At 44.9% G+C, this 71,124-nt stretch overlaps 1 protein-coding gene across 3 annotated transcripts; it reads left to right on the top strand.

The window, feature by feature from the left end:
- Nucleotides 1-22,113: 22,113 nt before the first annotated feature.
- Nucleotides 22,114-69,984, top strand: KIF3B (kinesin family member 3B). 3 transcript variants are annotated; one of them, XM_047771350.1, is made up of 10 exons: nt 22,114-22,184; nt 37,793-37,865; nt 50,397-51,865; nt 55,080-55,181; nt 55,368-55,490; nt 55,596-55,714; nt 61,239-61,352; nt 62,024-62,129; nt 64,719-64,897; nt 66,482-69,984. In XM_047771350.1, the coding sequence occupies exons 3-10, from the start codon at nt 50,462-50,464 to the stop codon at nt 66,576-66,578; spliced, it is 2,244 nt and encodes a 747-aa protein (XP_047627306.1). In that variant the 5' UTR covers nt 22,114-22,184; nt 37,793-37,865; nt 50,397-50,461; the 3' UTR covers nt 66,579-69,984. The 3 variants fall into 3 exon arrangements, 2 of the variants coding, with proteins under 2 accessions (XP_047627306.1, XP_047627307.1); XR_007133877.1 differs by lacking the exon at nt 66,482-69,984 and having other exon boundaries at nt 62,013-62,129; nt 64,719-64,853; XM_047771351.1 differs by lacking the exon at nt 37,793-37,865.
- Nucleotides 69,985-71,124: the final 1,140 nt, after the last annotated feature.

The raw sequence follows: 71,124 nt of genomic DNA, 5'->3' as shown, positions 1-71,124 counted from the left end.
AGGGAGAGGGAGAGGGAGAGACTGAGACAAATAGTGATATTTTTTATGACCCAGCTTCATACACCATAGCTTCTGCCATTTTTGTTGGTCATACAGGCCAGCCCTATTCAGTGTGAGAGAAGGCTACACAAAGACATAAGTACAAGGAGGCCAGGATCTCCGTGGGCCATCTTGAGACTGACTACCACAAGTTTTGTTCTGCTTTGTTCGAATTAACGCACAGTAAAAAGTACTCTTTTTTTTTTTTTGGTGTACAGTTCTGTGAATTTTAACACGTGTAGATTTGCGTAACCACCACCACAAACAGGATACAGAACAGTTCTATCACCTTTCAAAAAACCCTCCCATTTCCCTTTGTAGTGACATGCTCTCCCCACCATAACATGTGGGAACTAGGTATCTATCACTGTAGTTTTGTCTTTGAGAATGTCATATAAATGGAGTCATACTGTATGTCAACCTCTGAAACTGGTTTCTGTCACTTAGAATAATGCCCACTGAGGCTCTTCTAGGCTGTTGCAGGTATCGATAGCTCATTCCTTTGTATTGCTCAGCTGCGTTGCTTTATATGAATATGCCACAGTTTGTGTATTGATTTATCTATTGAGGGGGTTATTTCCAGTGGGGGGTGGATTATGAATAGAGCTACTGCAAATATTCAGGCACTGTACTCTTTCTCCCATCCCTCTGCTCTTCTGATGACTTTTCAGTGTTATGCTACAGGTTTCATGGGTTCTGTTTATTTTTTTTTCTGTTGTTCAATTGCTATTGATCTACCTTTAACAGATTTTTTTTCCCCTCTGGGATCTCCATTCTGCTGTTTAGCCCATCCTTTGAGTGTGTAATCTCAGTTATTGTATTTTCCAGTTTTAAAATGTCTATTTGAGAGAGTTCCTGTTGTAGCTTAGTGGTGATGAACCCAACAAGCATCCATGAAGACTTGGGTTCAATCCCTGGTCTCCTTCAGGGGGTTAAGGATCCAGCATTGCCATGAGCTCTATGGTGTAGGTCACAGACACGGCTCAGATCTGGTGTTGTTGTGGCTGTGGCTTAGGCCAGCAGTCATGGCTCTGATTTGACCCCTAGCCTGGGAACTTCCATATGCTGCAGGTGTAGCCCTAAAAAAAAAACCAAAAAACAAAACAAAACAAAAATTTCCATTTGAGATATTCTATTATGAAAAAGTTAAAGAAAGCTCAGAATCTTCATCCTTACTACTTGGAGTATTTTTTAAGATTGTGGTAAAATATATATAACATAAAATTTACTATGGCACAGCGAGTTTAAGGATCCAGCACTGTCACTGCAGCGGCTCAGATTGCTGCTGTGGTGCAGGTACAGTCCCTGGCCTAGAAACTTCCATGTGCCATGGGCATGACCAAAAAAATTTTTTCTTTTACCACTTTAATGAAGTTTAACTGTACAGTTCAGGGGCGTTAAGTATGTTCAAATTGTGCAACCATCACCACTTACCCATCGTGAAATTTTCCTTCTTTCCAAATTAAAACTCTGTACCCATTAAACACTAACTCCTCATTCTCTCCTTGGATTATTTGTTTTCCTCCTTGGAGTATTTTTATAACAGCTGCTTTAAGGTCTTTTTCAGCTCATTCCAACATTTTGGTGTTGGCATATCTTCATTGTCTTTTCCCATGGGAGTTGAGCTTTTCCTGCTCCTTTATATTGTAGTAATTTGTCCTGGACATTTTGAATATTATGTTATGAGCTCTGAGTCTCACTTAAATCCTACGGAGAACATTAACATTTTTGTCTTAGCAGGTCACTGGCCAAGTGGGTTCAGCTCCACCTGCCTTCTGTGGGGTTTGGTTCCAGTGTCAATCCTCTTTTGTTTTGATTTGATTTATTTTTTGCCTTTTTGGGACTGCCTATGGCATATGGAGGTTCCCAGGCTAGAAGTAGAATCAGAGCTACAGCTGCCAGCCTACACCACAGCCACAGCAGCACAGGATCCGGGCCACATCTGAGACCTACACAACAGCTCACGGCAACGCCAGATCCTCAACTCATTGAGCAAGGCCAGGGATTGAACCCACGTCCTCATGGATACTAGTTGGGTTCGTTAACCACTGAGCTACGATGGAAACTCCTCAGTCCTGTTTTTAAAGCCTCTGCAGTTCCATGTGCATCTGCTCTGTACTCGCCGTGCTGCTTGCGGTCTAGTCCATAAGGCAGGCCATGGCCTCACTCATGCTTCATTGCTCAGCCTCTGTGGTTAGCTGTTTAGGTTAGATCCAATCATATGCAGCTAGCAGGTGAGCCCAGAGGTCCGTAAATAACCTTATGGAGTGGCTTTCCCAAACTCCTCCCTCACTGCTCCCTCCATGGGACTCTGGTTCCCTGGGGCTTTTTTTACTCGGCTCTGATGAGCATTTCCCACAACTGCACCCAAGTAGGGGGCAAATCAACAAGGGTTCATCCCAGCATCTCAAGACCATAGCTCCTCCAGTTAGAGGAAGTTTCACCTTCCTCATAGCTTCAGGCTCCCGTAGACACCTGCCACCATCCTTGCCACCATGGGTGGCCTGGGGACTAGGACACAAGAAGATGGAGAGAAGAAAGAAAATAGGGATGTCCCCTAGTTTTGTTTTGTTTTGTTTTTTTAGGGCAGCATGTGGAAGTTTCAGGCTGGGGGTCTAATTGGCGCTGTAGCTGCTGGCCTGCACTACAGTCATAGCAATGCCAGATCTGAGCCACATCTGCGACCTACACCACAGCTCACAGCAACGCTGGATCCTTAACCTGCTGAGCGAGGCCAGGATCGAATCCACGTCCTCATGGATTCTAGTCAGATTCATTACCACTGAACCACGAAAGGAACTCCTCCAGTTTTTTTGAGTGTTAGGAAGCCTCTTTCCTGTTTCTGGAGCTAGAATTAGAGGGTATCTCCTGACACTCCTTCTGTTGATGCTAATGTCCACTAATTTTTTTCGGCCATACCCATGGCATGCAGAAGTTCCTGGGCCAGAGATGGAACCCATACCTCATCCATAACCAGAGCCACAGCAGTGACAACACGGGATCCTTAACCCACTAAGCCACCAGGGAACTCCAGCTGATGTTCACTTCTATGTTTGGGACTGCCCTGAGACAGCCCAGGGAATACCAGAGGGGGGAAAAAAGTATAAACTCGCTGCCAGGTTGCTGGTACTTTGATTTCTGGTCTTCCCCAATCTGCCAGTTAAGACTGATTTTTCTGAGCTCTCAAGAGCTTGAAGCCCTCTGTCCAGGGTTTGCAGCTGCATTCAGCAGCAGAAGCAGGATGGAGACTGCTTCTCCATCTTTCTGGAACTGGAGGCACTACCTCAGGTTTCCCATCAATCCCCCAGCTATCTAGTGGACAATGGACTGATGGGAGCTGGGTTGGAAGCAAGAGGTGTGTGAGGATGTTTGGAGAAGCTTCACAGAGATGGCCCCTGGGTTAAGTCTTAAAGATGAGTGGCTGTTTTCATTCAGGGCAGAGGGATTAGTGTGAGTGATATCTTAGGGGGGCATAAGACTATGTAAGGAAGTCTGGGGTGAGGGTACCAGGAGGGGGCAGGATGCAGGGTGAGAACCCTCAGAGAGAAGGCCAAGGACTAGACTGGGACTACATGATGGAGGGGAGTGGTTTATTTTTGATTTCTATGGGTCGAAGAAAAAGGCCAGGTAATGTTTTCCACTGGTGTACAAGAAGGGGAATCCCCCACCCCCAGACCTGAGACAGGATGTGGGGATGCTCGTGGGTGACAGAGGCCTTAGCAGGGAAAGGCGGCATCTAAGCTGAAAAGGCCTAGTTCCTGTGGGGAAGAAGGATGTATTACAGGCTGAAAGGGAATGCCATATTGCTGCAGCCTTTCTTAGATCAGATGATATATAAGAGGAGCCTAGGAGATAACTGCTTCTGTATCCAAGATAATAAAACCTGGAGTTCCCGCTGTGGCACAATGGGATCGGCAGTGTCTCTGAAGTGCTTGGATGCAGGTTCGATCCCCAGCGCAGCACAGTGGGTTAAGGAGCCAGCTTTAAGCATATTGCAGCTCATATCCGATCCCTGGCCCGGGAACTCCATATGCCTTGCAGTAGCCAAAAAAGAAAGAAAGGAAAAAAAAAAAAAAGATTAGAAAAACCTACCGTTTTCCAAGGGCTTTCTGTAAATTAGTTAGAGGAGGTAAGGGAGGATGGGGGACCATGTATTTGGAGTTAGGAATGACAAAGAGCTTTTGCTATGTTTTTTTTTTTTTTATTTGAAACCTCATGTACTAGTTATCTATTGATACAAATAAATGACCCTGAAACTCAACAGCTGAAAACAACATTTATCACCTCACCCTGTTTCTGAGAGTTTATCACCTCACCCTGTTTCTGAGAGTCAGGAATCTGGAATCAGCCCAGTCAAGTGGTTCTAGCTCAGGTTCTCTCACGATGTTATGGTCAAGATGTCGGCCTGGACATTTCTGTTGTGGCTCAGTGGAAATGAACCTGACCAGGATCCATGAGGAAATGGGTTCTATCCATGGCCTCATTCAGTGGGTTAAGTATCCAGTGCTGCCATGAGCTGTGGTATAGGTCATAGATGTGGCTCAGATCCTACGTTGTGGCTGTGGTATAGGCAGGCAGCTACAGCTCTGATTCAACCCCTAGCCTGGTACAGCCCTAAAAAGAAAAAAGAAAAAAAGTCAGCCTGGGCTGTAGTCATCTGAAGGTTCCACTGGGGCTGGAATATCTCCTTCGGGGATGGTGCGCTCACATGGCTATTGGCAGGAGGCTTCATTTATTCCCTGTGTAGGCATTTCCATGGGGCTGCTCTTGATATGGCAACTGTTTTCCCCAGAAGGAGATCCGAGAGAGAGAGCAAGAGAAATGGCACACTAGCATTTCTGCCATATTTTATTCTAACCCTATTCCAACCATAGAACCCCTTGCTGGTTCATTGTGGAAGGGACTATATAAGGATTTGAATACAGTGCAGGGGATCACTGAGACTGGCTACCACAGCATATGAATGGGTCACCAATTCAAGTTTTTTTGTAAATTTAAAGAGATCAGTGAGGGTTTTTTTTTCTGGCCATGCACACGTATGCAGCAGTTCCCAGGCCAAGGATAAAACCTGTGCCACAGCTGTCACCAGAGCCACAGCAGTGACCATACCAGGTCCTTAACCCACTGAGCCACGAGGAAACTCCTGAGACATATTATTAATAGAAAAAAGGCAGAGTTCCCTTTGTGGCACAGCAGAAACGAATCCGACTAGTATCCAGGAGGATTTGGGTTCAATCCCTGGCCTTGCTCAGTGGGCTAAGGATCCGGCATTGCCGTGAGCTATGGTATAGGTCACACATGTGGCTCAGAGCCTACATTGCTGTGGCTGTGGTTTAGCCCAGCAGCTGTAGCTCTGATTCAATCCCTAGCCTGGAAACTTCCATATATTGCGTATTTGGCCCTAAAAAGCAAAGAAAAAAGAAAAAAAGCAGGTTGCTTTTTTTATATGATCTGATTTAAAAAGAAACAAAAAACATATATTTTTACTATACATACATATGTAAATGTGTTGGAAAAAGTCTGGAAAGATACATTTGAGACTGTTAACAGTCTTACCTTGGGGGAGGGAGGTGGAATGACTTGTTGTAAAAGGAAACTTACCATTTTACACTGTATTTTTCCTTATGGTTTGAAGCATTGGTTTACTGTTCAAATGTTCTGTTCCTGGGTAGAAAATCATCTCAAACTTAGTGGTGTATAAAAATAGTTCTTTTATTCTGCTTACAGATTCTCTGGGATGGGAATATGAACAGGGCATAGCAGAACTGGTGTACGGGGCCTAAACTGGGGGACTAAAACAGCAAAGGGTGACTACATTTGTAGTGCCTGGGTTTGGATGACTAGGGTGTTGGGTTCAGTTAGGGACATTGACCAGAACACCTACAAATGGCCTCGCCCTGTGGCTTGGTCTTCCTCGTAGCATGGAAGCTGTGTTCTAAGAGGGAGCGTCCCAGGAGGAATATCTCTTAGAGGATATTCCAAGAGAACCAGGCAAAGCCGCATGTCTTATGACCCAATCTCAGAAGTCACAAAGCATCACTTCTGCTGTACTCTGTTGGTTAAATCAGCCACAAGTCTGCTCATAGATTCTTGCTCACCACGGGAGGAACGTTAAGGAATCCGAAGCAATTTTTTAAACTGCCACAATTAGTTATATGATTTAAAAATCTATATTAAATAAAGGATGAGGAATAAAACTTTGAGCCTGCTGTTCCTGAAACAGTGGTTTGGGACCACCTAGGCACATGCTCCGAGCTGCTGCATCGCAGACTCGTAGGTCCTTTATCTCCTTTAACCCAAGCATCTCAGGGAAACTGAGATAACTTGGCAGTCACAACTTAGAATTCTTTATTTTTCTTTTCACTATCTGGAATCAAGCCCTTTATGTCAATATTTGTGTCTGGATTTGTTTGTTCCCCATGTATTGTTCCAAAAAGGATTTGAGGAAGCTTACCAGTATTCATACAGCATAATCATATGATTAAAAATATATAAATAGATCATGAAACCAAGGTGAAGGGAAGGTTGAAACAGTAAGTTGAGACCAGAGGGGAAATTAGTTCCTAACAATATATGCTGCAAAGTCTTAAGTAAATATTTGGCATTGCAGGGCTGGAGGGGATTATACGCCTTATCTGATCTAGTTCCCCAGCTAGCTCTTGAAATCCCTTTCCAACACCTGTGCCAAAGAGCCAGCTATCCTCGGTTTGCACATCTCTGGTGATGGATGGGGAGCTCATCACATCGCAAAGAAATTACAACTATCAGAAAGTGTGGAGGAGTTCCCTGGTGGTACAGTAGGTTAAGGATTCGACACTGTCACTGCTGGCTCTCAAGTTTGATCCCTGGCCCAGGAACTTCTGCATGTCGTGGGCACAGGGAAAGAAAGAAAGCAGGGAAGGAGGAAGGAAAGAAAGGGGGAAAGGAAGGAGGGGGGAAGGAAGGGAGAGAAAGAATGAAAGGAAAGAAAGAAAGAGACAGACAGGAAAAAGAAAAGAAATTGGAATAGAACATACTGACTCTGACCTGGCTTTGCCCTTTACTCACTCACTGGGTAATGGTTTGAAAATGGAAATTAAAATAGTCCCCGCCTCTTAAAGACTTATAGGTATGTGAAATAAAAGACTAAAGTACTTACCACAGGTCCTGGCATAAGGAAGCATCCAGTAAATGCAGTGCTTATAAATAAAGAATTTATAAATAATAAATATTTATAAATAAATATGCAGTGTTAAATAAATGAAAATAGTAATTATGAGCACCTCTCCCCAGTTTCCATGCATTGATCCAGCTTTGCCTATAAAGGTAATTTAAAAAAATTTTTTTTAATTGAAGTAAAGTTGATCTACAATGTGTTAGTTTCAGGTATACAGCAAAGTGATTTGGCTACATATTTATTCTTTTTCAAATTCTTTTCTCTCATAGGCTATTACAAGGTATAGAATATAGTTCCCTGTGCTGTACAGTAGGCCCTGAAAGTAATTTGTTTTTGTTTTTGTTTGTTTGCATTTTCTTTTTTCTTTTTATAGCCAAACCTGCAGTCTATGGAAGTTCCCAGGCGAGGGATCAAATCAGGTGGAACCTACACCACAGCCACAGCAATGTGGGATCTGAGCTGAGTCTGCAACCTACACCACAGCTCACAGCAAGGCCAGATCCTTAACCCATTGAGTGAGGCCAGGGATTGAACCCACATCCTCATGGATACTAGTCGGGTTCATTACCACTGCACCACCACAGGAACTACCTGAGAGTGATTTTTGGTAAGAGAGATTGAGGTACGTTCCAAGGTTTGGAGGACGTTGGTTTTAACTGCTGGAAGTGCAGTTCATACCTTCCTCTTAGATGCCAGACCTACAGCATTTTCCTTTTGTTCAAGACTTGAGACAAAATTCAACTGAGAGAGGAAGTTTGCAGGGTCCGACTTGGGAGTGGAGATTGGGGCAGGGCATGAATGGCTCTGGACAGAGCTAGGTCATGTGAGTGTGGAGAGACAGGGCTCAGGGGAGAGGGCATTCCAGGTGGGAAGAACTCCCAGAACAAAGACACAGAGATGCCAGTGAGCTCCTGGAGCCTGGCCAGAGAGAGGTGGGAAACACAGCCCACAACTGTTGTCAGCCTTGGTGAGAGGAGCTATTGGAGAGTTATGGGCAGGGCCAACCTGCAGGTGTGGGGACAGAGATAACAGAATTATCACTGCTTGCCGGTCAGGGATACGCTGAATGTACTTCCTCCCATGTTTTCCGCCTTGTTTCAAGTCAGTTGTGAGTTTGTGTCTCTTCTCTGCAAGTCTGGGAGCCTTGGGGGAGGAGGAAAATGGGATAGTTTTTAGTCTTGCTGTCCTAAAGACACACCCAGTATTTGCAGAGGATTTGAGCGAAGTGAAGGGATAAGCTGGGACCACATGGCTGTGGGCAAAAGAGAGAGTGTGGGTTCTGGGTTCATGGGACAAATGTGTAACCTTGGCCCACTTTCCTACCTGTGAAGTGGGGATGATAATTGAACCTTCATCCTAGGCGATTGTAAGGAATGATATACTTGACTCATTGTAAATGCTCCATAAATGTCCTTTCAGTTCTCCTGGGCTTCCCCTTTGGTAGCCTTACCCCAGGCCACCACCTTGTACTGTGGATTATCTGGCTCACTCCCTAACCCATGTGCTCCCTGACTTTTCATCCCCTGATCCCACTTTACTACTGGTCAAGAACATGCCTTTGAATTTCTTTACTTTTTTTCTTTTTCTTTTTAAGCCCATACCTTTGGCATATGGAAGTTCCTGGGCTAGGAGTTGAATCAGAGTGGCAGCTGCCAGCCTATGCCACAGCCAGGGCAATGCTGGATCCTTAACCCACTGAACAAGGCCAGGGATTGAACCCGCATCCTCATGGATATTAGTCAGTTTCTTAACCTGCTGAGCCACAACGGGAACTCTTGAATTTCTTCTAATTCTCCTTGGGAAAAGTCAGAAGATCACACATAGCTGATAGGGGCTAGAGTCCTGAATCCAGGTCTGACTGCCTCTCAAGTTCATGAACTTCGAGACCATACTGTCCTCCTTGGACCTGATACACACTGGCTGTGAGAAATCAAGTGTCTTGCCCAAGGCCTCACAGCCATCAGTGACAGAGCTAAGATCCAAACTCAGGTCTACTTCCTTATTTCCCCAACCTCCACTCCTCAGTCCACATATGGAATCTCCAGTTGCCCTTTAGAATAATCACTGTGCTTCTCCCATTGGCCATTAAGTGCTGAAGCATTTCACTATAGCATTTCATTATCTACTCTGCCACAGGAATTCTCAAAGGCCATCCAGCAGGAGTCATGTCTAATTCGTAAATGAAAAACTGAGGCTCAGAGAGGGAAAGTGACTTATCCCAGGTCACACAGAAATGTTATATCCAAGAATCCCCATGCTTCCAGAATCTAGCTCAGGGCCAACAGCACGGTCTTAGCCACCCTCAGGTGTCTTGTTGCTTCTGAAGGGATGCCCTGCCCACAGACATTTCAGTAAACATTTCCTGGTGGGTTGGCCACCCCTGTGTCAGATCTCAGTTATGCGTAGAGCCTGAGCCTGGTTGTTCCCAGAGCACCAGAGACGGCCTTGCTGCTCAGGGGAGGGAAAGGGAAGTGATTGTGTCTTGGATCCGTAATCACCAGGACCAGGATTGTGGGGTTGCCAGTGATGACCTTCATAAAGAGTGAAACAACTACTTAGTTTATTTTTTTAGACTTTTTTTTCTCTTTTAGGGCCACCCCTGTGGCACATAGAGGTTTCCAGGCTAGGGGTCTAATCAGAGCTGCAGCTGCTGGCCTGTGCCAGAGCCACAGCAACACCAAACCCAAGCCACATCTGTGACCTAGACCACAGCTCATGGCAACACTGGATCCTTAACCCACTGAGCAAGGCCAGAAATCAAACCCGAGTCCTCATGAATACTAGTAAGATTTGCTACCAAGGGCCACAATGGGAACTCCTTTTTAGACTTTTTTAAAAATTAAATTATAGTTGATGAATAGTGTTTCAAGTTCTGTCATACAGCAAAGTGATCCGATCACACACATTTCCCTGTGCTGTACAGTAGGACCCCATTGCCCATCCAACAACTCCTCATTCCCTGTTCCCCCTGCCGCCCCCCCCAACAACCACCATTCTACTTTCTGACTCTATAATTTGACTTCTTTACGTACCTTATGTAAGTGGAATCACATAGGACTTATCTCTTTGTGACTGGCTTACTTCACTTAACATAATGTCCTCAAGGTTCATCCATGTGAGAGTGTGTCAATATTTCCTTCCTTTTAAAGACTAATACTATGTTTATACCACATTTTGTTTATCCACGCGTCCATCCATGTACACTTGGGTTGCTTCCACATTTTGGCTATTATGAACAATGCTGACGAATAAGGGTATACAAATACCTCCTTGGGACCCTGCTTTCAGTTCTTTTGGGTAAATATCTAGAAGTGAAATTGCTGGATCATGTGTTAATTCTATTTTTAATTTTTTGAGGAACCCAATATGGTTGTCCACAGTGACTGCACCATCTTACATTCCCACCAACAGTGTATAAGGACTCCACATTTCTCCATATCTTCACCAACACTGATTTTCTTTAATTTGTGCTTTTGTTTTGTATTTCCCTAATGATTAGTGACTTTGAGCATCTTTTCATGTGTCTGTTAGTCATTTGTATATCCTCTTTGGAGGTGTCTATTTAGGTCCTTCGTCCAATTTTTAATTGTTTTTTTTTAATTGTGTTCTTTATATATTCTGGACATTAACCTCTTAGGTATATATATGACTTGCAAATGTTTTCTGTAGGTTCCTTTTTCATTCTGTTGATTGCATACGAAACTATTTCTTTCTTTTCTTTTTCTTTTTCTTTTTTTTTTTTTTTTGGTCTTTTTTTTAAGGTCCAAACTCTCAGAATATCCTGATCCCAGGCTACGGATCAAATTGGAGCTGTAGCTGCCAGCCTGCACCACAGGCGCAGCCACGCAGGATCCAGCTGCATCTGCAACCCACATTGTAGCTCACAGAAACACTGGATCCTTAACCCACGGAGTGAGACCAGGGATCAAACCCACATTCTCATGAATACTAGCCAGATTCATTATCACTGAGCCACAATGGGAACTCCAAGAAACTGTTTCTTGATGACAATCAGGGGTATTAGAAGTTTTCCTAATGGATATAGATGTCCTATTTTTCTGCTCATTATACTTTCATGAGCATTTCCACCTATCAGTAGATGCTTTCAAAAAACATTTTCAGGAGTTTCTGCTGTAGCGCAGTGGTTTAAGAATACAGTTGCAGTGGCTCGGGTCACTGGAGGCTTGGGTTTGATCCCTGGCCCAGCACAGTGGGCTAAAGGATCTGGCATTGCTGCAGCTATGCCTTGGATTCAATTCCTGGCCTGGGAATTGACGTATACCACAGGTATGGCCATTTAAATTTTTTTTTTTTTGTCTTTTCTAGGGCTACTCCCTCGGCATATGGAGGTTCCCAGGCTTGGGGTCAAATCAGAGCTGTGGCCACCGGCCTACACCAGAGCCACAGCAGAGCAGGATCCGAACCAAGTCTGTGAGCTACACCACAGCTCACGGCAACGCCAGAGCCTTAACCCACTGAGCGAGGCCGGGGATCAAACCCGCAACCTCGTGGTTCCTAATCGGATTTGTTAACCACTGCACCACGACTTTCCTGCTCAGTGGGTTAAGGATCTAGCGTTGCCGTGAGCTGTGGTGTAGCTCGCAGACTCGGCTCAGATCCTACATGTTGCTATGTCTGTGGCTTAGGCCGGTGGCCACAGCACTGATTAGACCCCTAGCCTGGGAACCTCCATATGCCACGGGTGCGGCCCTAAAAAGCAAAAAAAAAAAAAAAAAATTCGTTGCCAACATTATATTCCCTCTTACTGACATAATTTATTTATCCTTTCCCCTACTGTTGGACATAATAGTTTCCTGTTCTACGTGAAGCTAGGATGAATATACTTGAGTCTAAATCTTTAGGAGCCTCTCCTTATTTTCTCAGAATTAATTCCTGGAAGTGTTATGGCCTGACTCAAACGGTTCTTAGTCATCATGTTCATTGTCCTTAAAATTTGGCCAGTTTCATCCCATCAGCAGTGGGATGAGTGTGTTCTTCTCTCCATTCTTCCCAACATTGAGTATTATGGTTTAAAAATCTGCTCATTTGAGGAGTTCCCTAATGATCTAGCTTTTAAAGAATCTGGGAGTTCCCGTCGTGGCGCAGTGGTTAACGAATCCGACTAGGAACCATGAGGTTGCAGGTTTGGTCCCTGCCCTTGCTCAGTGGGTTAACGATCCGGCGTTGCCATGAGCTGTGGTGTAGGTTGCAGACGTGGCTCGGATCCCGCGTTGCTGTGGCTCTGGCGTAGGCCGGTGGCTACAGCTCCGATTCGACCCCTAGCCTGGGAACCTCCACATGCCGTGGGAGCGGCCCAAGAAATAGCAAAAAGACAAAAAAAAAAAAAAAAAAAGAATCTGGCATTGTCAGTGCTGTGGCCTGGGTTTGATTCCCAGCCCCAGAACTTCCACATGCTGTGGGCATGGCCAAAAAAAAAAATCTGCTCATTTGAAAAGTGAACGATGAAGTGTTCCTGCTGTGGCACAGTGGGTTAAGACTCCCAGCAGTGGCTGGGGTCTCCGCAGAAGTGAGGGATTGGTCCCCGGCCTGGTTCAGTGGGTTAAGGATCCAGTGTTGCCGCACCTGTAACTTGGATTCGATACCTGGCCCAGGAACTTCCATATGCCACAGGTGCAGCCAAAAAAAAAAAAAAAAGTGAATGATGATAATAAATGTCTTTAAATGCATGTGTTGTGTGCTGTTATGTGCCAGCCACTGTACTAAGCATAGAGATTACAAATAAGACAGAACCCAGTCCTGGGACTTCAATGCTAGTTCTGATTCTGACGGAGCTCCTATAGCCTCCTTCTGGCTCTGAGATTTTAGTCATCATTAGTTTTTCATCATCTGCCATCATTTACAGTGCCTAACAGTTGGGAAAGTAGTTTCCCCACCCATTCTCTGGGTGAATTCTCACAGCAACCCTGCAGGAGGCAAATAGGGAAATGAGATCCTGAAAGGCGAACTAAGCTGCCCAAGGTCGTACAGCCAGTTAAGTGCCTGAGGAAGAAGCAATTAGCAATCAGCTTCTGTCTGGCTTTCTTCAGAAACATCAAAATGTGAATTTAGAAGGCATTAGCTTGATTCCCACCCCCTAGAGACTCTCTCAGATCCCAGAGTCTCAGCCATGCTGAACTTGGGCACTCAGCCAAGTGAGGACCATCAAGTGTATCTCAAGTGCTTGGCCTCTGTCCAAACTCAGCATCTTGTTTCTTCTTGAAAAGGTCTCTGGGATGCCACCTCCTTGCATTTTAATAAACCATTCCCTTTGCAGTTTCTCTCTCTCTTCTTTTTTTCATGAGGTATACTTAGGATAACATTATATTGATTTTGGGTATGCAATGTAATGATTCTACATTTGTATATCCTGCAAAATGATCAGGACAATATGTCCAGTGACATCCATCACCATATGTAGTTACAAAAATTTTTTTCTTGTGATGAGAACTTTCAAGATCTACTCTCCTACCTACTTTCAAATATGTATACATAATTATTAACTATAGTCACCATGACTTATTCATCTTAACAGTGGAAATTTGTACCTTTTGGTCCCCTTCACCCATTTCACCCACCACACCCCCTGCCCTACCTCAGGCAACCACTAATCTGTTCTCTCTGTCCATGAGCTCAGTTTTTGTTTTGTTTTGTTGTTTGATTTTTTTCTTTTTTCTTATCTATTTTTTATTTTTATTTTTTTGGCCGTGCCCATGGCAGGTGGACGTTCCCAGACCAAGGATCAAACCCGTGCCATAGCAGTAACCATAGCAGTGACAAGATTTCATCCTTAACCCACTGAGCCACGAGGGAACTCCATCTTTTTTTTTTTTCTCTCACTTTTTATGTGCACCTGTGGCATATGAAAGTTCCCAAGCTAGGGGTCAAATGGAAGCTGCAGCAGTAGGCTAAGCCACAGTCACGGCAACACTGGATCTGAGCCACATCTGTGACCTATGCCACAGTTTACTATAATGCCAGATCTTTAACTCACTGAGGGAGACCAGGGATCAAACCAGCATCCTCACGTAGACGACATGGGGTCCTTAACCAGCCACAACAAGAACTCCTCATGTTTGTTTGTTTTAGAATCCACATAAAGGTGAGGTTTTATGGTATTTATCTTTTTGTCTGACTTATTTCACTTACCTTTGCTGTCTTTTTACATGACCCCTTTTCAACCTTCTTCCCCAATCGGTATTAAATTTCCAAGAAGACCAAACTCTCCTAACCAGTAGGACTCCTATTATTGTCACCCAGTAAAAGAGGGAAAGAGATTCACCATTTATGAGCACCTACCAAATGCCAAGCACTGTCAGATTCCATATCTCAGTTAATTCTCCCAATATATCTGAGCAGAGGCATTACTAGCCCCATTTTGCAGATAAAGAAACTGAGTCCCAGAGAAATAATATGACTTGCACCGGCTCACTCGGCTATCTGGTGAGGGGGTGGGGCTGGGATTCAAACCCAAGACCACCTGGACCCCACAGTTAAGCTTGTCATTTTTTTCATAGCCCAGAGCTGTACTGTCCTACATGGAAACCACTAGCCACACGAGGCCACGTAAACTTAATTCAAATAAAATAAATAAAATTCGATCCCTCAGTAGCACCAGCCACATTTCCAGTATTTAATAGCCACACATGGCTGGTGGCTGTTGTATTGCTGCCATTTGCCAACCCTTTGAGGAGTCCATCAGAAGTTACCTTACCTCGGTGAGATCAAGATACAATTATCCATAGGTTTCAGGGCTGTGTTTTGTTTTTCTCCCAGTTTGGGAGGAGACTGCAAGCTTGATCCCCTCAGTTCCACCCATCACAGGTGACACATTGCTTTTCTTCCCTCCTGCCCCAAACCCCTCTGTGCCCAGTGCCCTCCTCCGTCACAGGGAATTTGTGATGTTCCTGGCTGTTAAAATGGGATGTCTTCACAGGATAAGTCAGACGGGGACTGAGCAAAATTTCATGACACAGTGGGCTTTGTTCCAACTTCTTGGTCACTGGGTGACATGTTTACTGCTGAGGAGAGGTGTCTTCACTGAGTGACAAAAGATGAGGACTGATGGAGTTCCTTGGCAAAGGGATGTCTGGTTTTAGTGGGATTTTTTTTTTCTCCCTGTCTAATAATAGAACCCCCTTCCTTAGGAGTTCTCTGTTAGTCTGGTGGTTAGGACTTGGTGCTTTCACTGCTGCACCTGGGTTTGGTCCCTTGTCTGGAAACTGAGATCCCACATCTGAGTTCCAAATAAAACAAAAACAAACCCCTTTTCTCTCTTCAAAGAATTCTCTCTCTCTCTCTCTTTTTTTTTTTTTTAAGCTTTTTAGGGCTGCACCCGCAGCATGTGGAAGTTCCCAGGCTAGGGGTCAAACTGGAGCTATAGCTGCTGGCTGCTATAGCAACACAGGATCTGAGCCACGTCTGTGACATACATCACAGCTCACGGCAATGCCAGATCCTTAACCCACTGAACGAAGCCAGGGATCATACCTGCATCTTTATGGATCCTAGTCAGTTTCGTTACCACTGAGCCATGACAGGAACTCCTGGAATTCTCAGTTTGTATTTTTCTGGCTTTTTTTTTTTTGGCCACACCCGCAGCATGTGGAAGTTCCTGGGTCAGAGATCGAACCTGTGCCACAACAGCATCAACCCAAGCCACTGCAGTGACAACACTTGATTCTTAACCTGCTGCACCACAAGCGAACTCCAGAATTCTCATTTTGTAAATGAAGGCAGAGTCTTCCTCCCACTTTAGAAGCCAAAAATGTTTGCCTTGATAGCTTCCACTGCAGGTAGGAGATGGGCATGTAATCAAGACTCGACCAATCAGAGCTTGGGTTGTGAAGAAGCTGGGACTGCTGGGAAGCCTCCTGGGAAGGATGGGTGAGGATGGTGTTGAGACGGTGCTCATGGCCAGATGTCCATGGAGGAAAGCTGGACATCCTCACTAGACAGGCTCAGTAGTACATGGTCTCACACGACCTGGTCTCCCTCATTTCTGGCCACTTCCAGAAACTTTCTGATGATTTTTGAACTTCCCATTACCCTTTTAATAAATTCTGTTTCTGCTATCAACAGTCAGAGTTGGTTACTATCACTTATGATCAGCTGACACTATGGTGCTCACTGGAATTAGACCAGATCATTTCTAGGCTGGAGTTTACTCTGGGGGAAGCTGGAGGGGAGAGCTCTCTGCTGTGGGACCACATGGTCTCTCCATATTGGGACCCCTTGTCCCAACTCCAGTGGCCTCTTTCCCCACTGTTGCATTCTCATCCTCTCTCATCTCCCTCAATCTTAGTGAATCTCCAGAATCAGGAGGTTGGAAGCCCTGCTCTGACTTGTCAAGACTTCTTCCATGCCCTGGGTCCTCTCTCTCTAAAATTTTGAAACTCAGAAAATCCCAACTCAGAAAGTTGTTTCAGTCCAACAACTCCTTCTTGGGCAATAAATGTCTCAAGGTCTAAGTTGGGTGGGAAAAAGGTCACAGTGTGATAAGGAAATTGAAATATACTAGTAATAGATCAAAATACTACGCCACCATGCTAGGGTGGCCAAGCATGACATTTTGCCCAGCTGAGGGTTTCCTTGGGAGATGGGATTTTTGATGCTCACACAGGGAATGTTTTGTGCAAACAAGGATGAGATGGTCACATTACACTTTAGTACTACTGCTACTAATCCTGGCTCTCCACAGTGTCATATAGCTTACCAAGGACAGGGTCAAGACCAGACTTTCATCGACAGTACCTTATCAAAGTTTTTTCCTTCCTGCTAAGTGAAAAAAATCTCAATATTATTTCAATTTTCATTTCTTCTTCTTCTTCTTTTTTTTTTTTTTTTTTTTGGTCTTTTCTAGGGCCTCACCCGTGGCATATGGAGAGTCCCAGGCTAGGGATCTAATCGGAGCCATAGCCACTGGCCTACGCCACAGCCACAGCAACTCGGGATCCAAGCCATGTCTGTGACCTACATCACAGCTCACAGGCAACACTGGATCCTTAACCCACTGAGCGAGGCCAGGGGTCAAACCCTCAACTTCATGGTTCCTAGTCAGATTCGTTAACCCCTGAGCCACGATGGGAACTTCACTTCTTCTAATCTGAGTAAACAGAGCATCTTCTCATGTGTTTTTATTTTATTTTGTCTTTTTTTTTTAGGGCCGCACCTGGGACGTATGGAGTTCCCAGGCCAGGGGTTGAATCAGAGCTGCAGCTGCCAGCCTATACCACAGCCACAGCAATGCCAGATCTGAGCCATGTCTGCGACCTACACCACAGCTCATGGTAACGCCAGATCCTTAACCCACTGAGTGAGGCCAGGGATCGAACCTGTGTCCTCATGACTACTACTCAGATTTGTTTCCGCTGTGCCTTGACAGGAACTCCTTCTCATATGTTTAAAAGCCATGTTTTCCAGGAGTTCCCGTCATGGTGCAGTGATTAATGAATCCCACTAGGAAGGAAGCATGAGGTTTCAGGTTCCATCCCTGGCCTTGCTCAGTGGGTTAAGGATCCGGTGTTGCTGTGAGCTGTGGTGTAGGTTGCAGACGCAGAGGATCTGCGTTGCTGTGGCTCTGGCGTAGGCCGGTGGCTGCAGCTCCGATTAGACCCCTAGCCTGGGAATCTCCATATGCCCCGGTAGCGGCCCTAGAAAAGGCAAAAAGACAAAAAAAAAAAAAAAAAAGCTATGTTTTCTAAAGTTTCCCTTGTGGCTCTTTGGGTTAAGCATCCAGTGTTCTCGCTGTTGTGGATCCAGTTACAGCTGTGGCATTAGTTTGATCTCTGGTTTGGGAACTTCTGCATGCTGCAGACATGGCCAAAAAAAAAAAAAAGCCACATTTTCTATACTTTTCTCTAAACTAGTTATTTATACTCCTTTATCTACCTGTTTAAAAAAATTATAAAGTAATAAAAAACATCTAGTTAAACATGGTTATTGATTGACCTGGAAGATGTGATATGTATTTATTTTTTTCCCTTGAATCCTGGTTATATGTTAGTAAGGAATAAAAAATGCATTAGCCCACAATGCAAATAGAACAGGAGGGAGACATTAGTGATCCAGAAATTTCAGCAAACTTTTGGCAGATGGAGACAGAAGGGGAGGTAGTAACTGACTTACCAAGAGGAGGGACTCAGGACCTAACATCTGAAGAGAGGAATAGTGATTCCTGAGAGGTGAGCCTGGAAGAAATGAGTGCTAATGTTGAGGAAATCTCTGAGAGAGTAGAATAAAAAAGCCAAAAAGAGGGCAGATAAGGAAAAACAATGAGAAAATTAGTTTGGTCCATGAAGTACAATTTCTTTTTTTCTTTCTTCTTTTTCTGTCTTTCTATCTTTTCTAGTGCCACACCTGCGGGATGTGGAGGTTCCCAGTCTAGGGGTCGAATCGGAGCTGTAGCCACCGGCCTACGCCAGAGCCACAGCAACGCGGGATCTGAGCCGCATCTGCGACCTACACCACAGCTCATGGCAACGCTGGATCCTTAACCCACTGAGCAAGGCCAGGGATCGAACCTGCAACCTCATGGTTCCTAGTCAGATTCGTTAACCACTGAGCCATGACGGGACCTCCAAGGAAGTACAATTTCTAAAAGAAGTTCAAGACAGAATGATTTATTGACCATATAGAAAAAAAAATAGCTACAAAGAAAACTCTAATGAGAATGGAAAAAAAAAAAATGAAGCAATCATTAACCTGCAAAACTACCAAAAGGAGAGTTCCTGTTGTGGCTCCGTGGGTAAAGAACCAGACACAGTATCCCTGAGAATTCGGGTTCAATCCCTGGCCTCACTCAGTGAGTTAAGGATCTGGTGTTTCCACAAGCTGGGAGTAGGTAAAAAATGTGACTCTGATTCGGCATAGCTGTGGCTGTGGCATAGGCCGGCAGCTGTGGCTCCAATTCAACTCCTAGCCTGGAAATTTCCATATGCCACAGGTGCAACTGTAAAAAAAAAAGGAAAAAAAAAAGTGTGGAAGAAGTGAAGCAGAAATACACATGATTTTGTTCAGTTAGAAAACAATATTTGTAGTCATTACAGGATAAACATGATTCACTGTCTTGACTGTATTGAATAACACTGGGTAGGGAAGTGGGGCGGGTTAACCAGGTGAAGGGAAGTAAGTTAGGACCCAAGGGATGTTTCAGATTCAGGTATCAGAGTTGGGACCAGCTAACTGCTATAACAAAAAGCCTCCTCATCTCAGTAGCAGAATTCAATAAAAGTTTATTCTCTTGTCCAGCTTGGACAGCTATCCTCTAGGGGGTGCCTCATTGATCCTGGCTCCTTTTGTGTTGCAACTCAACCGTCCCCTAGGGCCTTGGAGTCCTTCACTTTATTTTCTATTTATTTATTTTTTTCGTGATCCTATGTCAGTTTTTTTTTTAATGTAAAGTTGATTTACAATATTAATATCAGATTTAAAACGTAGTGTTTCAAAATTTTTGTGTTGGAGTTCCCGTCATGGCTCAGTGGTTAACAAATGCAACTAGGAACCATGAGGTTTCAGGTTTGATCCCTGGCCTTGCTTAATGGGTTAAGGATCCAGAGTTGCCGTGAGCTGTGGTGTGGGTTGCAGACGCGGCTTGGATCCCGCGTTGCTGTGGCTCTGGTGTAGGCCGGTGGCTACAGCTCCGATTCGACCCCTAGCCTGGGAACCTCCATATGCTGTGGGAGCGGCCCAAGAAAATGGCGAAAAGACAAAAAAAAAATTTGTGTTATATTCCATTTATAGTTATTATTAGACTATTAACTATATTCATGATGCTCTAAGCTATCCTTGTAGCTTATTTATTTTACTGTATTTTTTTATGAAAGTGTACTTGATTTACAATGTTGGGCCAGTTTCTGCCCATTAAATTCCTTCACATTAAAGTAGAGAAAGTATGAACAATTGGATGGGAGGTTTCAACCAGCCAGGCCTGAGAATGGTACCTCTCATATTCAGTTGGCCAGAACTTGGTCTGAGCCATGGAGAAGGCTGGAGAATATAGTCCAGTTGTGTATTAAGGAGCCAGGAGAAAAATGCAGGGGAAGTAAGTAGCAATACCTCCCACGCTAGGGTATGGGGTGCGGAAGAGTATCCCAGACATTCATTCTTTCATTCAATATTCAATGTAGATTTACTACTATGGACCAAGCAGGCATGGTTTTAGGCAAAACAGATATAACAGTGAATGAAGGAGTTCCTGTTGTGGCTCAGTGGTTAACGACTCTGACTAGCATCCATGAGGACCCAGGTTCGATCCTGGCCTTGCTCAGTGGGTTAAGGATCCGGCGTTGCCGTGAGCTGTGGTGTAGGTTGAATACGAGGCTTGGATTCTGCATTGCTGTGGTATAGGCCAGGAGCTACAGCTCCAATTTGACCCCTAGCCTGGGAACCTCCATATGTGGCAGGTGCAGCCCTAAAAAGCAAAAAACAAAACAAAACAGTGAATGAAGGGACCCTGCTCTCAGGAGCTTCTACAGAGTGTGTAACAGCAGGTTGAGTTCCTCCAGAAAAGGAATATGGAACTGGCCTTCCAGGCCATTCTAGCTGGAACAGAGTTGTATCGATTTTAAAAGCAGTGGGAGTACATGAATAATGTTAAGTGGAATGTGCCATGCTGTGTTTCATGTTTGTTTTTATTATTATTGTTATTGTCTTCTAGGGCCCCACCCACAGCATAGGAGGTTCCCAGGCTAGGGGTCGAATCAGAGCTGTAGCCCCCGGCCTACACCAGAGCCATAGCAACACAGAGCCTCTGCGTCTGCAACCTGCACCACAGCTCACAGCAACGCTGGATCTTTAACCCACTGATCGAGGCCAGGGATGGAACCCGAAACCTCATGGTTCCTAGTGGGATTCGTTAACCACTGCGCCACGATGAGAACTCCTTCATGTTTTAAAATGATCACTTGAGGAGTTGGGGAACTCCCACTGTGGCTCAGCAGATTAATTATAGGACTAGTATCCATGAGGATTTGGGTTTGATTCCTGGCCTCACTCAGAGGATTAAGGATCCAGTGTTGCCGTGAGCTGTGGTGTAGGTTGCAGAAGCAGCTCAGATCTGGCATTGCAGTGACTGTGGGTAGGCTGGCAGCTGCAGCTCTGATTCACCCCTTAGCCTGGGAACTTCCATAAGCTGCAGGTGTGGCCCTAAAAAGACACCCCCCCCCCCAAAAAAAAATCACCTTGGCCACCTTGTGGAAAATAAATTGTCAGGTCAGGACTAGACAAAAAAGTAGAAGAGATCAGATATGGCAGGCACACTAGACACAGGAAGAACTCCACCTGGCCTGGTGGGGTGGCACTGAGATGGAGAACGGTGGAGGCAGAAATATTTGAGAGGTACACTAAGGGACGTGGTGACTGGATGTGGGGGAGAGTGAAGGATAAGGAAGAGACAAGAATGATTCCTAAGTTTTTGGCTTGAGTGACCGGCCAGACCCTAAATATGAACTATCTCAGTAGCCGTTTGAGATGCAAGGCAGATAATGGATGCGAAAGCGCTTTAGGAAAGGTCAAATGGAGCGATCAAGCCATTGCGTTCCATTTTACAGATGGGCAAACTGAGGCACGAGATACTAGCAAGTAGAGTTAGGCCATGTCGCGCCCTCTCACACCCTTTAAATGCGTGAAAAGTCTCAAGGATGTTGAGACAAGGTACCTACAAAGAGCCGGTACCTTGCCGCCCCAGCCCTCCTCTCCCTCTCTCGCCCCGCCCCACCCCGCCAGACAAGCTTTCCATGTCCGCCACTCGTGTCCCAATAAAGTTATTGAAATTGACACTGGTTGCTAAGGAAGTGGGTCGCCTTGCCGGGTTGCTAAGGAAGTGAGCGGCCGCCGTCTCTCCCCATCCGGGGCAGCGGGGAATGGCTGAGCCTCACGGTTCGCCACCGCTCCCGCCCCCGCCGCCGCCGCCGCCGCCGCCGCCGCCGCCGCCGCCGCCACTACTGCCGCCGCCGCAGCCGCCGCCGCTGCCCGCTTTCGGCTCGGGCTGCAGGTGAGTCAGGGGAGATGTTCGATCAACTGCCGGGCAGGGCCAATCCTTCCGCCGCCTGGGATCTTCCGGGAGTACCGCGGGGCAGCAACACCGACTATGCTGCTCCGGGAACGGGAGCATCCTCAGCCCTGCCTCCCGGGCATCTTCTGGCAGTGCGGGCGGTCTCGCCCCTCCTCCTCCGGGCGGAGGTGTGCTGCCTGACCCCCAAACCCGGCCGCGAGGGGTCGAGGTCACGGACCCAGCTCTAGAGGGAGGCGGGCAAGCGAAAGCCTGGGGTCAGAACCTAGGCGCTGCCCCTGGCTCACCTGTGACCTTGGGCAAGTACCTTCCCATCTTGGTCTCAGTTGACCTGTTTGTCCAATGAGGTCCTAACAGTTGCGGCTCAGAGTGGTTAAAATGAGAATTCTTAGGGCACTCTGGCTTGGGGGCCAAGAGTCCAGCTTGAAGTCTGAGTGTCTGGATTTGTGACTCTGCATCTCCACTGAGTAACTTTGTGGCCTTGGGCAAATTAATCTCTGTGAGCCTTTTTTTCTTTATTTGTAAAATGCATTAATGAACCACTGTGAGAGTCCAGTGAGGCAGGTATATCAGGTAGCTTGGCATAGTAAGTGCTCAACAAGCTGTTCTGAGGCATGTGGGGTGGTTTGGGCAAGGCTTCCTGGAGGCCATGACTTTGAGACAGGTAGGCTTTAGGTGTGTAGTGCACCAGCTCATGTGGATATCTGCCCCCCACTTCTTACCGTTTGACACCCCTCCACTCTCAGCTTTACTTCTCCATTCTGCTCAGAGCAAGAGAGGTGGTGTGGACCAAGTAGCCCTGGTGGGGGACCAAGTCCTTGTAGATTCCTGGGGTTATGGTTTTATTTTCTACTTATATCTTTTTGACTCTTACAAAAGAAAAAGTTATCTTTGGGGAGTTCCCATCGTGGCTCAGCGAAACGAATCTGACTAGTATCCATGAGGACGCACGTTCAATCCCTGGCCTCGCTCAGTGGGTTAAGGATCTGACGTTGCCTCAAGCTGTGGTGTAGGCCAGTAGCTGCAGCTCCAAGTGGACCCTTAGCCTGGGAACCTCCATATGCCTTGGGCGTGGCCCTAAAAAGACGAAAGAAAGAAAAAAGAAAGGAAGAAAAAGTTATCTTCATGTCTTTTGAGAAGTGCTTGAAACAGTAATAGCTATTTACAGGTGTGATTGGCCCTTAAACAGCCTGGGTTTGAACCGCATCAGTCTACGGGATACATGGGTTTTTTCAATGAAGATACATTTACTTCACCTTTATATATAAGGGACTTGAGCATCTGTGGATTTGGTATGCACGGGGGTTCCTACAACCAATCCCCCACAAATATTGAGAATGAACTATATATGATTAAGAAGTACTTTTCAGGTATATTATCTCACTTAATCTTCACATAGACTTTGCCAGGTAGGTGGTGATGTCATCCCTATTTTGAAGATAAGAAAACTGAGGCTAAGAAAAGTGAATGACTTGCCTAAAAATCTTATACGTATTAAATGGTGGAGCTGAACATGTTTCCAGGTAAATCCCGTATTTTCTCCCCCTCACCAGGATGTCTCTGATTTCTCAGCTGTAGCTGTTACAAAGCCACAAGGGTATTCTTTTGTTACTTCTGACTGCTATGGTTAGAGGCTTTTCCTCCACTGGCAAGGAAACAAGATCTTACATAAAGCTTCATTTAAATAGATACCATCCATAGTGTGGACTTCAAAAAAGAGCTGGAATGTTTAAAAGAGGCTTCTCTCTCCTCTAGTTTCCTCCTCTTTCAAGTGGGAGGAGTAGTTTGTAGGCCCTTTCAGTGGTATCATGCAATTCCAATTGTGGGCTAGTGTTTTAAGCATGGAATCAGGCTGCCTGGATTCAAAACTTGGCTCTGCCACTTCCAAGTTATGTGCTGCTGAGCAATATACTTTACCTCTTGTGCTACAGTTTCATCATCTCTAAAAGGGGGATGATAATTGTATCCACCATATATCACTGTTGTGAGGATTTATTGGTGCCTGATAAATGTAAAGTGCCTGGTGTGTTTGGTAAACATTAGCTATTGTTATTTGGGCTTAACATAGCACTGATATTGTACTTTATATTCTATTTATGGTTGGTGAATGAATAAATTAAAGCATGTGCTGATGATACCAGGTTGGTCAACCTTGCAAAGTCATTGCATGCATGAAACAGTCACTGTCATAGTATTATATAAATGTCAGGTGGCACAGTAGGTTAAGGATTTGGCTTTTTCACTGCTGTGGCTTGGGTTCCATCCCTGGCCCCAGAACTTCTGCATACTGTGGGTGAGGCCTAAAAAAATGTCAGTATTACAGGGTTGCCCCAGGAACCTGCAATTCCATGCCAGAATGGGTTGCAAAGAAAGATGCCAGGTTTAGTAGCCTGCATCCCAATTCAGTCAATGTTTACTAAATCTCTTTATGCCAAGTGCAATGGCACAATCCCAACTCTACATTCTTTAAGGACCTCAGAGCTTAATTTGCATATTGCTGACATTTAAAATGAATTTGACGTCTTTAAATGAATTTATATCTTGTGTTTGCCCCTCCTCAGAGTAAAGCTGTGGATTCATATTGCTCGTGTCCTTATGCTTCTTTTGGGTGCCTAGGCTAAGCCTCGGCTTGTTCTCTAAGCCCTTTCATCCACTGATTTATGGGTCCCTGAGAAAGAGCCTTCTCTTGTGCTGGTTAATAATACAGTGCTCTCTTTATGGTGCCTAATGGTTTGCAAAAATGATTAAGCATTCACTGCTTCACTGCTTTGGTCTATCAGTAACCCCGTGAGGAAGGGAAGGTGCAGATTGAGATTTCTGTTTTACAGTCGAGGAACCTGAGGTTCAGAAGCCAGGCTGCTGGTAAGTGACCCATTTCACCCCGGCATCCACACCTTCTGATTCCCAAGTTCAGTGCTCTTGCTCCAATTGCCTCAGTTTCAGGCACCCAACATTTACGGAACACTGCTGTGTGTCAGGCCCAGTTCTGTCCTAAGGATGTGATAGTAGAGAGGTAGGTGGTGTCCTTGCTCTCATGCAACTTCCATTCTAGTGGTAGCAGCAGAAAAAGAAACCAATAAATGAACAAGATCATTGGAATGGAAGTGAGTGCTGTGAAAAGTAATAAAAGAGTGATGTCATGCAAAGTATCTTCTCCACGGGGCGGGAGGGGGGGGGTGCTGCCGCTTTGATTGCGTGGTCAGAGAAGACCACTCTAAGGTGGTGACATTTTGCTGCTAGAAAGGGGCCAACATTTTGAAAATGTAGCAGAAGGAACTGCAAGGATAAAGGGTCTGAGGTGGGAATAAGCTTGGTGAGTTCTGGGAACAGAAAGAAGGCTTAGAGTGGCTGGAGCAGGTAGGCTGGGGTGGGGAGAGGGGAGAATGGTGGGGGGGGGGGCGTGTGGAGGCTGCGGGTGAGGCCTCAGGTCACCTAAGTCCTGTAGGCTAGAGGAAGGAGTTGGGGTTTTTTTGTTGTTGTTGTTGTTGTTGCTGCTGTTTCTTGGGCCGCACCCTCGGCATATGGAGATTCCCAGGCCAGGGGTCGAATCGGAGCTGTAGCCACCGGCCTACACCAGAGCCACAGCAACGCGATCCGAGCCGCGTCTGCAACCTACACCACAGCTCACGGCAACGCCGGATCGTTAACCCACTGAGCAAGGGCAGGGACCGAACCTGCAACCTCATGGTTCCTAGTCGGATTCGTTAACCACTGCGCCACAACGGGAACTCCAGGAGTTGGAGTTTTATCCTAAAAGCAATGGGAAGGCATTGAAGGCTTTAAGAACGGGAAACACATGATCTGTTTTTTTGTTTTAAAAACAATCACTTTGGCCTCTATGTGGCAAATGAATTTTAAGGGGTGTAAGAATGGCAGCTAGGGGAGTTGCTGTTGTGGCTTGACAGGTTAAGAACCCGACTAGTATCCATGAGGATGCAGATTTGATCTCTGGCTTCGCTCAGGGGGTTGAGGATCCAGCATTGCCACAAGCTGCGGCATAGGTCCCAGATGCAGCTCAAATCGGCTGTGGCTGTGGTGTAGGCTGGCAGCTGCAGCTCCAATTCAACCCCTAGCCCAGGAACTTCCATATGGTGCAGGTGCGGCCTTAAAAAAAAAAAAAAAAAAAGAATGGCAGTCGGAAGCCAGGCAAGAGGTGACGGTGGCTTTCTAGAGTGATCAGAGTGGGGACTGTACAAGAGGTTGAATTAGGGTCCTGGAGGTGAAACCGGCAGATTGGTGGTTGAGAGGAAGAGCTAAAGGAATCAAAGATGACTCCTGGGTTTTTGGCCTGAGCAATTAAGTAGATGTTGGTGGTGCCATCTGCCTCTAAAACGATGAGAGATCTTTTTGGTTAGGTGCCCTGGGAGGAAAAATTAGCTATGGTTCCTCTGAACCCTTAGAGGAGAGGCACAAGGTATAAACACCTTGTGGTCTCTGGAGGGACATCCCAGCTTATCCTGCAGGAAGACAGCTAGGTGCATCTCCTCGAAGCTTCCACCTTGGATATCCGTGAGCCCTGCTGTTCTCGAAATGTGGTTCTTTACCAGCTTGTGGAGTGGCAGCATGGGCTTTCCAGGGCAGTGCCCATCTGTCTCATGCTGTTAGTATTGCTCTTCTGACTCGAGATCTTGGCTGATGAAGGCTGGAAGGAGGCTGGCCAGCTCGGGAAGACAGAATGGACTCACTAGTGAAGCTTAGTGCCTCAAATGGCCACACTCTCCCTGCCAAAGTGGTTCTTTCTTGGCCATCGAATGACATTTCTAAAGTTGCGGAGCTTTTGATTTGGGAATCCCTTGAGAAGCGGTTGTATTCTGCTAGAATTCCTAGAGGACCTTTGAATGGAGTATCTTTTCCAAACAAGGGAATTCAAACCTTCTTTTCATATAGGCTAACAATTGTACCTGTAAATTTATGCTTCACCATGTTGTAAGTTCAGCACTGTGACTAGTCAGACTAATAATCCTGTGACCTCCACTTGTCTAGCTTTGTTTGCTATTTAGAATGCTCTCTCCTGTGCATTCTCATTTACTAATGTTCAGTCAGTTGAGATCATGTGGAATATATATTATCCCCAGTTTACAGATGAAGCGTTGAGCTCCCGAGAGGTCTCTCATTTTGGTCAGTATTATTAAGCACTCAGTAGGTCCTGGGTTAGGTGGGTCCTTGTTGTGTGTTCTGTACGACTGGGGCACCCATGTGCCCTAAGAGCTTGTTAGAAATGCAGAATCTGGATTTTGTGGCTCAGCATCGTAGCTCCACAGAAATGAATCTGACTAGCATCTGTGAGGATGCAGGTTCTATCCCTGGCCCTGCTCAGTGGGTTAATGATCCGTCATTGCCGTGAGCTGTGGAGTAGGTCAGCTGTGGAGTAGGTCGCTGACTCAGCTTGGATCCCATGTTGCTGTGGCTGTGGTGTAGACCAGTAGCTGCAGCTTGAATTTGACCTCTAGCCTGGGAACTCCCGTATGCCACAGGTGCAATCCTAAAGGCAAAAAAACAAACAAACAAACAAACAAAAAAAACGCATGTACTTTCTTTCTGTACGTAATACTCTTGCACATTTAATGGACTACAGTTTAGTGTAAACTTAACTTTTATATTCACCAGGAGACCAAAAAAATTGTGTGACTTGCTTTATTACAAGAATTCGTTGTATTGTGGTGGACTGGAACTGATCCTTCACTCTCTCCCAGGTATGCCTGTAATAGGAATAGCTAACATTTATTGACCCAAGCACTAGTCTCAGCACTTTACACATGTTGTCTCATTCAGCCCTCACAGCAATCGTGTAACATGAGTATTGTTTTTCATTTTCAAGAAGAGGAAAGTAGAGGCACAGAAAAGTCAACTAGCTTAACCAGGTCTGCTGACTTCAGCTGCATTGCACTTTGTACCACTCATTCGTTCATCTGTTTTTTAGGAGGGCAGTGCATCCCTGATGTCTTGTCAAGGGTCTTTCTTTCCCTTCTGTTCCTGGGTAACTAATTTTGAATGCTGATGAAAGTGACTTCATAGGAGTCCCCATTGTAGCTCAGCTGAAAGGAACCTGCCTAGTAACCGAGAGGTTGCAGGTTCAATCCCTGGCCTTGCTCAGTGGGTTAAGGATCCGGTGTTGCTGTAGCTGTGGTGTAGGCCAGCAGCTGCAGTTCTAATTGGACCCCTAGACTGGGAACTTCCATATGTCACAGCTGTGGCCCTAAAAAGACAAAAAAAAAAAAAGTAAGAAGAATATGATTTCATAGAATGTTTGACGAAATCAGGGGAAGAACCTGTGAGGTATTTCTAACGTAACTGTGGGGTCAGTTACTTGACTGATAGGCAACAAACAGATACCTGATTTGTGAGGTAGGTTGCCTCTCACCCTTCTTGGCTCTAACACAGGCCTGAAACATCTGAAGCAGATAGGAACTGTGAGCTTGTGTTCTGAGTCATTTAGCCCTGAACTGTTGCTTCTTTATTCTGGTGATAATATCTACACCAGGGAGGAGAGGTTGGCTAAAACTCTATATCATCTGCTGGCTGGTTGCAGAAGATTCAGTTTTGTAGAGGCTCAGTTTTCCCTGTCTGCAGTGTGGGATCATTATTTTCCTTTCAACATCTCTTTATCTCTGCAAAGTCTTGGAAAGATTTCTTGGTCAAGGCCTGTGCCATCACAGGAAATTCTGGTGTGAAAAGGTAGTGGAGTCTGCATGGAGACATGAATTCTAACAGCAATCCTGCCCTTTGCAGTGTGACCTGGGGCAAGCAACTCAGCCTCTCTGGCCTTCCATGTTCTGTTTAGGCAAAATAAGAACATGGGCTAGTCTTCCAAGGCTCTGCCAGCCCTGCCTGAAACACAGTTTGAGTTGGGTGCTGTTTTCCTCTCCTTGGTGACTTCATGCTGGGCTTTTCCCCACACCTTCTGGGGTGGGGCTTTTAAAGTGTATTTCTTGGCAGTCAGAGATCATTGCAATGAACCCCTCTTATCAGTATCACACATCTGTGCTGCACCTCGGAATGTTTGTTTAAGGCTCAGTTAATCATGGTGACACACTGTGTCTCCTCACTTTGTCATGTTGATAGCAGACATGGAGCTCTTCACACACAGGCAGATCTATCTTTAGTATGCTGATTTATTTCAATCATAGTTTGTATTAGCACCAGTGATAATCGTGGTGGGTGTGATTTTATTTATTTATTTTTGGCCAGATATTTGCAGCACTTGCATTTTGTCATATTTGAACATAGTATATAAATGGAAGTGGGTCCAAATGAAATACAGATTGTAATAGATCACTGGGAGCTGAGATCAGACATTCTGTTACTCACCCTGGGGTCCTCAACATTGCCTTCAGCCATTTCAGGAAGGGTTTGATTGGGGCTTTTGTGTGTGACATATATTAAGCAGAAACTAAAGCTCATAGCACTGTCTCCAGCAGCTTAGTGGATTGCAGCAGTCATTACTTTATAACTCATTTCAGTAACCTAAGCAAAAAATCTAGCTGGTAAATCATAAAAGATTCCATGCAGGTAAGATAAAATGTCAGCTCAAGTTACTTAAGGTAACCACAAGAAGATAGTTCTTAATGGAAATAGTTACTGGGTTTGCACCATCTGCAATAGCAGGTCAGATTCTAGCCTAAGAAATAGATAGTATTTTTCCCTACTTATTTCTTCAATTGCCAGCAATTTCTTTTCTTTTTTTTTTTTTTTTTAGAGCCACACCCATGGCACATGGTGTTCAGCTGCCAGCCCACACCACAGCCACAGCAACTCCAGATCTGAGCTGCATCTGCGACATACACTACAACTCATGGCAATGCTGGCTCCTTAACCCTCTCAGCACGGCCGGGGACTGAACCTGCGTCCTCATGGATGCTAGTAGGGTTCGTTACTGCTGAGCCACAATGGAAACTCCACCGGCAGTTTTTTAATAGAACTTTTTTTCCTGATTATAAATATAATGAATTTCCATTAAGGAAAAATGAGGAAAGTCCTAAAAAGATTAAATAAGAAATAGCTACTGTTAACATCTCACTGTCCAAAGGAAAGTACATTCCTAAATTATGCTCTCTCATGGATGTGGCGATTCTTATTTCCTTCATCATTGTAACTAGGCTGGTTTCAGTATTTAAATGCTGTAAACATTGCTACAGGGACCATCTTGAAGATTATCATTATATACACTTCTGTCTACATTTCAGATGATTTCTTGAAACTAGATCCTTTCATTTTTAAAAAAATTTAATTATAAAGTCTGCCTCCTTAGATAGCGTTTTTAAAAGGGTAGTGTCTAAGTGAGGTTGTAAAGGCAGATGTTATTATAGTTTGGTGGGAAGGGATTTTCCTTGAAAATGGTTACCTAGCTCAGTTGCATTTTGTCCACTTGCAGACATCTTTTTAGATGCACTCAAAGTGCATCTCCCATTCTGCATTTGGAAATGTTTGCTTCATATTTTATCATTTCCCCATGTTTTCATGTTTAGTAATTATGAGGGGGTGAACTTTCCCTAGTGTTGGGCATTGAAGTTGTTTCTGACTTCTTTTAATCACATGCAGTGCTGTAGTGAACGTCTTTGCTTCCCTCTTAGCCTCATAAGAGAACAAAACTAAATAGATTAGTTCGGGGAAACTAAGAACTTTAAAATATTCAGGAGTTCCCTGGTGGCTCAGCCAGTGAAGGATCCAGCATTGTTGCTGCTGTGCTTGGGTTTAATCCCTGGCCCAGGAACCTCTGCCTGCCGTGGGCACAGCCAAAAAAAAAAAAAAAAGTTCAGAAGGAGAACTGTACATTTTCCTTCTTAAAATTTGCTTAGGGGGCAGAGCCTCCTTGCCTGCCCACTTGCATCTCTCACAAGCATCCTATCTTATTTTTTATTTTTTATTTTTTTGCTTTTTAGGGCCACATGCATAGCACATGGAGGTTCCCAGGCTAGGGATCTAATCAGAGCTGTTGCCGCCGGCTTACACCAGAGTCACAGCAACGTGGGATCTGAGCCTCGTCCGCAACCTACACCATAGCTCACGGCAACGCCAGATCCTTAACCCCAGGGATCCAGCCCGCAACCTCATGGTTCCTAGTCAGATTCGTTTCTGCTGCACCAAGATGGGAACTCCCACAAGCGTCCTATCTTAATAAATCTATTTCTTGCCTAAAAAAGAAAAAATTGATTAGGATCTTCAAAGAGTGTCTTTAAAAAAAAAAAAGGAACTTTATTGAGATATAATTCACATACCATAAAGTATCTTTTAAGAGTTTTTGTCAGCCTTCTTTGCTGCTTTTCTTTAATTTGTTTTCCTTTGTTTTTTTATTTTTGTTTTTGTTTTTTCCTTTTTATGGCTGCACCTACAGCACATGAAAGTTCCCAGGCTAGCGGTCGAATTGGAGTTGCAGCTGTCAGCTTTGCCGTAGCCACAGCAAAGTGGGATCCAAGCCGAATCTGTGACATTGCCACAGCTTATAGCAACCAATGGATCCTTAACCCACTGAGCGAGGCCAGGGATCAAGCCTGTATCCTCACAGACAGTATGTCAGGCTCTTAACCCACTGAGCCACAATGGGAACTCCAAATTTTTCTACTTTTGTTGTTGTTGTTGTTGTTGCTATTTCTTGGGCCGCTCCCGCGGCATATGGAGGTTCCCAGGCTAGGGGTTGAATCGGAGCTATGGCCACCGGCCTACGCCAGAGCCACAGCAACGCGGGATCCGAGCCTCGTCTGCAACCTACACCACAGCTCACGGCAACGCCGGATCGTTAACCCACTGAGCAAGAGGCAGGGACCGAACCCGCAACCTCATGGTTCCTAGTCGGATTCGTTAACCACTGCGCCACGACGGGAACTCCCCAAATTTTTCTACTTTTTAAAATAACTTTTGGGAGTTCCCATCATGGATCAGCAGTTAACGAATCTGACTAGTATCCATGAGGATGCAGATTCAGTCCCTGGCCTTGCTCAGTGGGTTAAGGATCCGGCATTGCCATGAGCTGTGTTGTAGGTCAGAGACAAGGCGCAGATCCTTTGTTGCTGTGGCTGTGGTGTAGGCCAGCAGCTACAGCTCCGATTTGACCCCTAGACTGGGAACTTGCATACGCCACAGGTGTGGCCCTAAAAAGCAAATAATAATGATAATAATTTTTGGCCACACTCATGGCATGCAGAAATTCCTGGGGCAGAAATCAAACCTTTGACATAGCAGCAACCTGAGCCCCTGCAATGACAATGTCAGGTCCTTAAACTGCTGAGCTACATGGGAACTCCTGTTTTCCCGTGATACAGAACTCTTTGTGAGTAGGAACCAGAACAAGAGCCTTTAACATTTAAACCCTTCAGTCTCTGAACAGACTGTTGGCTGGTGACACTAACCAGAAATATTGTATATACATTATCAGTTCTGCACACTGGAGGAGCTGTGAGAGCACACATATCATTATGGAATTGAACAGTGAACCATGATAGTTCTGGTAGAGGGGGATTTGAAAAATATATTTAACTCATTGTATTACTAAAACAAATCCTGTGATTTATAGGAAATTTTGCCTGATCATCTTTGGGAACTATTTACCATAAAGGTGGCATGTGTTCTTGATAAAATGGGACCCTGATTTGGGGTCATCTAGATGGGGTTAGATTCTGGAGCTAATCCAGGTGGAAGAGAAGATTTTAGGTGACACTCAAACACGGCATCCTAAATTATGCTGAATGACACTTCAAGAGTTAATTTCTTTGAAACTGTTTTGGTTCTTCTAAGGATATTGGGTTCCAGTCTTTTTTTTTTTTTTTTTCTTTTTAGGGCTGCATTCACAGCATATGGAAGAGGTCTAGTCAGAGCTACAGCTGCCGGCCTACACCACAGCCACAGCAATGTGGGACCTACACCACAGCTCAATGGCAATGCTGAATCTTTAACCCACTGAGTGAGGTCAGGGATTGAACCCTCATCCTCATGGATACTAGTCAGATTCATTTCCGCTTTGTGCCAAAACAGGAACTCCCTTCAGTGTTTCTTTCTTTCTTTTTCTTTTTCTTTTTTTTTTTTTTTTTGTCTTTTTGCCTTTCCAGAGCTTCTCCCACAGCATATGGAGGTTCCCAGGCTAGGGGTCTAATCAGAGCTGTAGCCACCGGCCTACACCACAGCCACAGCAATGTGGGATCTGAGCCGCGTCTGCGACCTACACCATAGCTCACAGCAACGCCGGACTGAGCAAGGCCAGGGATCGAACCTGCAACTTCATGGTTCCTGATCAGATCTGTTAACCACTGTGCCGCAATGGGAATAGTCCCCTTCAGTCTTTAATACTTGCTTTCTAACCACCAAAGAGAGCTCCCACCCCTGGGCCTTAGGTAAGCTACAGTATCTAGTTAGAACATAGTAGCATTGTTGTGTGTCCTTATACTGATTTTCACAGTTGTCTTTTGTTTACAAGTGATACTGGTTTTCCATTTATGGCAGTGATATAAAGTTTCTTTTAAAAAATAAATTTGTGGGAGTTCCCATTGTGGCTCATTGGTAATAAACCCCACTAGTAACCATAAAGTCGCAGGTTCCATCCCTGGCCTTGTTCGATGGGTTAAGGAACCGGCATTGCCGTGAGCCTTGCTGTAGGTCGCAGGTGCAGCTCAGATCTGGCATTACTGTGGCTGTGGAGTAGGCCAGCAGCTATTGCTACAAATCTCATATGCAGCAGGTGCAGTTCTAAAAAGGCAAATAAATAAATAAATAAAACTAAATTTGGTTAAAGTAGATTGAAAGCAAAAACCTTAGCTATGGGAGAACGAGCCAGTTCTCTCTGTGACAGGGAGAATGCCGGATTATTTGATGGAAAGAAAGAGATTGCAGCAGGCACTCCACAATTCTCATTTCCCTCTGGGCGCATGGAAGACTGTTTCCTAGACCTCTTGCTTTTGGAAAAGACGTGGCTTCTGAACAGTGGGTATCACTATGAGTCAAAGAATAAAGGAGGATTGTAATATCCCTGTGTTCTTATTCTCTTCTTCCATGGCAGTCGAAGAAACAATGGATTTCACATGGTGTACCAGCAAGACCAGGTGTCTCCATCAGTCCTGGTTGGCTTGGGAAGACAATGTTCTCTCACACCAGGAACCAATGTTTCGTGTGAACTCTGTGAATAAATAAATATTGTCTCATTAAAAAACAGGAGTTCCCATCGTGGCTCAGTGGTTAACGAATCCAACTGGGAACCGTGAGCTTGCAGATTCGATCCCTGGCCTTGCTCAGTGGGATAAGGATCTGGCGTTGCTGTGAGCTGTGATGTAGGTCACAGACACGGCTCGGATCCTGCATGGCTGTGGCTTTGGCATAGGGCAGTGGCTACAGCTCTGATTAGACCCCTAGCCTGGGAACTTCCCTATGCTGCAGGAGTGGCCCTAGAAAAAGGCAAAAAGACAAAAAACAAACAAATGAAAAAACACAAATTTTAAATAATAGTAAGTGGTATAAGGAAATGGCGAAAATTGTGAAGAGACAGTTGTGTGACGGACATTTAGGACATGCTGGTGCGGAAAAAAGCCATGAACTTTGGAGCCAGGTAGACCTGGTTTCTGCTTACTTTGCCACTGATTAACTCGGTGTCCCATGGTACTTCTCTCTCCCACTCTTAGGTTTTTTCTCCTGTAAATTGGGTCAGCACCTCCTGTGGGCCAGGCATTGTAATGCCTGTCCTGCTCGCATCCTCACACAGCCCCCAGGAGCTGGTTCCTTTTACAGAGGGGGATATAGGTTCAGCAAGGTGAAGGAACTCGAATGGAGTCTCAGAGTTGGGAATGGTTGGACTGGGTTTCCCTCCCAGGTGTGTCTGATCTCTTTTTTGTTATCCAGGCCACCTTCCTCTTTTAAAATGTAGAATTTGGAGTTCCTGTCGTGGCTCAGTGGTTAACAAATCCGACTAGGAACCATGAGGTTGTTGTGGGTTCAATCCCTGGCCTTGCTCAGTGGGTTAAGGATCCAGCATTGCTGTGAGCTGTGGGTGTAGGTTGCAGATGCGGCTTGGATCCCACCTTGCTGTGGCTCTTGGCTCCGATTTGACCCCTAGCCTGGGAACCTCCATACGCCTCAGGAACGGCCCAAGAAAATGGCAAAAAGACAAAAAAAAAAAAAAGTGGAATTTTCTGTGGCTTTTTACCCAGCTGCATAGCAGTCTTGATTAAAAGGACAAGTCACTGAGCATACCCGTGGTCACTACAGCATACCTCACAATAGCCAAGAGATGGAAGTAGCCCAAATGTCCATGGACAGATCCATGGATAAAGAAAATGTAGTCTTGGAGTTCCCATTGTGGTGCAGCGGAAACAAATCCGACTAGGAACCATGAGGTTGTGGGTTCGATCTCTGGTCTCACTCAGTGGGTTAAGGATCTGGCATTGCTGTGGCTCTGGTGTAGGCTGGCAACTGTAGCTCCAATTAGACCCCTAGCCTGGGAATCTCCATATGCCGTGAGTGCCGCCCTAAAAAGCCAAAAAAAAAAAAAAAAAGATGTGGTCTATACATACAGTGGGATGTTATTTAGCCTCATAAAAGGAGATCTTGTTATGTGCTACAACATGAGTGAACCTTGAGGTAGGATGGTGGTTTCCAGGGGCAGGGGAAATGGGGAAATGGGGAGCCACTGTTTGATAGGTATAGAGAGCTTCAGTTTGGCAAGATGAGAAGTTCTAGAGACCTGTTACACAATAATGTATACACGTAAGATGGTTACTGTATGCTTAAAAAATAGTTAAGGTACATTTTATATTATGTGGGGTTTTTTTTAAAACCACAATGAAAATTTTCTTAAAAGTTTTAAAAGAAAGAAAGAAAGAAAAGAAAAGCAATTGGTCAGAGGGCATTTTTTTTTCTTTCCATTTTGGAAACTCTGAAGCATGCATAAAAATAGAACAGTATAATGAACAATGAACCCATTACCCAGCTCCAGCATTTATCAGCATATGGCAATTCTGTTTTACCTGTAACCTCCTATCCACCCAACCCCACCTCACCCCTGATTATTTTGGTCTCAGACAGCATATAACTTTATCTGAAAATGCTTTCGTGTGTTTAAGACTCTTAGTTTAAAAATACCATTTTCACACCTAAGAAAATAACAATAATTCCTTAACATCATCTCATGTCCCATGTTCAAATTTCCTTGATCATCTTTTTAGAGCCGCACCCACGGCATATGGAGGTTCCCTGGCTAGGGGTCCATTCGAAGCTGTTGCTGCCGTCCTACGCCGCAGCCACAGCAATGCCAGATCCAAGTTGCGTCTGCGACCTGCACCACAGCTCACGGCAATGCTGGATCCTTAACCCACTGAGCAAGGCCAGGAATCAAACCTCATGGTTCCTAGTCGGATTCGTTTCCACTGCACCATGATGGGAAATCCAACATTAGTTTGTTTTCATCAAGATCCAAAAAGGGACCCTGGTCAAGGGCCAAATGTTGTATCTCGATTAAGTGTCTGACATCAGAGTGTAAATTTTTAGGAGAGAAACAGTTTCATTTCTCTCCTGGATCAGTACATGGAGCAAGAAGTTCCTGGCACAGAGGCTCTTCCAGCTTCATAGCTTAGTGGTAGGTCAGCGCGTGAGCTCGGAATGTTAGGGTCGTGTGGGCAGTGTTGGTAGGCGGATAAATGGTACAGCCTGGGAAGTGGGTAAGACAGTGCCCTCTGTCAGAAAGAAACATGCATAGTGTTGACACCTCTAGGAATAGCTCTTACTACTAACCGCCATGTGTACCTAAAGGTAGGTGTTCAAGATATTCATTGCAGCATTATTTGCACTAGCAAAGACCAGTAACTATCAGAGGGTCCCTCAGCAGGAGACTGATCATATACATTGTAAGACAACTGTACCATGGCATCTAGGCAGTTACTTAAAGAGTGGGGATGGAGGGTGGGGTTGTTTCCAAGATCTGTAAAGTAAGATGGAGAATGGTAGACACTATACTTATGCTTGAATTAAAAAAAAAAGTGGAGAAGCAATATAGATATATTAATGCTTGTAGGTGCTTCAGGTGTCTCCCCAGGGGTAGCGGGAAGATTTTACTTATTTACTGGGTACTCACATGTGCAACTTGAATTGTTTTAATCTATACTTATATTGATATACATGTGTATGTATGTATGTGTGTGTGTTTAAAATAAGTTTAAAATAGGATTTTTAGGAGTTACCGTTGTGGCTCAGCAGGTTAAGAATCTGTGTCTGTGAGGATATGGGTTCAATCCTTGGCCTCGCTGAGTGGGTTAAGGATCTGGTGTTGCCACAAGCAGCAGTATAGGTCACAGATGCAACTCAGATCCTGTGTTACTGTGACCGTGGCATAGACTGGCAGCTTCGGCTCTGATTTGACCTCTGACCCAGGAACCCATATGCTACAGGTGTGGTCCTAAAAAAAAGAAAAAAAAAATAGGGCTCATACCTATTCCCCATAAGGTGGTTTTGAAAATTAGAAGAGGAATACACATTAAACTCTTACTATACTGTGAGTTGTGACTATTGAATATGACAACACCCCAGACGCGCGTTGATTCTGAATTAGTGTTCTAGAGACTTGAATATATTTTTTGTGAATGTTTCACAAAATAGGATTTCTTTGCTTCTTTTTCCCCTAGATAAATGCTTTCTTTGTTTGCCTGTTGGGGTCATCAAATGACAGAGAGTGCATGGCGCCAACCTGAATTAAGGGTAGGCACTTATTTGTTCATGTTTCTTTCCTGTGACCTTTCTACATTTCTTTCTAGATAAGTAGCCTGTCTTCCTAAGATACGTAAGTTGAAACCAAGGTACTAGACATTTTTCCCCAAAGAAAAAATAGCTTTATGACCATCCCCACTGCTTGATTATAAGAAAAAAATAATTGCACCCATCAAGAAGGCCAAAGAAAACAAAACATAGTCACTTGCAAGCTCACCCCCAGAGATCAATATCACTCGCCTTTTTCAAGATTCTCTAGCTAAGTGGCACAGCAGAAATTAAAATCCTGACCCGCTGAATACTAAAGTTCATGTTTTTAACCATGACTTTACACTGTCTCCTTCATATTTCTCCTCCTCCTTTTCTCTGCACATGTACATGTACACATATAAACATAAATTGCATCATAGTAACTCTTCTCTTTGGCAGCCTGCTTTTTTTTCACTCAATGAAATGTCATGAGCATTTTCCCATAAGTAAATGCCTAGCAGTTTATCGCCTTTCTTTTTCTTTCTTTCTTTTCTCTCTCTCTTCCTTCCTTCCTTCCTCCCTCCCTCCCTCTCTCTCTTTCTCTTTTCCTTCCTTCCTTCCTTCCTTCCTTCCTTCCTTCCTTTCTTTCTTTCTTTCTTTTTCTTTCTTTCTTGTCTTTTTAGGGCTGCACCTTCAACATATGGAAGTTCCCAGGCGAGGGGTCAAATCAGAGCTGCAGCTGCTGGCCTACACCACAGCCACAGCAACACCAGATCTGAGCCGAGTCTGTGACCTACACCACAGCTCACAGTAATGCTGGATCCTTAACCCACTGAGTGAGGCCAGGGATCTGACCCACACCCTCATGGATAGTAGTCGGATTCGTTACTGCTGAGTCATGACAGGAACTCCCTATTGCCATTCTTGATGACTGCTTCATTTCCCATTATAGAGCTGTTTCATAATCTAACCAATCCCTCATCAGTGAGTATTAAAGTGGTTTAGAGATATTGCTGAGATAAACCTAAGTATATACTTATATCTTACACATGTATTCAGTTATTCAATGATGGCCTTAAAATAATTCCAAGAAATGGAGTTACTGTTTTAAGAGAGTGTTACTTGTCAAGAATTATATTTCAGTGTTTTGACATTGATTGCTCTGCAGCCCTCAAATAATTCGTGCTAGTTTGAGATGCTGTGGTTCTTGTATGTACTTTTAAGAGATAGTTTGAAAATATTCAGACAGTTCACACAATTGTTTGGCTTACAAAAAAGTGATCTCGGAGTTCCTGTTGTGGCGCAGTGGTTAACGAATCCAACTAGGAACCATGAGGTTGCGGGTTCGATCCCTGCCCTTGCTCAGTGGGTTGACGATCCGGTGTTGCCGTGAGCTGTGGTGTGGGTCGCAGACGCGGCTCAGATCCCACATTGCTGTGGCTCTGGCGTAGGCTGGCAGCTACAGCTCCGATTGGACCCCTAGCCTGGGAACCTCCATATGCCGCGAGAGTGGCCCAAGAAATGGCAAAATGCCAAAAAAAAAAAAGTGATCTCATGTTTATAAATTGTGCCTGTAATGAATAAATAAACACACACACACACACACACATATATATATATTTTTTTTTTGCCACACCTGTGGCATGTGGATTGAACCTAGGCCAGGGATTGAACTCTTGCTATTAGTCTGTTATTTTGACATCTTTCCTCTGAATGCCCTTGTGGCTGAGGCTACATGGTATGTTACATTGACATTAGAAAGTTAAAGATTCCACTGCGATAGATCTCATAGAAGCTTTTTTTTTTTAAATTATTTTTATTTTTTCCATTATAGTTGGTTTACAGTGTTCTGTCAATTTCTACTGTACAGCAAAGTGACCCAGTCATACATGTATATATTCTTTTTCTCACATTATCCTCCATCATGTTCCATCACAAGTGACTAGATATAGTTCTCATTGCTTATTCACTCCAAATGCAATAGTTTGCATCCATTAACCCCAGGTTCCCATCCATCCCACTCCCTCCCCCTCCCCCTTGGCAACCACAAGTCTGTTCTCCAAGTCCATGAGTTTCTTTTCTGTGGAAAGATTCATTTGTTCCATATGTTATAGATTCCAGGTATAAGTGATATCATAGGGTAATTGGCTTTCTCTTTCTGACTTCATTTAGTATGAGAGTCTCTGGTTCCATCCATGTTGCTGCAAATGGCATTATTTCATTCTTTTTTATGGTTGAGTAATATTCCATTATGTATATGTACCACATTTTCTTTATCCATTTCTCAGTTAATGGACATCTAGGTTGTTTCCATGTCTTGGCTATTGTGAATAGTGCTGCAATGAACATAAGGGTGCATGTGTCTTTTTCAAGGAAAGTTTTGTCCAGATGCATGCCCAGGAGTGGAATTGCTGGGTCATATGGTAGTTCTATATTTAGTTTTCTGAGTTACCTCCATACTGTTCTCCATAGTGGTTGTACCAATTTACATTCCCACCAACAGTGTAGGCGGGTACCCTTTTCTCCACACCCTCTCCAGCATTTGTTATTTGTTGACTTGTTAATGATGGCCATTCTGAGAGGTATGAGGTAGTACCTCATAGTGGTTTTGATTTGCGTTTCTCAAATAATTAGTGATGTCGAACATTTTTTTCATGTGCTTGTTGGCCATCTGCATATCTTTGGAGAAATGTTTATTCAGGTCTTTTGCCCATTTTTCAGTTGGGTTGTTGGCTTTTTTGCTGTTGAATTATATAAGTTGTTGTACATTTTAGAGATTAAGTCCTTGTCAGTTGCATCATTTGAAACTATTTTCTCCCATTCCATAGGTTGTCTTTTTTTTTTTTTCTTTTACAGTTTCCATTGCTGTGCAAAAACTTGTCAGTTTAAGTCCCATTAGTTTATTTTCACTTTTGTTTTTGTTGCTTTGGGAGACCTAAGAAAACATTTGTATGGTTGATGTCAGAGAATGTTTTGCCTATGTTCTCTTGAAGGAGTGTGATGGTGTCTTGTCTAATGTTTAAGTCTTTAAGCCATTTTGAGTTTATTTTTGTGCATGGTGTGAGGGTGTGTTCCAATTTCATTGATTTACATGCTAGGAGCTTTTTAAATCAAACTTCACAATGAAGTTGAGACAAATAGTTCTATTGCTAGGGCCCTTAGTTCATCAGCCAAAACATTTTATTACATAATATTCACGGTGATTAGTAAAAATGAATAGATGAAAAGAGGAAACATCTGAGTTTTAACACCTGAAATTATTTGGTTAATTTCACAAAATTTTTCCATCTTTTTTCTCCCCTAATTTCATTTTTTTCCAATTAAGTGATATATTCACAGAATTAGAAACTCAAGAGGAACAATAAGATATACAATGAAAAGCCTCCCTTACACTCCTGGCCCTCAGCCACCCAGCTCTTTTCCCTACAGGCAACCAGTGTCATTACTAGGCTCTGGCTTATCTGTCCAGATATATTTCTTGTATGTGTAAGCAAATATAGAACTATTCCCTCAACACAAATTCTACAGACAGTGATGTTATTTTTCAACTGGAAATATATAATCTTGTTTTGAAAATTTGTATAATTCCCATTCTGATAACTGGCCAACATGGGAACCAGAGGCCTGGAATTGGACTTGCTTTGTTGACGTGGTTCAGGGATTGTGAACAAGGAGTCCTGATATTTCAAAACAATTAGCAACTGTTGTGAGAGAAAGTAGTGTTGATGGTGATAAGGTGGAAACAGAGTAGAAACAGCCACTTCCCCTGAGAGAAACCCTCACAGGGGCTACTTGGTTTGGGCCGGTTATTAGAGAATCATCGCTGTCTTCTTGCCTGAACGTTGTAGTACTTTTCTGATGGCCCCTGTGGTCTGTCACTTGGGCTGCCTTTCTGTGTCCTTGAACTGCAGGCCAGGCAGTCGGCAGGTGGTTGTCTGGTCTGATCTTAGAGGACATTGCAGTGGAACACATTGATTCAAGATGCATTAATATGCACTGTGTGCCCGCAGATTGCTCCTCCTTGCAGGGCTGCTTCTGGTGAATTGCCAGACTTTTATTTTTTTCCTATTTGAAGATACCACATGCTCGTGAAAGAAAATTTGGAAAATACAAAAATGTTGAAGGAGCAGGGGAAATCACTTGTATGTAATCCCATCACCCAGAGTGAGCCAGCATTGATGTTTTGATGTATGTCTTATTTTTATGTAATTGTGATTGCTTGCATTGAGTTTTGTAAATTGCATTTTCCATTTATGCTAAGCATTTTTCATGTCATAACAGAGCCGTGGCAAATGTCATTTAAAAAGATGGACTAGGAATTCCTGCTGTGACACAGTGGGTTAGTGATCCAGCTTGTCTTTTTTTTTTTTTTTGTCTTTTTGTGTTTTTCTTGAGCCACTCCTGCGGCACATGGAGGTTCCTAGGCTAGGGGTCGAATCGGAGCCGTAGCCACCGGCCTACACCAGAGCCACAGCACCGTGGGATCCAAGCTGAGTCTGCAACCTACACCACAGCTCACAGCAACGCCAGATCCTTTAACCCACTGAGCAAGGGCAGGGATCGAACCTGCAACCTCATGGTTCCTAGTCGGATTCGTTAACCACTGCGCCACGACGGGAACTCCCAGCTTGTCTCTATGAAGGCACCAGTTTGATCCCTAGCCTGGTGCAGTAGGTTAAGGTCACAGTTAGGGCTCAGAGTCAATCGCTGGCCCAGGAACTTCCATATGCCATGGGGGAAGCTAAAAAAGGAAAAAAATGTAGCAAGGTGGACTAGCATGGCAGGCCTTTCTTAAGTGAGGCTAGGGATCGAAACTGCGTCCTCTTGGATGCTAGTCGGGTTCGTTCAGCACTGAGACACAACAGGAACTCCCCGTTTCATTTTTTTTTAAGAAAAATGATAAAATATTACAGATATGGGAGTTCCCATCATGGCGCAGCAGAAATGAATTTGACTAGGAAACATGAGGTTTCAGGTTCGATCCCTGGCCTCACTCAGTGGGTTAAGGATCCGGCATTGCCGTGAGCTGTGATGTATGTCGCAGACACGGCTCGGATCTGGTGTTGCTGTGGTGTGGTGTAGGCCAGCAGCTGTAGCTCTGATTTAACCCCTAGTCTGGGAACCTCCATATGCCATGAGTTTGGCTCTAAAAAGCAAAAAAAAAAAAAAAAAAGAAAGAAAGAAAGAAAGAAAAAAGAAAAAAATTACAGCTAAAATTGAAAAATTTCTTCATATTTTTTGTTCCATTCTCTACAGTTTACCCTGCCCTATTTGGGCTGCCACTATCATAAATTGTTGTATCCCCATCTATACCATTTTAAAAATAATTATGTGTATATAAATGCAAGTCCGTGAGCATCATATTGTTTTCTAGGTTTTTATATTTATTTATTTTTATTTTTATTATTTTTTCTTTTTAGGGCCACACCTGAAGCATATGGAAATTCCCAGGCTAGGGGTTGAATTGGAGCTGTCATTGCAGGCCTACGCCACAGCTACAGCAGCACTGGATCTGAGCTGCGTCCTCAGCATACACCATGGCTTGCAGCAATGCCAGATTCTTAACCCACTGAGCAAGACCAGGGATCAAACCCACATCCTCATGGACACCATGTCAGGTTCTTAACCTGCTGAGCCAGAATAAGAACTGTTTTCTAGGTTTTCAGGCATAATCATCACTTTGTAGCTTGCTTTTTCTCTCAACCTGTTTATTAATCCATGTAAATATATGTAACTCTAATTCAGGATTGGCACAAGTTTTCTGTGAAAGATCAGGTAGTAAATATTTTAGGTATATTTAGGTTTCGTGGGCCATAGCTATCACAGCCATAGGTAATACATAAACAAAGAGATATGCTGTGTTCTAATAAAACTTTATTTATAGGAGTTCCCGTGGTGGCGCAGTGGGAGTGAATCCAATGAGGAACCATGAGGCCGCAAGTTTGATCCCTGGCCTCGCTCAGTGGGTTAAGGGTCTAGTGTTGCCGTGAACTGTGGTGTAGGTTGCAGTTGTGGCTCAGATGCTACATTGCTGTGGCTGTGCTGTAGGCTGGCAGCTGTAGCTCCGATTAGACCCCTAGACTGGGGACCTCCATATGCACCATATGCCACAGGTGCAGCCCTAAAAAGCCAAAAAAAAAAAAAAAAGCTTGAGCCAAATTTGCTGACCCTTGCTCTAATTTATTGCTTTACACTACTGAACAGTATATTATCTGTAATATACCATATTTTATTTTTCAGTTCCTCCATAAATAGGTGGTTAGGTTATTTCCGGTTTTCTACTATTTTAACAATGTTGCAAGAGGCATCCTTGTGTGTGTTTCCTCCTGCATGCACATGTGCAAAAGTTTCTTTTGTTGCTGTTTTTTTTACTTTTTAGGGCTACAGGTGGCATACGGCGGTTCCCAAGCTAGGGGTTGAATCGAAAGCTGTAGCTGCTGGCCTGCACCACAGCCATAGCAACGCTGGATCGGAGCTGCATCTGTGATGCACACCACAGCTCATGGAAATGCCAAATCCTTAACCCACTGAGCAAGGCCAGGGATCAAACCTGCGTCCTCATGGGTACTAGTTAGATTTGTTTCTGCTGAGCCATGACGGGAACACTGGGTTTTTTTGTTGTTGTTGTTCTTGTTTTTTTACCATTCACACATATAAAGGTGGAATTGCTAAGGGGTTTATTTTGTTTTAATTAATTAATTAATTTCTTTTTGGCTGCACCCACAGCATATGAAAATTTCCAGGCTAGGGATTCAACCCATGCCAAAGCAGCAACCCAAGCCATTGCAGTGACAATGCTGGATCTGTAACCCATTGCACCACAAGAGAACTCTTTGTTTTGTTTTTTAAACAAGAGTTGGGTCAAATAAAGTGCTTCAGGTAGAATGTGACCAGTTTCTGACATCTGTCCTAGAATCTCGACAGGAAACCAATAGTTACTCAGAATCCAGTCCACATCTAGTTCTAGAATTTGCGGTGGACTCCATGACAGCTCAGCAAGGTGAGGGTGTGTGAATCCGAACATGGAAGATTCTAGAAGAGAGTGGCTCCTGTGAGAAATGTGCACCTGATACCTCAGTGGACAAAAGAGATGAAGTTTTTCACATGTAGTAGCCATTCAGACAGTGGTTGTTAACATTGCAATGACAAGTTTTAGCAGAAAAGGTATTTAGGATGAAGGTGCTGAGCTGCTGACCAGTGGTTCCTTCTTTCCTGGCAATGCTGTGAGTTCCTCTAAAGATTTATTGCTGCAATTAGACTGGCCAGAAGAAGGAGGAAGGTAATAAAGTAAAGAAAGAGTATCAGGGCATCCTTCCAAGAAAACCCTCTCCTTTGAGGAGGACCCACAGCAAGATTTTAACCCCTGGTGACAGGAAATTAAATTAGTCCATCTTCCTGAAATAATATGTCAACAGTACATGACCAGTTTAGTCAAGCTCAGTGAGTTCAGAAAAGAAATGGTGTTCTGTGTCCCGAGTCAAGAAGATTTAATTAATGGGACTCAGGCTATGGGAATTCCTTATTTTTGAAAGATTTTTTAAGATTATCGTAGATCGTTATCATCCCTTTTTTATTGTTTTGGAGAGCTCAGACACGTATGGGGCGATAACAGAAGCAGCTGAACATCAAGATCTGTAAGCAGGTCTACTGTGGGAGTGCCTGTCATGGCTCAGCAGTAGCAAATCCAACTAGTATCCATGAGGACTCAGGTTCGATCCCTGGCCTCGGTCAGTGGGTTAAGGATCTGCTCTTGCTGTGAGCTATGATGTAGGTCACAGACGCAGCTCCAATCCCCTGTTGCTGTGGCTGTGGTGTAGGCAAGCAGCTACAGCTTCGATTCAACCCCTAGCCTGGGAACCTCCATATGCCACAAGTATGGCCCTAAAAAGCCAACAAAAAACCCCCACAAAGCCTACTTCAGTCTTTTTTTTTTTTTTTTTGGCTTTTTGCTATTTCTTTGGGCCGCTCTCGCGGCATATGGAGGTTCCCAGGCTAGGGGTCTAATCGGAGCTGTAGCCGCCGGCCTACGCCAGAGCCACAGCAACGCGGGATCCGAGCCGCATCTGCAACCTACACCACAGCTCACGGCAACGCCGGATCGTTAACCCACTGAGCAAGGGCAGGGACCGAACCCGCAACCTCATGGTTCCTAGTCGGATTCTTAACCACTGCGCCACGATGGGAACTCCCTTTTTTTTTTTTTTTTTTTTTTTAAATTAAACAGGCTTGGGGCCACATTGTTTTGATAGGTAAAAACTGGACAGCTCAGCCTTTTCCCGGGTATATAATGCAGAAGAATCGATCGTCACCAACGACCCGTTTCCCACCCACTCTCTTCTCTTTCTTACTCCTTCAAGTCAAGGGTCTTGTCTGTTCCATGCACTGCAGCAGAGGCCTCCCCAAAGGAGGCTATAGGGCATGGCACCGTCACAGCTTTCATAGGCCTCTGTTGAAACAGAGGGAGCAACAGGCAAAGGATCAGCAACAGCTGTAGTTCCCGGGCCATTCCCCTGGGAAAGAAAAGGAGATATAGTAAACAAGCCATTCTGACATCTGGTTTAAAACATCTGGCAAAATTCTAGTAGCATCTAGAGGGTGATGAATGAAGGGCTGCCTTTTTTTTTTTTTTTTAAGGGCCACACCTGCAGCATATGGAGGTTCCCAGGCTAGGGGTTGAATCAGAGCTGTAGCTACCAGCCTACACCACAGCCACAGCAACTCGGGATCTGATCCACATCTACCACCTACACCACTGCTCACAGCAACACCACATTCTTGACCCACTGAGCGAGGCCAGGGATCGAACCTGAGACCTCATGTTTCCTAGTCGGATTCATTTCCACTGCACCACGATGGGAACTCCTAAAGGACTGTCTTTTACATGGTTTTCTTTAAATGGCTTGAGATTTACTTCTAATTGAACATTGATTAAATATTTGGATCTCAATGACCTTTTTTTTTTTTTTTAAGGATGATGACTACAAATTGAACAGCAGAGAATGTTAATAGAGTGATATATATTACATAAAATCAGGGCTCTCAGTAATCTCTGGAATGACCCTTTGATCTTTCAAAGGGTTTTGGATGAAACTGTAGTAATTAATTTTAATCCACCTTTCTGTAAGTTCACAAAGTACTTCCACCTTTGTAAGTGTCTCGGAGTCTCACAGTCATCCCAAATGAAGGTGAATGCTCCCTATTTTACAGATTTTACAGACAAGCGAGTTCAGAGAAGATAAGAAGTCTTCTGGTTCTTCATTCTTGACATTATTTTATTGCATGCAACAACTAGAAGAAGTATGAAAAATAAATTTTCATGTATCATGTGCTTAGAGGCAGAACAATATTTTATGAGAGATCAGTGGGGGAACATATTGACTCTATTTGTATTAATCTGCAGCATATATGCCTAGAGTGTCCCATCACTGCTTCACATTTTCCTACCTTTTGTTGGCAGGGAATAGCTCATTCTCGCAACTGAAAAGAATGCTGTCATCACCGTTCTAAGTATCTATTGAAATTACAGATGCATATAGCCTGTGCTCCAGCAATTGCACTTCTAGAAATTTATCCTTACAGATTGGTTTTCTCACACATGAAAGGATGTGATCCTAGGTTTCTCACAGTAAAATCTCAGAAACAGCTTAAGTGCCAGGGTAGTGGTTGAATAAATTATGATGCTTCCATGCAGGGGGATATTTTCTTGCTGTCATAAATAAGGCAGCTCTGCATTTACTGAGGGGAACAAACTCCAAGATAGTTTGTTTAGTGAAAAAAAGCGAGATGCAGGACACTGCATGTTACTGTGTGTGACAGAGTGTGCTTGTGTGAAAAGGGAGAGGGTAAGTATTAATACATCTTAGCTTGTTATGCATAAAATCGTTCAGGAAGATTAAAAATCTAATAACACTTGCCTTATAAGCAGGGAACTAGGTGGCTAGAGAACAGGTAAAGGAGAGACCTGTCACCAAAGGACCTTTTGAACCCAAGAACCGGGTGTATGTCCTATTGTTTAAAAAAACCCTTGCACTGAGGTTTTTAGGAGTTTAAGATCCTCATATGTCCCTCTTTGCTCTGATCTGCTTGGTCGCTGCTCCTTCTCAAAGGACCCATTTAATCATCCTTCCTTTTGCTTTCTGAATTTTTCAGCACCAAATGAAGTTTTCTTTTTTTTCTTTTTTTTTTTTTTGGCTTTTTGCTATTTCTTTGGGCCGCTCTTGCGGCATATGGAGGTTCCCAGGCTAGGGGTCTAATCGGAGCTGTAGCCGCAAGCCTATGCCAGAGCCATAGCAACTCGGGATCCGAGCCGCATCTGCAACCTACACCACAGCTCACAGCAACGCTGGATCCTTAACCCACTGAGCAAGGGCAGGGACCGAACCCGCAACCTCATGGTTCCTAGTCGGATTCGTTAACCACTGCGCCACGACGGGAACTCCTGAAGTTTTCTTTTTTGTTTTTCCTTAAAAATATCTTAAATCTGGAGTTCCCTGGTGGCCTAGTGGTTAAGGATTTGACATTGCCACTGCTGTGGCTCGGGTTTGATCCCTGGCCAGGGAACTACCTCGTGCCACGAGTGTGGCCAAAAATTTTTTTTCTTAAATCTACTTTCTTATTTGCATTCAAACTGTATTAAATTTATTGATTGGCTGAGTGCTTTCTATATAATGTATTACCCCACATCCTTGTTTATTTGAATACATTTTGCACAAGCCATATTTGATGACTTTAGAATGGAAAAATATTGTCAGTACAAGATAAAAAATTTAAACAGTACAGACAAGTGTACAGTGAAAGGTCTCTTTTTTCTCTCTAGACCTCTGAGTGTCCTCTGAGCCCATTGCCCTGCTAAGGCTGCCAGTTCTCACGTTTACATATATACGTCTAGCATTGTAGCATGCATCTCAAACACAGACATGCATTCACCCCCCTTCTTACAGACTGTGAATTATACCACACACTCTGTTCCTCATCTTTGTTTTTCACTTAGCAACATATCTTGGGGTAGGATTACATTTATTTTTTATTTTCCTTTTTTGGCTGCCCCAAGGCACATGGAGTTCCCTTAACCTACCAGATCAAGCCCGCGTCCCAGTGCAGCAGAGATGCCACCATCCTGTTGTGTCACAGTGGGAACTCCATGTCTAGGATTACATTTTTTTTTATAACTTTAATTTTTTTATCTTTTTTTTTTTTTTTGTCTTTTTAGGGCCACACCTGTGGCATATGGAGGTTGCCAGGCTAGGGGTCAAATCAGAGCTATAGCTGCTGGCCTACACCACAGCCACAGTAATGTGGGATCCGAGCCGCATCTGCGACCTACGCCACAGCTCAAGGCAATGCTAGATCCTTAACCCACTGAGCAAGGCCAGGGATTGAACCTGCAACCTCATGGTTCCTGGTTGGATTCGTTAACCACTGAGCCATGACGGGAATTCCTATTTTTTTATCTTTTTTTTTGTCTTTTTGTCTTTTTAGGGCCGCACCAGAGGCATATGGAAGTTCCCAGGCTAGGGGTCCAATCAGAGCTGTAACTGCCAGCCTACACCACAAGGCCTACCAGCCTTGTCTTCCACCTACACCACATCTCATGGCAACACCAGATCCCTCACCCACTGAGTGAGGCCAGGGATTGGACCCAGGTCCTCATGAATACTAGTCGGGTTCATTAACCACTGAGCCACAATGGGAACTCCTAGGATTATGTTTAGATTAGCACATTCTTTTTAGTAACTGCACAGGATTTCACTGTATATGTTAAGGATATTAAATGTATTTAATCAGCCCCTCTTGATGGGGATTAGGGATTGCCCACAATTTATCACTACCACAAGTGATGCCACAACACAGATATCCTTCTCTCTGTAGGTTAAGTTGTTAGAAACACAACTGACAGATCAAAAGGGATGTGTATTTTAAATTTAGATAGATTGTTCCAAATTGCTCTATGCAGAGGTTGTAGTAGTTCAGCAGCATATAAGATCACCTAGGCATTCATAAAATTTCCAGCTACCTCAACCTGTAGTAGAAGATAAAATACTGGTAGGAGGGAGGACAGGCTAGTTAATACTGTTGATGGACTAGAGTTGTTATTATTATTATTATTTTTTTTTGGCTTTTTGCTATTTCTTTGGGCTGCTCCCACGGCCTTTGGAGGTTCCCAGGCTAGGGGTCGAATCAGAGCTGTAGCTGCCAGCCTACGCCAGAGCCACAGCAACGCAGGATCCGAGCCGCATCTGCAACCTCCACCACAGCTCACGGCAACGCCGGATCGTTAACCCACTGAGCAAGGGCAGGGATCGAACCTGCAACCTCATGATTCCTAGTCAGATTTGTTAACCACTGCGCCACAACAGGAACTCCTAGAGTTGTTATTTTTACCCTTCAAGTTGGTTGGGATCCCATGAGGAAATACCCAGTGTAATAAGGTTATTAAGTGCAGCTGTCGTCAGAAGGTGAGCAAGATGGAGGTGACTTGGGTGTGTCAGCTGCTATTTGCAGCCCCCAGGGACAACTCTACTATCGTTGCTTACTTTTTTTTTCTCCCCCTAGGACCCTAGGATCCTGAATAATTTTTGGATTCGTAGCCCTTAAGATTGACTTGGTCAAAGCTCATCATGTCCAAGTTGAAAAGTTCAGAGTCAGTCCGGGTGGTGGTTCGCTGTCGGCCCATGAATGGCAAGGAGAAGGCTGCTTCGTACGACAAAGTGGTGGATGTGGACGTGAAGCTGGGGCAGGTATCTGTGAAGAACCCCAGGGGAGTGGCCCATGAAATGCCCAAGACCTTCACCTTTGACGCCGTCTACGACTGGAACGCCAAGCAGTTTGAACTTTATGATGAGACGTTCCGACCGCTGGTGGACTCTGTCCTGCAGGGTTTCAATGGGACAATCTTTGCCTATGGACAGACTGGGACTGGGAAAACCTACACGATGGAAGGAGTCCGGGGCGACCCTGAAAAAAGAGGGGTCATCCCTAACTCGTTTGATCACATCTTCACCCATATCTCTCGATCCCAGAATCAACAGTACCTGGTCAGGGCTTCTTACTTAGAGATCTACCAAGAGGAGATCCGAGATCTGCTCTCAAAGGATCAGACTAAAAGACTTGAACTCAAAGAGCGGCCTGACACTGGAGTATACGTGAAGGACCTGTCTTCCTTTGTCACCAAGAGCGTGAAGGAAATAGAGCACGTGATGAATGTGGGGAACCAGAACCGTTCTGTTGGTGCGACCAACATGAATGAGCACAGTTCCCGTTCTCATGCAATTTTTGTCATCACCATCGAGTGCAGTGAGGTGGGCCTCGATGGAGAAAACCATATCCGGGTTGGGAAATTGAACCTTGTAGATCTTGCTGGCAGTGAACGGCAGGCCAAGACCGGTGCTCAAGGGGAAAGATTGAAGGAAGCGACCAAGATCAACCTGTCCCTTTCGGCCTTGGGTAATGTCATCTCTGCCCTGGTGGATGGCAAAAGCACACACATTCCATACCGGGACTCAAAGCTTACCAGGCTCCTCCAGGATTCTCTTGGTGGCAATGCCAAAACGGTGATGGTAGCCAACGTGGGGCCTGCCTCTTACAATGTAGAAGAGACTCTGACCACTCTGAGATATGCCAACCGTGCCAAAAACATTAAAAACAAACCAAGGGTCAACGAGGACCCTAAGGATGCCCTCCTTCGAGAATTCCAGGAAGAGATTGCTCGGCTCAAGGCCCAGCTCGAAAAACGGTCCATTGGCAGAAGGAAGAGGCGAGAGAAGCGGAGGGAAGGTGGTGGTGGCAGTGGGGGTGGGGAAGAGGAGGAGGAGGAGGGAGAAGAAGGTGAGGAAGAAGGGGACGATAAGGACGATTACTGGCGGGAACAGCAAGAGAAACTGGAGATCGAGAAGCGGGCCATTGTCGAGGACCACAGCCTGGTTGCAGAGGAGAAGATGAGGCTGCTGAAGGAGAAGGAGAAAAAAATGGAGGATCTAAGGCGAGAGAAGGATGCCGCCGAGATGCTGGGTGCCAAAATCAAGGTGCTGTACCCTGCCTCAGGCCCGTGCTTTTTTTCCTCTCAAATTCTTTTGTTTGATCAAAGAAATGGTAAGAGGGATGACATCTCTGTAGGTTTTGTGCTATCCAGTGCCCAAGAATCACTTGCTGAGATGAACTGCATGAAGAAAAACAGCATTTCTTCAATAGCAGTAAAATCAATACCCATGTACCCCAACCCCCGCCCCCAGCATAAGAAATAGAATAGCATCCATATCTTTATAAGCCCTTTGTGGCCCTCCCCTCTCCCAGAGGTAAACATTATCTTGGATTTGGTGTTTATTATTTCCTTGCTTTTCTTTATAACTTTCCCAATTGCATATATATCTCTGATAGAAGATAATTTTAGTTGCACATAATTTTTGCTTTTATATAAGTGGAATCCCACGGCTGTGATCTGCTTTTATTTGCTCCATGTTATGTTAATGAGCTTTTTCCATATTGACGTCTGGAGCTGTGATTCACTCATTGTTACTGTTCTGAGAATTCCATTTTCCTGATAGTGTAAGTTGTTTCCTTTTGGGGGGGGGGGGCATGAACGTCCTTGTACTTGGCTCTGGGAAAACAAGTGTGTACACGAGAGTTTCTTGTGTGACTCCATCAGGTCCTAGGGTGTGTGTAGCTTCAACTTCACTAGACGATGACAGGTCACTTTCTAATGTGGCCGTGTGAATTAGAGGGTGTAAGTCCCGGTTGTTCCTCATCTGTACCAACACTTGTGAATTTTTGTCTGCCCCATAGGTGGAAAATGGTATCTCATTGTGGCTTTAACATGCGGTGTCCCCAATTATATAAGATACAGAACAATTCCATCGGCCTCTCTAGATGCTCTCTTGCAGTCAATCCCTTTCCCCAGTCTCCAACCCCCATTTGCTGATGGCTGAGTATATTCTAGAGCATGGAGGCGCCCCTTGTGTCAAGTCTTCTTTCTGGTGGTAGGTTACTGTTCCACTGGGGAGCCTGGGCTCTGGGCAAAGGAGAGTGCAGAGCTGGCCCTGGAAATCTGAGGATGACCACTGCTTGGGCACAAGCCAGAATTCCTTTGAAGTGTTGGGCTCTAGCTTATTGAATTTACGCAAATGTTGATTTCTACTCTAAAACGTATCTATGTTTATTCACGTAAAAGTGACAAGTGATCTCTTTCTTACCTCCCCATCCCCCACTGTATGAAGCCGTGCTTTGTTTACCTGTGGCATCACAGTAGCCCTTTCACAGAGCTGAGTCCTATTTTACTTCAGAGGCAGGGAGGGGTCCTTTCTGGGACTTTCAAGACCTGCTGTGAAAATGGAGTCATACACAACACATTTAGGAGGTGACATGTTCCAGGGAGAGGCTTAACTATGGGCTGTGTCACTTCACCCCTCCTCACCCCTGCCCTTGTGTAACTGGCTGTGCCCAGGTTTGATTTTCATGTTTTCTAAGATCGCATCTGTTATTCAAGCCCAGGAACACCTAGACTCTCTAAACAACTTTGGGCATTTGGGCAACTCTCAGAAGCTGAGTGTGGCAAGACTCAGTATCACTTCAAGGTCACTGAATCTCTTACATGTTTTATTTAGGGGAGAATAACATTACATTTGTCTTTCTCAGTCCCTTGGTGCTGTAAAAATCATAGGACAAAAGTAATTTAGAGCTGGAAGGGAGTGTGTATGTGGGAGGGTTAGTAATCAGTTCTGCCCTTTGTTTTGAGACAAGAGGCAAATCTCTGGGGCTTCCCGAAACATGGCAGCAGGGGTAGGAGTTTCTTAAAAGTAAGGTGGTTTTTAAAAAGTTTCTTGAAAGCAAGGTGAGCAGCTCCCATTGTGGCGCAGCGGTAACGAATCCAACTAGTATCCAGGAGGAGGTGGGTTTGATCCCTGGCCTCAGTCAGTGGGTTAAGGATCCGGCATTGCTGTGAGTAGACACAGTAGGTCGCAGATGCGGCAGGTCGCAGATGCAGCTCGGATCTGGCATTGCTGTGGTTGTAGTGTAGGCTGATTCGCCCCCTAGCCTGGGAACCTCCATACGCTGTGGGTGTGGCCCTAAATAAATAAATAAATAAATAAACCATAAAAATAAAGGCAAAGTGAGTTTTGGGATTCCATGCTTTTCAGGTGCAAATCTTTCCCCTGGCTTTTAGCCACCATCTAAATGCTGAAGGCTTTCGGTCTTTATGCTCAGCCCAGAGCTACCTCCTAACATACAAGCCCAACAGCTTCTGCCTATCAGACATTGCCAGAGAGATGCCCGTGGCCACCCCGAGCCTGCTCCTGCCTTCTTTTTCTCAGTCTTGCCAGACTCCTAGAAGTTAGCGTCGCCAGCTGCCACTCCCTCTCCCTTTGGGCCCATCAGACCCAAGGCCTCTGAGTCCTGCCTCATCAGGCCCTCTGGGTCCCAGCCGCTTTGCTCTCCCCAACTTCTGCTGCCCTAGCTCAGGCCTGGACCCTTAGAACCTTGAAACGGCCTCCTGGCTGCTTCCCCTCCAGCAGCTTGCCCTTTGCAGGGGAGTTATGTTTCTACACAACTCTGATTGTGTACCCTAACGCTCAGAGGACACGTCAGCGGCTCCTGTGGCTCTCAGGATCTTTGAGGGTTTTGCACTGACTCCTGATGGCTTTGCCAGCTTTCTCGTGTCACTACTCCCTACCTTACCCTCTCAAACATTCTTTCTTAGCTAATTCCTATTTTTCCGTCCATACTCTGCATAGCTGTCCTTTGAGACAATTGCTTTCCCTGACTCCCTCCAAAAGCCTGGCTTCTCTCCCTCCTGTGTGCCTCTCTCCTCATGACTCTGTCTTTTCCTCATGTGGGACCCGATTCCACATGGTAAGAGTCTGCTTACTTGCCCATGTCCCTTAGTGGACTCTCTGCTTTGTGATGTGTTTTCACAGTTGCATCCCCGGTACCTGGCATGCAGAAGGTGCTTAGTAGGTTCTAAGCGGGGTCAATACTTGGTACAAAGCCCCCATTTTTTGTTTAAAAGAAAGCTGAAATTCATATAAGTCTGGAGAAGCTGTATGTTCAGTGTTTCTTTAGGTAAAGCCCCCCCGGAAGCTGTCTCAGCCCCACCCCAGGGTCGAGAAGGGCACAGCTGAACACAGTATAATTTCTCCCAGGGTTGAAACCCTTTTGCTCAGTCCCGAGTTCCTTCTTTCATGAGCTTCCCCATGTTCTGAGGGAGACCGTTCACAAGATGGATTCGACTTTTTTCTCCCAAAGGCCATGGAGAGTAAGCTGCTTGTCGGAGGAAAAAATATAGTAGATCATACAAACGAACAGCAGAAAATCCTGGAGCAGAAACGGCAGGAAATTGCAGAGCAGGTAACTTTTCCTTCCTTTGGGGAGAGAATGGGGTGGGGGGAGGTGCGTTAACATGACACAGCCAGTATCTCTTGTATTAGACTCTTCAAAGGGAACAGAAGCAGGTGTGTCAGCCCCTCCCGGCCCCAAGGCCTCGTGTAGACATTGTCCACTAGGCACAATGATCCATTTTGTGATGTTGCTCAGAAACGTCGAGAAAGAGAAATCCAGCAACAGATGGAAAGCCGAGATGAGGAGACCCTGGAACTGAAAGAGACCTACAGCTCACTGCAGCAGGAGGTGGACATCAAGACCAAGAAACTCAAAAAGGTATGAAAGGAATGAGGCCAGGCAGAGGTGCCTTGAGGCTTGGGGCAAAGGGAGAAACTGCTGTCTAGGGGGCCGCCCTCCTCACCCACCTCTCGTTGGTTCCAGCTCTTCTCCAAGCTTCAGGCAGTGAAGGCAGAAATCCACGATCTCCAGGAAGAGCACATCAAGGAGCGGCAGGAGCTGGAACAGACGCAGAATGAGCTCACAAGGGAGCTGAAACTCAAGTGAGTTCTGGGCTTTCCATGCCACCCCTAGCTACTTGCTGGATTGTTGTTGGTTAAGTAAGAAACACACCCATGAGGACAGGGCCCCTGCCTGCTTCTCTCCAGCCCTTCTCTTGCCACCTTGTCTGTCTTTTGTTTATTCCTAAGAAAGTTATTTTCTATTTCTGGATCCCATCTGTTAACCAAGTATCTTCACCAGATGACTTCCAGGTTTCCTTCCACTCTTGTCTTCTGGAATTTAAAGAAGGCTTGTATCTATGGATAAAAGGGAATCTTTTATTAACTAGAATTTTCTGAATGGTATAATGAACACCCAAATACCTATTACCCAGTTTCTTTCTTTCTTTCCTTTTTTTTTCTTTTTTTTGCATTTTTTTTTTTTTTAGGGCTACACCCACAGCATATGGAGGTTCCCAGGCTAGGGGTCGTATCGAAGCCACAGCAACACCAGATCCAAGCCGCATCTGCAACCTACACCACAGCTCACAGCAACGCCAGATCCTTAATCCACTGAGCAAGGCCAGGGATCAAACCTGCAACCTCATGATTTCTAGTCAGATTTGTTTCTGCTGCACCACGACAGGAACTCCCTGTCACCCAGTTTCAATGATAAACAATCTTTTGTCCTCTACCTCATGAAAATATTTTAAAGTAAATCTTACCTCATGTTATCTCACTCCTGTATACTTACACACATGACCACAATGCTGTTGTTAAAAAGCTTTATTAGAGTTCCCTTATGGCTCAGAGGGTTTAGGATCTGGCATTGTCCCTGCTGTGGCTCTGGTTACTGCAGGGGTGAGGATTTGATCCCTGTCTCAGGAACTTGCACGTGCCACTGGTGTGCCCCCCCAAAAAAAAGCTTTATTGAGATATAATTCATACACTATACAATTCACCTATTTTAAAGTCATATATATATATATTTATTTATAGCATTTTAAAACCATCGCCACAATCTAATCTTAGAACATTCGTGCATCCTCTCTCATCGTCGCCCACAGAAACCCTGTACCAATCAGCAGTCACTTCTCCCCCAGCCTAAGTAACTACTAAATCTATTTTCTGTCTCCTTAAATTTGCCTATTCTGGACATTTCACATAAATGGAATTAGTTGATCTTTTGTTATTGGTTTCTCTCAATTAATATGATGTTTTCAGGGGTCAGCTACGTTATAGCATATTAGCACTTCATTTTTTTTTTTAATGGTGAACAGTATTGTTTTGTGTGGATAGTTCACATTTTAGTTATCCATTCATCAGTGATGGACACGTGGGTTGTTTCTACTTCTTAGCTATTGTGACTAATGCTGCTGTGAACACTTGCCTACAAGATTTATTGTAGACTGACATTTTCAATTCTCTTAGGCCGTCTAAGAGTCTGATAGTTTTAGGTCTTGCATTTAGGTCTATGATCCATTTTAAGTTAATTTCTTAAGTGGTTCCAAATGCATTCTTTTGCATGTGAATATCCAGTTGTCTCAGAACCATTTGTTTTTTGTTTTTGTTTTTGTTTTGTCTTTTTGCTATTTCTTCGGGCCGCTCCCGCGGCATATGGAGGTTCGCAGGCTAGGGGTCGAATCGGAGCTGTAGCCCCCGGCCTACGCCAGAGCCACAGCAACGCAGGATCCGAGCCTCGTCTGCAATCTACACCACAGCTCACGGCAATGCCGGATCGTTAACCCACTGAGCAAGGTCAGGGACCGAACCCGCAACCTCATGGTTCCTAGTCGGATTCGTTAACCACTGCGCCACAACGGGAACTCCAGAACCATTTGTTGAAAAGGTTCTTCTCTTATTGTTTTTGTATCCTTGTTGAAAATCATAAATGTTGACCATAAATGTAAGGGTTTATTTCTGAACTCTCAGTACTGTTCCATCGAGCTACACAGCTATCCTTATCCAGGTACCACAGTGTCTTGATTGCTGTAGCTTTGTAGTAAGTTTTGAAATGAGTAAGTGTGAGGCCTCCAACTTTGTTCTTCAAGAGTCTTTCTAGCAGGAGTTCCTTGATGGCTCAGTAGGTCAAGGATCTGGTGTTGTTACTGCTGTGGTACAGGTTCAGTCCCCAGCCCAGGAACTTCTGCATGCCTTGGGTGCAGATAAAAAAAAAAATAAGACTCTTTCTGGCTATTTAGGGTCCCTTGCATTTCCACAAAAAGGTGGGTTTTTTTTTTGTTTTTTGGTCTTTTTTAGTGCCACACCATGGCATATGGAGGTTCCCAGACTAGGGGTCTAATCGGAGCTACAGCTGCCAGCCTATGCCACAGCCACAGCCACACCAGATGGGAGCCACGTCTGCAATCTACACCACAGCTTATGGCAATGCTGGATCCTTAACCCACTGAGCAAGGCCAGGGAGCGAACCGGTAACCTCATGGTTCTGGTCGGATTCATTTCCGCTATGTTATGACAGGAACTCCTTTTTTTATTTTTATTTTTTTGTCCGTATAAAGATTGGCTTGTCAGTTTCTGCAAAAAGCCAGTTGGAATTTTAATAGGGACTGTTTTTTTTTTTTTTGGTTGTTGTTGTTGTTGTTGCTATTCTTGGGCCGCTCCCTCGGCATATGGAGGTTCCCAGGCTAGGGGTTGAATCGGAACTGTAGCCACCGGCCTACGCCAGAGCCACAGCAACGCAGGATCCGAGCCTCGTCTGCAACCTACACCACGGCTCACGGCAACGCCGGATCGTTAACCCACTGAGCAAGGGCAGGGACCGAACCCGCAACCTCATGGTTCCTAGTCGGATTCGTTAACCACTGCGCCACGACGGGAACTCCCGGAAATGAATCTTACTTGCATCTATGAGGATGCAGTTTCCATCCCTGGCCTCGCTCAGTGGATTAAAGATCCAGCATTGCCATGAGCTGTTGTGGAGGTCACAGATGAGGCTTGGCTCCTGCCTTGCTGTGGCTGTGGTGTAGGCCACTGGCTACAGCTCCAATTCGACCCCTAGCCTGGGAACCTCCATATGCCTTGGGTTCGGCCTTAAAAAGACAAAAAAAAAAAAAACAACCAAAAACCCAAAACAGTGTTAAGTATTCTGATTAGTGAGCATGGGATGTCTTTCCTTTTATTTATATCTTCTTTATTTTCTTTCAAGAATGTTGATGGTTTTCAATGCACAGTCTCTGTGGCTCTTTTGTTAGATTTATACCTAAGTTGGGTTTTTTTTGGTTGTGTTTTTGTTTTTGTTTTTGTCTTTTTAGGACTACACCTGTAGCTCTTTTGTTAGATTTATACATAATTGGGGTTTTTTGGTTTTTTGGGGTTTTTTTTTTTTTTTCGTCTTTTTAGGATTGCACCTTTTTTTGATTTTTGGGGTTTTCTTTTTTTTTTTTTTTCATCTTTTTAGGCCTGCACTTTTTAGGAAGTTTCCAGACCAGGGGTCCATTAGAGCTGTAGCTGCCAGCCTACACCACAGCTCACGACAACGCTGGATCCTTAACCCATTGAGTGAGGCCAGGGATCGAACCCTCATCTTCATGGATACTAGTGGGGTTCGTTACTGCTGAACCACAATGGGAACTCCTTAAGTATTTTTTTTATGCTATTGTATATGAACTTGTTTTCTTTATTTTCAGGATGTTTATTGCTAGTATATAAAAAATAAAATTGATTTTTTTGTCTATATAATAATATCTTTCCATTTAACAAAATTAAGTTTCTTAGTATTATCTCATACTCTATCCAGATTCAGATTTTTCTTGGTTTATTCATATGAAGATCTACATCAGACCCACATATTGCATTTGGTTATTATGTCTCTTAAGGTTATTTTATTTTTCTTTTCTTTTTAACAAAAAGTTATTGAAGGATAGTCGATTTACAATGTTGTATTAATTTTTGATGTACATATATATATTCTTTTTCTTTCTTCTTTTTTTTTTTAGGGCCACACCCATGGCATATGGAAGTTACCAGGCTAGGGGTCGAATCAGAGCTACAACTGCCAGCCTACACCACGGCCACAGCGACACAGGATCCAAGCCACGTCTTCGAACTACACCACAGCTCACGGCAACACTGGATCCTTAACCCACTGAGCGAGGCCCGGGATTGAACTCACAACTTCATGGTTCCTAGTCAGATTCGTTTCCGCTGCACCATGATGGAAACTCCTATATGTTCTTTTTTACATTCTTTTCCATTATGGTTTATCACAGGATATTGAATATAGTTCCCTGAGCTCTATGGTAAGACCTTGTTTATCCATCCTATAGATAATAATTTGCCTTTGCTAACCCCAAACTCCCAATCCTTCCCTCCCTCAATCCCTTCTTAAGCTTATTTTAATCTGGAGCAATCCCTTTTCCTTTTAAAAACTTTTTTTTATAGTTGACTTGTTGAAAAGGTAGGGAAGATAGCCTATATAAATATCCCATGTGAAGGTCCTGTTGTGGCTCAGCAGGTTAAGAACCCAACATAATATCCATGAGGATGCAGGTTGATCCCTGGCCTCACTCAGCGGGTTAAGGATCCAGCATTGCCTCAGGCTGTGGCGTGGGTTGCAGATGTGGCTCTAACCTGGCGTTGCTGTGGCTGTGGCGTAGGCCTGCAGCTACAGCTCCAATTTGATCCCTAGCCCAGGAATTTCCGTGTGCCTCACTTGCAGCTCTAAAAAGAAAAAAGGAAGGAAGAGGAAGAAAGAAAAGAAAAAAGTCAAAGAGGCAATTTCATCTCTCCAAAATATTTTTTCTTTAAGGAAGCCATTTTCATTGTATGCCTCTTACTTATATCTTTTGAATAAACAGTGAGTCAGCCTGTTTCAAAGAGTACCCTACGCCTCTATGGTGTTTGTTTTGTGTCTCTCCCACATTAGCACCCCTTTGGCATTGTTCTGTCCGGAGGTTTTGAAAGAGCAAACATAGAGGGGTGGCAGGAGCTAGTCATCACCATGGAGAGACACAACCCCGTGTGTTCCAATTTCATTGTCTGCCGCGTTCCCTGGGCACTTCCCAGGCTGATTCTCTTCTCAGGAGTGGTTTGCAATCTCAGTGGTCTAAGGGCCTGAAATCTCTCTTGTACTGCTCTTTATTCTGATGATTAGAATGTGAAGTTTTCTACCTTGGGCAACAATACATAGTATTGGAGGAAGGCAGTTTAATTTCTAATCTGTTTGCAACATTCTGGAAGTTAATGAGCTGGGTTAGCGGCAGCAGCGGCCTCCAGAAGACACTTCAATTAGCACATGTCCTCTACATCACGGCTCAGGCATTGCCTCCCTCTACAGTCCTTTCACCGCCTCAGGTTGCTTCTCCTTGGGCCCAAGTGACCTTTCCATATTCCTAGGACAGACCACTGTCAGCTTACCCAAGAGTGTCTCTGTCTCGCGGAGGGACCAAGTGCCGTTTGTGTCTGTCCCCCAGCTCTTTGTAGGATAGTAGGCCCGTAGTACCTGCTCAGTAAATGTCTACTGAGTGACAACTCTTACCTGTTACTTAACTACATGTGGGACCAGAGAGCCAACACTCCATTCATATTCTTTCTCTATCTATTCACCCACGTATGTGTGCTCTTACAGGCATCTTATCATAGAAAACTTCATCCCTCTGGAAGAGAAAAGTAAAATTATGAATAGATCCTTCTTTGATGAAGAGGAAGATCATTGGAAATTACATCCTATAACCAGACTGGAGTAAGTCACTCTGGACGTTAAGGTGGGGAAGAGGAAAAGAATATTGATAAGCTGGACTTGGCCAGGGGGGTATGGAAAGACCACGGGTTTGATTCATTGAAAATTGGGACCACTTGCAGCTCTGACTTTGTGGCTGCCATAAATTCGTGAGGTGAAAGTTTGGTGATGAGGTACATGGTATTAGGAATTGGGAGACTTTATCCCAGTGAACTTTCCCAAGTTCTTGCTTTTCAGCTTCCCTAGCTGTCAAGTGAGACATGCTAGGGGCAGTACCTAGATGTTTTCTTATGTGTCCGTCTGACACAGCGTGGAGAAGGATTCTCAGTCTATGTCTGGGTCCTGCTCGAAAGATGGGAGACGCCAAGAATGCCTGGGTGGGGAGTGTCGACAGCAAGGCTTCGTGGCTGCTATCTAAGGACTGGGTGATAACTCAGAGCCCTTCCCACTTAAAGGCTGTGTGATGCTCACATTTGAATCAGAAAGCAACTCAAGCAGAAAATATAAGGAGCTCCCGCCCCATTTACATGTCAGCCCTCAGTCCAGGGAGTCACTAGCTTCAGGTTGTAGGTGAAGCAGGCTCAGGGGTTTCTGAGTGCTGGTTCCGCAGTACCGGTCTGGAGACTGTGGGAAACACGCTAGCCAGGGCTTTGACCACTGCAGTCCATTTCCAGGAATCAGCAGATGATGAAGCGGCCAGTCTCAGCTGTGGGATACAAGAGACCACTGAGCCAGCACGCAAGAATGTCCATGATGATTCGTCCAGAGGCACGGTACAGGGTGAGAAGATTGTGCTTGTGTTTCTCTCCTCTCTCTTTGAGAGGAGTTGGGGTTTTTGTAAACCCTTAGGTACAGATCTGCAAAGTTGCAGTATATATTCTCTTTCCAGAGGTACCTGAGGACGTTTATATGAATAACGATTAAACAAATAATAAATATAATTAGTAAATAACAAAGAACAAGAACAAATAATAAGGCAAGTGGTAAAAGAGAATGAGAAAAAAGTCAGGACTGGAGTTCCCATCGTGGCTCAGTGGTTAGCGAATCCGACTAGGAGCCATGAGGTTGCGGGTTCGATCCCTGGCCTTGCTCAGTGGGTTGAGGATCCAGCATTGCCATGAGCTGTGGTGTAGGTCGCCGATGTGGGCTCAGATCTGGCATTGCTGGGGCTATGGCATAGGCCGGCAGCTGTAGCTCCGATTAGATCCCTAGCTTAAGAACCTCCATATGCTGGGGGTTCAGCCTTAAAAAAGAGAGAGAACATAGATAGGTTGTAATTGGAGACGTGTCAAAGAACTTACAGTACTTCCATTTAACATGATGTGTGTGAGTCATGTAGTTATTTGAAGTGACATAATTGATGGCTATTTAATGACCTAATCATATTTTACAATAAAAATACCATACAGGCTTCTGTTTCTAAGCACCTGCCATGTTCTAAGCACTCAACTCAGTGCTTTCTGCTTTCTCTGATTGACCCTCCCACCCACTCTATGCAGTACTGTGGTTTAAAGGTCAGGTAGCTGGTAAGTGGATGAACCAGGAGACACATGTATTGTTAAGTTGTAGAACAATTGGTTCTAAAAGTCTATTATATGGGTAAAAAAAGTCTGGTACAATCTGTAAATTGGTTATCTCTGGTTAATGCAAATGCACTCAATTTAAATTTTCTTCTTTTTGCTTATCCATATTTCATAGCTATCAATGGGGAACCCGTATTATTGTTATAATGAAAGATTTTCACTTAAAAATTTTAAATGTTTTTGAGTCTCCCTTAGCAACCAGAGCAAAACAGATTAGGATTCATTAGCTCCTCAGGCACTGTTCTTCCTGGCATTGAGTTATTTTAAATAAAGAAAACAAAAGCAGAAGATGTATGAGGTGTGGTTTATATAGTGCAAGACGGGTGATATGTCAGCCAGGATCCTCAGAGGCATTCTTCTAGCAGTTTCAGAGGGTGCATATCTTGCTGGTTATTTCATGTCTTAAGCCAAAAAACATGATTTTAAAGCCTGCAAATCAAATATGTGGGTTTCCAGGGGGCTAACCCAATTCAAAGGTAGAATTTAAAGCAGTGGCTCTCAGATGATTTTCAGCAGTGGATTGGTCCATTAAGAGAAATGTTACGTAGTGTCTCAATTTATAACACTGGCAAATGGAGGCACTGTTCTCTCCCCGCACCTTCTCCCACCTGGAGCACCTTGTGCCCTCTGTGGGGTCCAAGGACTTGAAGTCCACTGAATGGCAGGAGCTAGAGGGGAAGACGTGGAACCATGGGTGTTCTTCCCTCCTCACTCTCAGTTTGGGGTTTAGGAGCCAGGAAGAGGCTCACCAGGGGAGGAATCAATCCACAAGGCCAGTTGTGAGGCAGAGCCCAGTCTCTCTCTCTCTGTCTTTTTTTTTTTTTCCTTTTATGGTTGCTCCTGAGGCATATGGAAGTTCCTGGGCCAGGGGTTGAATTGGAGCTGCAGCTAAAGCCAATGCCACAGCCACAGCAGCACCGGACCTGAGTTGCATCTGGACCCTCTGCCACAGCTTGCAGCAATGCCGGATCCTTAACCCACTGAGCCAGGCCAGGGATCAAGGCCACATTCTCATAGGGACAACATTGGGTCCTTAACTCACTGAACCATACCAGGAACTCCCTGAGTTAATGTGGTAATAAGCACATATGCTGCCACACACACCCCTTCACACACACACACACACACACACACACACACACACACCCCTGTGTTTTTCCCTCTGCAACCACAATGTTCATCAAAGCTGCTGTAGGTGGTAAGAATTATTAGAGACTACTATTTTCTTCTGTGTATTTTTTTTATATTTTCACATTATCTGCAATAAATCGGTTTTACTTAATTTATTACTTATTTTCCCCTCATTATTCTCCTTAGGGTAGAATATATATTCATTGTTGGTTTTTTTAGGGTTTTTTTGTTGTTGTCTCTTTAGGGCCACACCAGCGGTATATGGAAGTTCGCAGGCTAGGGGTTGAATCAGAGCTGTAGCTGCCCGTCTACGCCACAGCCACAGCAACGCTGGATCCTTAACCCACTGAGCAAGGCCAGGGATCGAACCTGCGTCCTCATGGATACTAGTCGGGTTCGTTACTGCTGAGCCATGATGGGAACTCCCATTATTTTGTTTTTTGTTTTGTTTTTAAAGGGAAAATAGAGGAGAAAATGAAAATAATCTGTAAGTGCACCAGGGAAAATGTGATAAAACTACATCCCTTCTTTTAGGCAGGCCCTTTTGTAGGCTCTGAGGAGCAAGCAGCTTGCAGTTCTGTTCTTGGGTTTAGATTGCTTGGGCTCTTTGTCTGATTGGAGGCTGTCCTAGTTAATCTTGGCTCTGCTTCTGCAGGCAGAAAACATCATGCTGTTAGAGCTGGACATGCCCAGCCGGACCACCAGAGACTACGAGGGCCCTGCCATTGCCCCCAAAGTCCAGGCTGCCTTGGATGCGGCTCTGCAGGACGAAGATGAGATCCAAGTGGATGCGTCATCCTTTGAAAGCACTGCAAATAAGAAATCCAAGGCCAGGTGAGTGGCTTTGGTGACCTTTGTTTGGACAGAACATGTTTGAACAAAGACAGATGAGGACAGAGGGTAGCAAAAGTGCTTTTTTATCATGGAACACTTTACAGAATGCACCAGAGGAGTTCCCTGGTGGCTCAGCAGGTTAAGGATCTGACGTTGTCACTGCTGTGGCATAGGTCCCATCCCTGGCCTGGAATCTTTGGCGTGCTACAGGTGTGGCCAAACAAAACAAAACGCAGGCGTTCCCGTGGTAGCTCAGTGGTAGCAAAGCCAACAAGTATCCATAAGGACGCAGGTTTGATCCCTGCCCTTGGTCAGTGGGTTAAGGATCCTGTGTTACCGTGAGCCATGGTGTAGGTCACAGACACAGCTCAGATCTAGGATTGCTGTGGCTGTGGCTTAGGCCAGCAGCTGAAGCTCCGATTTGACCCCTAGCCTGGGAACTTCTATATGTAGCAGGTGCAGCCCTGAAAAAAAAAACTTCTTAATAATTTCCTGTAAAAATATATAGATAAAGAAATGTAAATAATATCATCATCCCCATTTTATAGATAAGAAAACTGAGACTTAGAGAATTTGAGAACATAGCCAGGTTCAAGGAAACCCAGCCATTAGGTGGCAGAGCCACTAGGTCTGTCTGAATCCACAACCCAGGCTCTGAGGCCTCAGTTTAAGTAACCAAGTACTTAATTTGGTGCTAAATTAGAAATCCTAGGAGTTCCCCTCGTGGCGCAGTGGTTAACGAATCCAACTAGGAACCATGAGGTTGCGGGTTCAATCCCTGGCCTCGCTCAGTGGGTTAAGGATCCGGCATTGCCGTGAGCTATGGTGTAGGTCGCAGACGAGACTTGGATCCCATGTTGCTGTGGCTCTGGTGTAGGCCTGCGGCTACAGCTCTGATTCGACCCCTAGCCTGGGAACCTCCATATGCCGCAGAAGTGGCCCTAGAAAAGGCAAAAAGACAAAAAAAAGAGAAAGAAATCCTACCTTATTAAATTCTGAATCAGAAGCGAAAAATAAAAAATGAAAGAAGTTCTACCTGCAAACTTGTATTTTTTACCAGTTTAGAGAAGGTAGTCAAGATTCGATTTTAATGAAAGAACAATTGCTGAGAATCCAAGTCCTTTTCCTGAGGTCTCACCCCTCCGTTGGCAGGTCGTATCAGCCACATGCAGAGGGTTAGGCTGTGCCAGCCTGGTGGTTTTACAAGTGAAAGTCCACTGAGGCAAGGCTGAGTTTTTTTTTTTTTTTGCTTTTTAGGGTCACCTGCAGCATATGGAAATTCCCAGGCTAGGGGGCCCAGTCAGAGCTGCAGCTGCAGGCCTTTGTCACAGCCACAGCAACGCCAGATCTGAGCCACATCTGCCACCTACACCACAGCTCATGGCAATGCCAGATCCTTAACCCACTGAGCAAGGCCAGGGATCGAACCTGCATCCTCATGGATACTAGTCGGATTTGTTTCCGCTGCACCACGAAGGGAACTCCAAGGCTGAGATGCTAATGGCACTTGACGGGGAGGGAGTCTGATCTGTGTTAGAGACCAAGATGGGACGTGCGATGTAAACATGTGCTTGACTTTTGCAGGCCTAAAAGTGGAAGGAAGTCGGGATCCTCCTCCTCTTCCTCAGGAACCCCTGCATCTCAGCTTTATCCACAGTCTCGGGGGCTGGTTCCAAAGTAAAGCCACTTCCTTCTCTCCCAGGGTGTAAACAGCCTTTGCCTTCTGAGAGAAGAGACAAACAAAAATCCGCAGAGAGGACTCGAGCCCAAACTCAGAACCATTCCCCTGGGGAGAAGCAATGGCCTCTTTGCAGATTAACCAACTTAATCTGGCTGAAACGTGCCAGTCCTAATCTGGCACTCAGCTCCTCTGGGAAGCATCTCTTAATTAGCATCTCAGAAATGCATGGGTAAGGTGAAGCGCGATAGTTGAAGTGGAAAGCAAGAGAACGACCAGCAACCTTGCTTCCCTTCTCCCTTTCGCCTGCTCCTCCCGTCCCTTTCTTTGCTCTCCCGTCCGCTCCCCTCTCCTCTTCCAGCCTCTTCTCTACACTGGGCTCCCTTCTTGTTGAACAGTGGGGCAGATCAGGAGTCACCTTACCAGGACCAAGTCTTTGGAGCCTCAGATAAAATGACAGTGAGGTTGAAAAGTTGAGAAGTTGAACAGGTGCTTGTTCTCATAGCTAGAAAGGAGAAATCTCATGTGGATCCGAGCCTCCGAGGGCACGGTCCATGCACCAGTAAGAAGTGGATCTGCCTTTGGGATCTGCCAAAGGAGCAAATGTTTTCCAAGGAAGCTACCAGTTTCTGCTCCAGAAGGATTTAATGTCAGAAGCAATAGAAATGCCATTCCCTTTGCCTCCATGGAGAGTTTAGGGAAACAGCTTCTTTAAAACCTCAAAACCATGACCATCTTGTCAAAGACTTAAATCTGTAAGCTGATGCCATGTCCATATATGGTGTCACTTTACTCTTCATTTGTCACCGTCTTTTCCCACGCAGGCATGCTGTGAGCATCCCCGCCTGGGCCCATCTTCTGCCTCCAGAGCATGCTCTGCAGTGGGCCAGTTCTGTGGGAGAAGGGAGGCTGGCTCTGCCTTCTCTGATAGAACCAGAGCTGGGGGAGTGAGACATACAGTGGCACTTTTAACCCCCCTGCTCCATATTTGCAGAGAGACCATGGGGTGACTAGGCAGGTGCAGAGATGGAGTCATGAGGCTCAGTGCAGTGGCAGGGGAAGACAGAGGGATCCTGCCTGCCTTGGCAGAAAACCCACCCAATCTTAGGCCTGTGGCTCCCCACAGGCAGAGCCCAAGGTGGTGGCGAGGCGTGGCTGTGCAGCCAAACAGGCTTAGAGGACTGAGTTAGGAATTCCCGTTTACATATACTAGTTTGGTTTGTAAGTTTTAGTTCTCTGTATCATTGAAATTCAGAGCTTTGTTTTATGTTGGTCATTAGGTTAACGTTACTCGTTTTTTTTTTCCCCCAAGAGAAGCTCATCAGTGTGTGTCAGTGTGCAAGCCTGAGATCCTTGAATGTGTTCATGTGTGTCTGAAAGAGAGAGAGAGACCAAGAACTTGCCTGACTTTAGAAATACACTAATGTGCAGGTGTTGCCTTTGTCTGTATTATAGGCCCATTGAATGATTAATAACCAGGCTGGAAGCTCCCATGTGGGTGTCTGAGTCCACGAGCCAAGCCTGAGGGGACAGTATGAGTCCCCAGTCGGCCACACCAGCGCACCTTGCTGGCACGGTGCCTCGGGAAAGTGGCGACTCAGGTGGGCCTTGAGTTACACTTTAACTCAGCTGCTCAGTTCCCAGGGCACATTTCTGGATCGGAACCCATGGGAAAGAGGCGGTACCAAGTGCAATGTCTTAGTGTTCTACGGCTGGATATCTGTCGTCTGGCAGCCCATCTCCTTTGTAGTAACCGTTCTTTCTGAACCCAGGGCCCTTTGCAACAGTTCCCAGAGCATAACGGAGGCCTCCCTCATCTTTCTCGGGATCAAACCCTGCTTCTTTATTACTTCCTAAGAACTTAACTGTTTGAATAGGAGCCCACTGATGAGGTGGGAAGCCTAGGAGGTCACCTGCCAGTTACACCTTTCTCTTGCACCACATTTCCTCGAAGCTAGTCCAAATTTGGTAGACTGAACATACCCATCTTGCAAATCTGAGAGTTGAAAGCTCCAGGTAGCACTCTAGCTGAATGCTGATGTCTCCAGGTGGCTGTTCAGACCACGGGTGGTTGAGTGACCATAGAACTTTTCTACAAAGGCAAACAAAGAAAGCCAGGTGGACAGGCAGGGTTATGAAAACAGGCTTGCCTCATCCGTGGCCGTGTTCATCTGCTGATCTGTGAAATGAAGACGAAAACCTGGGTAGAGATGAAACTGTCCCTTGCTCCAAGCAGTCTCTGGTGCTTTTCTTCTCTCCAAATGGATCCGATGATATTTGAATAGAGAGTAAAATGTCTTGCTGCCACCAGAAAGCTGCTACCTTGGGCTCTGAATTGAGCCAAAGGTGTAGACCTACCCAGTCGACTGAAGGACCAGGTCTTCACGTCTGTAGTCATGCTAGAATGCTCCCAGCCATCTGAAAGCCTTCGTGGGTGCAGCAGCTAATGAAGGCTGGAAGCAAGTCTGCCAGGATCTAAGAAACTCATCGGGGAGAAGGAGTTTAAGACGGTGCGTGCATGTAACCCTCTTCAGGCCCCCTTTTTTGCTCTGATTGGCAGGAATGTATCTGGCTTCAAATCTTAAAGTCACATGTCTCCCAGACCCCTGGATTCAGAACCCAAGGCCACAAACCATAGGCATGAAGCACTTTGTTAAGACAGTGACCCATCGTCGTTGGATTGTTCCCGTCGAATGCCTGCATGCTGCTTGAATTGCACCACCCACACCTCCGTGACCAAGGGCGTCAGAGAGTTCTGCAGCTCAGGCGTGGGCCACGCTCTGCTTCTCCTGTCTGACTCTTGTAAGTCCTCCGTCACTGAATGTAGAAGCGTTGCCAAGTTTCTGAGAAGTGTCGATTCCCTGTTAACCTGGGATATCAGTTCTGCCTCACATTTCCCACTTGAGGTCGAGGCTCACTGCGAACAACACCTGGGGCCATCTCAACACCATCAGTGGACAAAAATGGGGCTATTAATATACTCTCCCAAAGCCATAATCAGAAAGCTCAGAGGGAACTGGATAAGAATAGTGGGCCTGGCTATTGTCTGTCGCGCAAGGTTTTGTCTTGTACTGTTCGGAGATCTGCCACCCTCCTCCCCGCCCTTGTTTCTTGAATGAAATGCTTTTTGAGGTTATTTGTGAAAGGAGTGATCCTGGGCAGCTCGGAGGCTGTGGGCTTTATGGCTCCTTGGAGTTATAATCGATCTTGACCTTCTCTTTGGCTACCTTTAGACAAAGAATATGCCAATACTTGGGGCTCTAAGTTTTACAATTGATATTTATTTGTATCATCTCTTTGTCTAGGAATGTAAAAGTGATTCTAAGCTAAGATGTGTAATAAAAATCAATCAGATTTATTGTACCTACAAAAAGCTGTCCTCATAAATGACTAACGCTTTTGAAAATGACATGCCCATGGCTGACGTGCTGCCAATTTCTTCAAACATTTGAGTTTTTCTAGTGAAGGGAGGTGACAGTGGGAAATCAAGATCGAGTTGGAATGTTGGCATTTAAAAAATATAGCAGGAGTTCCTGTCGTGGCGCAGCAGAAATGAATCCGACTAGGAACCGGAGGTTTGCGGGTTCAATCCCTGGCCTCGCTCAGTGGGTTAAGGATCCGGTGTTGCCATGAACTGTGGTGTAGGTTGCAGACTCGGCTTGGATCCCGAGTTGCTGTGGCTGTGGTGTAGGCCAGCGGCTGCGGCTCCAATTAGACCCCTAGCCTGGAAACCTCCATATGCCCCAAGTGGGGCCCTAAAAATGAAAAGAAAGGAGTTCCCGTCTTGGCTCAGTGGTTAACGAATCTGACTGGGAACCATGAGGTTGCAGGTTGGATCCCTAGCCTTGCTCAGTGGGTTAAGGATCCAGCGTTGCCGTGAGGTTGCAGGTTGGATCCCTAGCCTTGCTCAGTGGGTTAAGGATCCAGCGTTGCCGTGAGCTGTGGTGTAGGTTGCAGACGCAGCTTGGATCCCGAGTTGCTGTGTCTCTGGCGTAGGCTGGTGGCTACAGCTCCGATTGGACCCCTAGCCTGGGAACCTCCATATGCTGTGGCAGCGGCCCTGGAAAAGGCAAAAAGACAAAAAAAAAAAAGAAAGAAAGAAAGAAAGTAAGAAGAAAGAAAGAAAGAGAAGAAAAAAAGTTGAAAGTCCTTTTCTAGATGCTAGGTGTATGGAGATGAAAGAGAGATGATCTGAACTCTCAAAGAATCAGTGGGAACCTCCATATGCTGCAAGTGCGGCCCTAAAAAGCAAAAAGAAAGAAGAAATAAAAATAAAAAATATAGCAACAAAGTCAAGGGACATGAAATGAAAGGGTAACAAAAGAGTGCTTCTCATGTTTTTCCATGGAGGTTCCTGAGAGGTATGGGCAATAGGCATGACATTTTGTTTAATTTCTGGGTTTTGTTTAAGTTTCTTTAAGTTTATTACATATAATACTTTAAGATATGTATCTTTTTGGAAGTTCCCTTGTGGTGCAGCTGGTTCAGGATCTAGTGTTGCCTCTGTAGCTGTGGCACAGGTCGCAGCTGTTTGATCTCTGGCCTGGGA

This window comes from Phacochoerus africanus, chromosome 3 (assembly GCF_016906955.1).
Source record: "Phacochoerus africanus isolate WHEZ1 chromosome 3, ROS_Pafr_v1, whole genome shotgun sequence".
Lineage (NCBI taxonomy): Eukaryota > Metazoa > Chordata > Mammalia > Artiodactyla > Suidae > Phacochoerus > Phacochoerus africanus.
The sequence above is the reverse complement of the archived record's forward strand: the minus strand, read 5'-3'. Positions and strand labels throughout refer to the sequence as shown.

What these genes read in the sequence shown, in the direction of transcription:
- KIF3B (XM_047771351.1), top strand. Translation starts at nt 50,462, where the DNA reads ATGTCCAAGTTGAAAAGTTCAGAGTCAGTCCGGGTGGTGGTTCGCTGT. An exon ending in ACAAGGGAGCTGAAACTCAA is followed by an intron (nt 55,715 to 61,238) that starts GTGAGTTCTGGG and finishes GTGCTCTTACAG; the next exon opens with GCATCTTATCATAGAAAACT. An exon ending in AATAAGAAATCCAAGGCCAG is followed by an intron (nt 64,898 to 66,481) that starts GTGAGTGGCTTT and finishes TGACTTTTGCAG; the next exon opens with GCCTAAAAGTGGAAGGAAGT.